The 71232-nt window shown below is 52.0% G+C and overlaps 1 protein-coding gene and 2 long non-coding RNA genes across 5 annotated transcripts in view; 2 read left to right on the forward strand and 1 right to left on the reverse strand.

The window, feature by feature from the left end:
- Positions 1 to 5518: 5518 nt before the first annotated feature.
- LOC121133289 lies at positions 5519 to 12569 on the reverse strand. Of its 2 annotated transcripts, XR_005870110.1 has the most exons (4): positions 12249 to 12569; positions 11206 to 11277; positions 8222 to 8415; positions 5519 to 5722 (listed from the first exon to the last, which is right to left on the reverse strand). It is a non-coding gene; the product is annotated as an uncharacterized LOC121133289 (long non-coding RNA). The 2 variants fall into 2 exon arrangements; XR_005870109.1 differs by lacking the exon at positions 5519 to 5722 and having other exon boundaries at positions 8063 to 8415.
- Positions 12570 to 32502: 19933 nt separating this feature from the next.
- LOC110341281 lies at positions 32503 to 34783 on the forward strand. Of its 2 annotated transcripts, XR_002383161.2 has the most exons (3): positions 32503 to 32708; positions 33007 to 33181; positions 34630 to 34783. It is a non-coding gene; the product is annotated as an uncharacterized LOC110341281 (long non-coding RNA). The 2 variants fall into 2 exon arrangements; XR_005870179.1 differs by lacking the exon at positions 32503 to 32708 and having other exon boundaries at positions 32933 to 33181.
- A 28712-nt stretch (positions 34784 to 63495) lies between these two features.
- Foxp4 (forkhead box P4) overlaps positions 63496 to 71232 on the forward strand; it is a 54358-nt gene continuing 46621 nt past the window's right edge. Inside the window, 1 exon segment of the mRNA XM_005072395.4 lies at positions 63496 to 63613. The gene's annotated coding sequence lies outside the window, so the exon portion shown is untranslated.

Genomic DNA, 71232 nt, shown 5'->3' on the forward strand with positions numbered 1-71232 from the left:
AAAGGTTGTCATTTGTCCTAAGAGTCTAAATGTCAAAGCGGAGCAAAAATTTGAATGGGGTTGGTGGCTCCCAGTCCTTGTGATAACCACCCCAAATCCTGCCTTCCTATGACCCATGGGACCCCACTTCCTGAGAGGGCGTACAGAGTGGCTTCGAAGTCAGCAACTCCAGCTGCTCAGAGTCTCCGGGTGCAAGGTGACTTAGCGGTGTCGGCAGCACCTCTGAAGGCAGAGGTGGCAGGAAGGGCCAAGGACCGTGTGAGCACAGACGTGTGTAAGCTCTGTCCGTGCTCACACTAGTGTGCAAGGAGGAGGTTGGGGTGCGGGGCCGGGGCTGGGGGGACAGTCTGCCTATTAGCAGAGAATAATCAATCTGAAGGCTCCTCACACGCTCCGCACACAGCAAATATTTGTCGAATTAAATTGGAATTCCAAAGACAGCGCTCTATGAATGCAAGGTATTGCTATTACTGTCACCTCCGAGTCACAGGCCCTAGGAAAAAAGACTCAGGGACAGTGTTGTGGGGCAGCACTCAGCAGCTTCCTCTCACCTCCAGGTCAACTCTGGGTGGCACCGACTCCTTTGGGTGGCTGCCGTCTGGGAGACAGTCCTCTTGAGCTGGCTGAAGCCAGGCCTTGTAGCCCATAAGGATGATGGTAGCTGAGAGGCAAGGAGCCCTCCATACTGCAGCTATGTGCTAAGAGCTTTAGAGTGACTGTCCCCACTCCCACCCCAGCTGTTTCCACACAGTCCAGAGAAGGATGGGACCCAGAGGGACTGACCGTAAGAACATGGACTTCTTGCTAGGAATAGCCAGGAAAGCAGCTCTCTGTCTGTTTCTCTCTGTATGTATGTAAAGAGGGATGCGTACACATATGTGAACATATGCACAGTGTATGCATCCGGGGCCAGGAGTTGATGCTGGGTAATCCCTCTGCCTCTCTCCACCTTTGCTTTTGAAACAGGGTCCCTCACTGAAGCTGGGGCTCAGCGATTTGTCCAGACTGGATGAAGAGCAAACGGCACGGATCCTCTGCTCTCCACCTCCCCAGTGCTGGGATCATAGGGAAATACCACCAAGTCTTTTTAGAAAAGGAAAGAGGGAGAGGAGGAGCTAGAGAGATGGCTCAGTGGTTAAAAGCACTGGCTGCTCTTTCAGAGGACCTGGGTTCGATTCCCAGCACCCACATGGCAGCTCACAGCTGTCCACTCCAATTCTAGGGAATCTGAACCCCTCACACAGACTTACGTGCAGGCAAAACACCAATGAGCTAAAGTAGGCCGGGCAGTGGTGGCTCACTTTAATCCCAGCACTCGGGAGGCAGAGGCAGACGGATCTCTGTGAGTTCGAGACCAGCCTGGTCTACAGAGTGAGTTCCAGGACAACCTCCAAAGCCACAGAGAAATCCTGTCTCAAAACAAAGAAACAAACAAACCACCAAAGTGAATGGCACCTGAGAAGAAACTCCTGGCTTGACCTTGCCTCCCTACCCCGGCTACACACATTCATACACAAAGCCCAGAGGCCGAGAGAGCCCCGCACCTCTATGCTTCTCGGGAGCAGCCCCTTCCTGCCCTGTGATGGAATTGTAATGTTTGAGGGGCCCCGACCCTAAAGCTGGTCCCCACCCTCCCCACTGCCCCGTGGCCTGTGCAGTCCTCCTCAGGCCCTGTCAGTCAGTCCCCTCTGACAGCCACACCTATGACATGGTGCCTCCTCCCCGGAGGTCCAAAGCCTTAAAACTTAATAGTCTCCCAAACGCTGTAACACTAGAGGGGGCTTTTATGAACTCAACAGGGCTAATATTATGAGGGGGCAGCCACCGCTAAAGTGGGCTGCTCACAGTCAGGGGCCCTCAAACACACTCCAGAGGCCTCCGATGCATCTTCACTCCAGTTCCTCCGTGTCTGATGAGGTTATGACAGAGCAGTTTGTTGCAGACAAGGGCCTGGTGGGAGGCTGAGACCCTGGTGCCCTGGCTCGGGGGAAGCAGAGGAGCAGGGGGAGGGGCTCCAAAGGAGAAATCGTGGTGACTAATGAGCAGGCAATTGAGAGTTCTGCCGTGTCAATGGGGAGCAGATGGGGGAGGAGGGGATTCCTGCTGCCCGCTCCTGAGGTGTGGCTCTGAGGGAGGCTGAAGAGGCAGGGGACGGGCACCAGGTGGTGGCTGAAGGCAAGGCTACTGAAGCTTCGGGACACACAAGTGTTTCTGTTTTGAAGTCCAGATTTTTCCATTTGCCTTTTTCTCTCTCCCCACCCCCACCCCATACACTATTTTATTTCATTTGAGACAGGGTTTCACTACTTAGAACTGGCTGGCCTGGAACTCACTATTGTAGGCAAGGCTGGCCTCAGACTCAGAGATCTGTCTGCCTCTGCCTCCAGATACCGGGACAAAAGGTGTGTGCACCAAGTCTAGTGTCTGCCTGTACTTCAGGCAGCATAGGCAGAACCCCCAAATAAAATACAAGCCATGGTTGATTTGCCCACACACACACATACACACACACACTTATCCCAGACACATCCACACACTTACTGAATACACACACGCACACACTTATCCCAGACACATCCACACACTTACTGAATACACACACACACATCCCAGACACAAATATACACTTACTGAACACACACACACATCCCAGACACAAACATACACTTACTGCACACACACACACATCCCAGACACATACACTTACTGCACACACACACTTATCCCAGACACATACATACACTTACTGCACACACACACACACACTTATCCCAGACACATACATACACTTACTGAATACACACACGCACACACTTATCCCAGACACATACATACACTTACTGCACACACACACACACTTATCCCAGACACATACATACACTTACTGAATACACACACACTTATCCCAGACACATACATACACTTACTGAATACACACACACACATCCCAGACACATACATACACTTACTGAACACACATACACACATCCCAGACACAAACATACACTTACTGCACACACACACAAATACACAGGTGCTCATGCTCGTAAGTACCCCACAGACACATAAACAAATCTACTTGCATTCGTACTTTTTCAGACACATTGATCTGCAAACATGACACACACTCACACCTTCCCCAGACACATATGCACATGTACACCGGGTGCAGCATGAGCACACACATATTTTCCTCATTACCTCCTCAAACACTGTCTTTTCTTTCGGTCTTGAGTTCAATGTTGTTTTTTGTCTCTTTTCTACCCTCCCCCTCTACTTCCCCTCAATTTATTCCAGCTGTGAAAACCTTTTCCCCATCTCCTCTGTCACCCCAGCAGATAGGTGAGTGGCAGGCAGAGGACTCCGCTCGGCAGCCACCGTTGGTAATGGATGCCAGATGTGCGATGTGCTGCTGGCCCCCAGCCCAGCTCTACTCCGAGCTGGGGCTCCCGCGCCTGGCTCCTGCAACTGGGCAAGAGAAGCTCTGGCCCAGGCCAGGATCAGCAGCCCAGACTCAGGGGACACGGGCAGGGAGGACCAGGACCAGAGTCTTCACCAGAGGGGAGCCGAGTGCAAAGGACACGGTGGGAGCCCTGTGGAGGGGCCGAGCCAGTACACTGGGAGTGGGGCCTCCTCTAGCTTCCTGTCGGCCATTTTATTTCCTGGGGGAAAAGGGTTTGCCACTGGTATTATTCATAAATACACGAAACTGGTAAAATGCAAACTGCCAACTATAGCATTCTAGAATTCTCTGTTCTGCCACGGGTGGTCATGAGCCAGCTAACACGGAACGTTCCAGGTACTTTCTAAGCCACTTGCACAGGACAAATTCCTTCTCTCAGGTAACCATCCTGGCAACCTTGTGAGGTAGAGAAAATAACTGTTCCCATTTCACCGCCGGGGCAAGAGAGACCAAGATCATCTGTCTGTCCATCTGGAGAGCGATGGTCCCGGGAGCTGAGCCCAGGCAGTGAATCCACAGACCACACTAAGCTGTCAGAGCACTAAATTCTTGTGTGTGTGTGTGCGTGTGTGTGGAGGGGCTCGTATGCCAGCCGGAGGTCAGCCTCAGGCTCTCTTCCACCTGCTCGGTTTATTTCTTAGATGTTCACTGTGTCTGTGTGGACGTGGTGGGGGCGCAGGGAGGTCAGAGAACATCTTTGTGGCGTCAGCTCTCCCTTCCATCTTTACTTGAGTTCACAGTCACCAGGCTTGTGCAGCCAGCCCCTTTACCCCCGAGCCTTTTCCCTGGCCCGCTCAACCTTGCTGTTTGTCTGTTTCTACACAGGGTCTCTCCCTGGGCTGCACCGGTTTAGTTTATATAGACTGTCTGGCCAGTGGGGCCCAGGAATCCCACCGTGCCTCCCTAGTCCTGGGGTTACAATTTATGCGGTACTGTACATCAGACTCTAGGCCTGGTTTTTATGTGGCAAGAATCTCACAGACTGAGCCATCTCCCAGTCACAAAGACACTAAATTGTTAGAAGGAGGCAGACTTCACACCATGCACCGGTAACACCAGCACCGGGGAGCTGAGACAGGAGGCCTGGGAGCTTAAAGCTACCCTTGGCTACATGTCAAGCCCAAGGCCAGCTTGGGCTACACACGACACTGGTGAGTCTTCGAAGGCCCCTGACCTGACTCCTGCTTTTCTTTCTCTCTTAGTCAGGTAAACTGACTGCTGCATAAGCATGAGAAGCAGAGTTTGGATGCCCAGGACAAAAGCTGGGCTCTTTGGATGACAAAAATCCCAGCACTGAGGAAGTGGAGACAGGTGGATCCTGGGGGATGGCTGGCTGCCCAGTCGAGCCTAACTGAAGCTCCAGGTTCAGTGAAAGATCCTGCCTCACAAAGTAAGCTGAAAATTCACTGAGGCAGACACCTGACAGGGACCTCCGGCCTTGGGCACTAGAATGCATATGGGCATGCGCACCACACACACACACACACACACACACACACACACACACACACACACGCACGCACGCACGCACGCACGCACGCACGCGGGAGACATGGAGGACACCAGTTGGAGGGTAGACCTGTTTTGTGTCCTCGTTCCTCTTCAGCTCACACACACACACACACACACACGCACGCACGCACGCACGCACGCACGCACGTGGGAGATGTGGAGGATGGCAGTTGGAGGGTAGACCTGTGTTGTGTCCTCGTTCCTCTTCAGCTCAGAACCCCAGATAACAGGGACAGTCTCTTGTCACCCACTCTCCTGCAGCCTAACTGTGTGCCCAGCAGTGACCAGGACATTCCCTGGTATGTGACCAGAGGTGCCAGAGAGGGCTTGCAGCAAATGTCCTCGTCTCTGGGCCATAAGCGCCTCTGGGAAACCAAACCCTCCCTCCCCCACCGCTCAACCATCGGGGCACCTGACTCCCTTCTGGAGCTCATTCAGGGCAAAAGCTACTTCCTGTCTGGGTCTTGGTAACCCCCTTGAAATCCAGGCTTCTGCCTCCCCATCCCTTCCAAATGCTTATTAAGCTGTTTGCAAATCCAGGGCTGAACCTTGGCGTGAGTTTAATAAAGCAGCAGACAGACGCCATCCATCATGGGCAGGTGGGCTGGGGCTGGTGGGGGTGCACTCTCCTGGTACTTCTGGTCAACCAGCGGCGTGCCAACATAGGCACTTCTGCTTCCCACGTTTTCTTCTGGGGGGCTCCCACTGAGTGGTCTCTCCTCAGCTCCTGTCTCTGTTAGCTCAAGTCTGCACAGAGAGAACAGCTGAGAGCCATGGGCATCAGGAACAGGCAGGGCCCTGACCCCAACAAGATACTTAACGGGAGTGGAGAACCATAACCTTAGTCAACAAGATAAATCACATTTAAAGAGATGGTTTGTGGTGACGGTATTTTCTTGGGGGTGGAGGGTGGGGGACATAAGATCTCCTGGATCCTGGGCTAGCCTCAAACTTACCATGTAGCTGAGGATGGTCTTTGCATCCTCCTGCCTCCACTTAAAGTGCTGAGAGTATAGCTGTGCTCTGTCATGCCTGGTTTATATTATGCAGGGAATCCAATCCAGGCGTTTGTGCACAGAAGGTGAGCATTGTACACACTGAACCACTTCTCTGGTCTTTATAGTCATAATCACAATCGGTGCCAACTCCCACGGCTCACCATTCGAGACACACACAGGCTCAACCTCATGATGGCCCTGGTGGCCATAGTCCCTAGTGCTCACTGGACCTGGTAACCAACCACTTCCTGCTTCTATTCTGACCTGTTCCTTCTACAGTTTTCTTACTTCACTCTGGAAGGAAGTGCAGTCTTTGAGTTACTCAGGCTAACATGCCAGAACCAAGTGTGACCTCTCTCCTCCCACAACCACACCCAGCCCTCAGGAAACCAGAGCAATGCTTCTTTTAAAGAACAGTCAGTTCCCCTCCACCAGCATCCCTGACCCCCGTCCTGTCCTCTGGAGCAAGAATCTCCCTGCACACCTTTCATCCCAGCAGTCAGGAAGCAGAGGCAGGAGGGTATCTGTAAGTTCCAGGCGAGCCTAGTCTATGTAGTGACTTCTAAACCAGTCAGAATTACATAGTGACACCCTGTCTCAAAAAAATATTTATGCCAGGTGATGGTGGCCCAGGCCTTGAATACTAGCACTCGGAAGGCAGAGGCAGAAGGATCTCTGCCTGCCTGGTCTGCAGAGCCAGTTCCAGGACTGGCTCCATAGCTACTGAGAAACCCTGCCTCGAAAAACCAAAAAGAAAATGCTATTATTGCTAGGAAGAGGGGGGCATTCATGCTGGGGTGCACATGTGGACAGCAGAGGACAACTTTGTGGAATCAGTTCTGTAGGCTTACGTGGGTTCCGAGGATGGAACTCAGGTCAGCAGACTTGTGCCACAAGCACCTTTTCCCAGAGAGCCTCCTCTCTGTCATCTTCCCACCTTTAGGATAACCTCGTGTTGTTCCTGGCGGCCTGGAACTCCCTATATAGCCCAGGCTGGCCTCAAACTTGTGGGGTTCCCTGCCTCTGCGTCCCAGGAGCTCTTCTTCCCTACTTTTTTAAAGCTTCTTATTGTTGTTGCTTGAGTTTCTTGGTTTGAGGTTTTGAGATTAGGGTCTCAAGTGGTCCAGGCTGGCCTTAAACTCCCGGCCCTCCTAGCTGAATTGCAAGACGTGAGCCGCCACGCTTGCTTCCTAGCTTGCACGGGTGCCTATCCAGCACCAGCCTTGGCACCGAGATGCCCTCATTTCTCCTGGACGAGGCTGGAAGCTCCAAGGTAAAAAAGGAAGTTTAGAGACAGACCTCACCAAATGAGCCCATTTGTGTGACGTAGGCACCATTTTCCAACCCCAAGACTAGCAAACGCCACATTGGTAGCTTGAAATCCCCAGTGGAGAGAATACGGACAGCATGGAGATTGACAAATGACGACTTCCTCCTAGGAGCCAGCTTCTGGTCACGTTCCAACCCACCACTGCCTCATCTGCTCTCCGCCAGCAACACACACAGCCCCTGAAGAGGCCTAGAAATGAGCTCTCCCCGCAAAGGCTGGGCATGCCTTCTGAACTGTGGAGCTGGGACCGTATGGCTTACAGACAGGGAGAGCCCCAGCTACCGGCTCCAACCATAGCTCCAGTGTGCACTGAATAGTCTATGAATGCACGGGCGCGCTGAGATAAAATTATACGTGGAGACACTTTGGACAGGGCCTCAGAATTATAAAAAGGCCTCCAGTTCTTGATGGTACCAAGCTCAGTTTTGAAATTATCCTCAAGGGAGATGCTGTGGCTAGTCCCACTCTACAGATGGGAGACCACAAGGAGATGTAATAGGTCCCCCATCTGATGACAACTGGTAGTGAAGTTGGGATTTGCACCAGGCAGCCCAGCTCTCTCATTATGTGGCATCACTGAAGTATTTGGGCACAGGGACAAGGGTGGGGACCTTACTTGTGGAAATGGGTGTTGTCTCTTCTCCACACCCAGCCACAAACAGCAAGGAGTCTTTTGCTACTGTTACTTGTTTCCTTTTTTATTATTTACTTTTATTTTATGTGCATGGGTGTTTTGCCTGCATGTGTGTCTGTGTGAGGGTGTTGGGCCCCCTAGAACTGGAGTTACAGACAGTTGTGAGCCTCCATGTGGTTACTGGGAATTGAAGCCTGGTCCTCTGAAAGAGCAGCCAGTGCTCTTAACCACTGAGGCATCTTTTCGGCCCCGTTGCTTGTTGCATTTTGAGACAAGTCTCATACCTTAATCTGTCCTCAAATGCTGTATGTGGCAAAGGATGACCTCGAACTTATGAACCTTTTCTGTTGCAGTGACTACCATAATGTAAAGGACGAAGTTTGCTTGGCTGATGGCTCCAGGGGTAAGAGTCCAGCATGGCGAGGAAGCTGGGCAGCAAGCAGCAGGCATGGTGGTTGGGGAAGGACGCTGCGAGCTCCTGTTTTGGACGGCAAACACAAAGCAGAGAGAACTATAAAAACTGCACAGGCTTCTGACTCCCAAAGCCCACTCAGGGATACACTTCCTCCAGGAAGGCCACAGTTGGGAACTAAGTGTTCAAATGCATGAGCCTGTGGGGACTTTCTCACTCAAACCCCCTGACTTCACGTCACACGGGCTGGCCTTATAAACCACGCCCAGTTTTAGGCAGTGCTGGGAACTGAGCCCAAGGCAATCATTCTATCAGCTGAGCTGCTGCCTCCTTTACATGTATCTCCAAAGGGGATCCCTAGGGTCCAGGCCCCTGCATGTCACAACCGCCTGCGTATGCCCATTGGACAGCCTCCCCAGAGGGGGCCACTTCGCCAAGTAACACACAATTGGCCAAGGTATTTTCTCTTCTGACTTACTCTAGGACAGTTTCCCAATCTGGCCTTGGCTCCCCATGGCCTTTTACACCTCAGTCCTCAAAGCCACGCTGTCTGTGAGGACCAAGGCCAGAGTCAACAGAGGCAGACCCTGGCGGGTCAAGGGCAGGCCGAGGAGCCGTCCTGCAATATTCCCTCAGTCTGTCTCCTCGGTTGCCTCTGCTCCCTGGGGTTCCTTTTCTCTTATCTGTGTGTGGATCTATTGGGCATCTGGTTCTTAAATCATCTGCCCTCCTCATTTCTGATGATGTCTGCTTCTGTTTCTCCTTGGGTCCGTCTGTTTAGTGGCAGCGGTGTATATGAGTCTTCTCTCTCTCTCTCTCTCTCTCTCTCTCTCTCTGTCTCTCTGTCTCTCTGTCTCTCTGTCTCTCTGTCTCTCTGTCTCTGTCTCTGTCTCTCTCTCTCTCCCTGCTTTGTGGTTTGTCTGTGTCTCCCTGTGAGTGAGCCCCAGCTACCGCTTCTCTCACTGCCCAACATTCTGATGTATGCATGTAGGTGTGTGTGTGCATACCTGTGCGTGTTTATGTGTGTTTGTGTAAGTGTGGTGTGTGTGTATGCATGCACATGTGTGTGCATGTGGTGTGTGTATGCATAGTGTATGTGAATGTGTGTGTATGCATAGTGTGAGTGTGTGTGTATGCATAGTGTGAGTGTGTGTATGTGACTGTGTGTGTGTGGTGTGTATGTGAGTGTGTGTGTGTGTGTGTGTGTGTGTGTTTCAGTCTCAGGGTCTACCTTGAAGCTCCTTCTGCCTCTGTCTGTCTGTCTGTCTGTCTGTCTGTCTGTCATGGCTCCCTGTATCTGTCTTTAGGGTTCTCTCGGGGTCTCTTCCTGGCAGTATTCACTCAGTTCATCATGGCTGCTCTCTGGAGACCCCCACTTACCCCTCCCAAAGTTCACTGCCTTGTCAAACTGAGCTAATCTCCTGCGGGAGGAAAAAGCTTCATTCACACTAAGGGGGGGTAGGGCGGAGGAGGAGGGGGAGGGCTCAGGGGCTGCAGCCTGAAAACACCCTGGCCTATAATACAGCTTTTGTTCTGGGCTGGTGGGAGGGGGCGGGTGGGGGAATGAAAGAGGGGTATTAAAGGAGCAGGTGAAGGACTTGTCTCGGCAGCCACGATAAGCGCTTACCCTTCTAATCTGACTAAGGCCTATTATCTTCCCGCCACAGTCATTACTATTAATATTAAACACCCCCAGCCCAGCTCAAAAACAACTCGAAAGCTCTGACTCCCGCCCCTTCCCGACACCTCCCTCAGTGCTTGACACCAGACCAGGCTCGCAGATCCCGTGGCCCTTGACCTTCCCCATGACCTTCAGGCCCCGAGTCTCCCTCTCCAACAGCCACACTCTTTTGCTTTGATGACCTACTAAGTGGAAGAGGAAAACTGACCCCCATGACTTGTCTTCTGATAGCCATATTCGTGTATGTGTGTGTGCACACGCGCACACACACATACATACACACACACACCTATCCTTTCTGATTATTGGATGTTCTGGTACCATTACTACTCATGTTCACCTTCCTTCTCCTTTGATGTGGGTCACCATGATTGCTCCATGAACATGTACCCCAGCATGATCATTCCTACTTTGTATCACTTGTCTCCTGGTACACGGGAGACCCACAGGCTTTGGGGTTCGGGAGATGGAAGTTACCTTGGGGCAGATGTCAGCTGCTGTGACTCCTTGATGATCTCTATGACAAGCTTCGGGCTGGAAAGAACCTCAGGCAGATAGGCAGACTGAAGCCCTGTCCTAAGTGGCCCTCCACCATCCGTAAGGAAAGACGACTCAGCAGAGAGAGGGGAGGGTTGTTTTGAAGGGAATCTTACACTGTCCTTCAGGCTAGCCTGCAATCTACTACATAGCCCAAGATGGCCTCCAAGCTTCAGCAACCTTCCTGTCACAGCCTCCCAAGTAGTAGGACAGAAATTAGGGCTCACACATGCGTAGGCTATATTCCCAACCCTCTTTTTACCCTGTGCTTTGAGACAGGGTCTCCCTAAATTGGAAAGGCAGGCCTTGAACTCTGGTTCTTCCGGCCAGAAGAATAATCGTGGTTGCAGGCTCCTACGACCGGGTGTGGCCCCCAGCGCCTACCCCCACTCCTAAGAGACTGCAGAACCGGCCAGCTGTGAGCCAGTGTCACCGTGTCCTGTACGGGAAGCCGGGCAGCAGCGCATCCTGTACCTCTCTGCTTGCTCAGAGCGCCACTGGCCTTCTCTTCCCTGGCTTCTGCCTACTTAGCACAGGCTCATGCAAGCTGTACACGGTGCCCCGAGAGCCCAGGCCGCAGCAGGCAGAGCCAATTCCGGCACTGTCACTAGCTGTGTGACTTCAGGCAATGTACTTACCTTCTCTGGACTTCCATTTCTTCCTCTAATGGAAAAGGGTTACCAGAGTGAACGAACATGAAGTACGTGAACCTGGAGTTAGCGAGATGGTGTACTGGTTAAGAGCACACACTTCTCTTGGAGAAGATCAGGCAGCTCACAACTGCCTGTAGCTCAATCTCTGGGATCCCACACATCTGACCTCTGCATGCCTGCACACACACACACACACACACACACACACACACACACACGCATGCACGCACGCACACACACACATAAATAATAATAAAAATGTTAAAAAATAAAGTGCTTGAAATCATTCCCAACTCATAGTAAGTACCGAATAAAAGATTAACTTTTATGGTATACTAATGCTGTGTGTGTGTGTGTGTGTGTGTGTGTGTGTGTGTGTGTGTGTGTGTGTGGTCAGGACCTCCTCCACACTGGGAGGCACCCACAGGCAGAAACACAGCCCACAACCTTACTCATTTAAAAAAAAATGTGTATGTGTGAGTGCCTGCATGTGTGTATGTGCACTGTGTACAAGCACCCTCCACAGTGGCCAGAAGAGGGCATCAGAGTCCCTGGCGTTGGCGCAACTCGTGGCTGTAAGCTACCATCCAGATACCCAGAAGTGAGCTCACTACAAGAGCAGCCAGTGCTCTTAGCTGCAGAGACATCTCTCCAGTCCTCACATATTGCTCATTTTTCAAGGCTAGAGTCTCAAAGTCCTAAGAGACAAAAATATACTAGGCAGTGGTGGCACATGCCTTTAATCCCAGCGCTCAGGAGGCAAAGGCAGGAGGATCTCTGTAAGTTCAAAGTCAGCCTAGTCTACAAAATGAGTTCCAAGACAGTTAAGACTGTTACACAGAGAAACCCTGTCTCGAAAAATCAAAAGTAAATAAGTAAAAAAAATAAATAAAATAAAGTAAGAAAGATGGAAATAAAGAAAGATCAAACAAACAAAGGAATGAAAGGTGTCCTGTCCTGGGGTCTCCTTCATCCCTCACGTAGAGTAGCTTTGTTCACCTCTGACCTGTCCGGCAAAGAGGACTCACAGCTAAACACGCCCAAGCGAGGTCATCTGGCTCTGCTCTGTTCCTGTACTTCACACACCGAGGGCTGGAAAGGGGAGGGTCCCTCTTTCCTCTCATTCCACTGTGCAGAGGTGTACCCTGAGGGGTAGGGCAGACACCGCTGGCTGGTGGCCCGAGTGAGGCCAGGACTTTGTCACCTGCTCAGTAGGAGCCTTGTCAAACACAGAAGCCAAAGGCACCCTCGTTTGTCCCCTCCTGGCTGAACCATTTAGCACCCAGCACAGCCTTCAGTCGGCTGTGTCTGTTTCAGGGCAGAAGGGTCCAAGTCCAGGTGACTGTCACCTTCCCCACAGCCTCCGCCTATGACCACACCTTCCATATGTCTTAATATTTGCACAGCCCAGCTGGAGGTGCTGAGCATAGAGGAAACCCAGCATCCAGGACTGAAGGTGACTCCTAAGTACAATGGCCTATTGTGGCCTCGCGCCCCCTCCCCCGCCACCACGCCCAGCACACAGCATCCTGTTTACCTGCCCCGGGAGCTGGCCTCTTCTCAGGTGCCACTCCAAGCAGGCCCATGCATGCATGCTCGGGCGTTGCCAAACTCCGCCAGGAGCCCCGGGCTTGCTATCCGCATGCCCTTGAGGACACCCTCGGTCTTTGTTTTTGCCCAGACTCTCCTCCAGCAAGCTGCCCAATAGATCTCCAGACATGGCTGTCAGGAATAAGGGACACACTGGTCACAGTAACAACCTCCAGGCATCTGGGCCTTTAAGAAGAGGCTCTGGAAGGTTCTGGAGTGCAGGTGGCATTGCCAGGGAGGTGGTGGCCGAGCTCAGCGGGCTCAGAGAGAGGGTTTCCTTTCTTGTCCCCTTGCCTGAGCCTGGGATGGGGAGCGTGAGAAGGCAGAGTCCACTGCTCTCTCGGGACAGAAAACCCATATAAGGCACTCTCGTGGTCCAGCTGGGATGCCATTCTCACACTGTGCCAGAGGTCAAAGGTCAAAGGTCGGGGCACCAGGAAGGCCTTTGGAGGCAGACCCTCCCCTAAGCAGGCAGATGGAGAGGGCCAGCTCCTCAAGCCAGGCCGTGTTTCTGGGTGCACTGCAGTGTGGAAGTTCAGGATGCCGTCTGTCCACACACCGTCCATCCCTCACAAAGAACTGTGGCATAAGAGAGAAAGGGCCCCCTCTCAGAGAAAAGCCAGAGGCAGAGGAATTAGAGAGGAACCCAAGGAGAGACGAGACGAGGGGTCCCGTGGGGGAGGGCATGGGGACAGATGCACAGCCATTGCACAGACGCAGAGGTGTGTCCGCCCAGCTCCTTTTGCCTACCAGCAGTTCCAGGCCCAGAGGGGAGCACATCGTGCCCAAAGACACACGGGGGTTTAAGGTCACGGAATGGGGGGCTTGGGCCAGAAGACGTTCCCTAGCTTTTTGCTGAGCTGTAAAAAGGGGCCTTGTCTGTCTCCCAGAGACGCAGGAGTTAGTAAGGCCTACATCAGGCCTGCCGACAGGCCTATGGTCACATTCACAGTGGTGTCACTGCAAGGCAGGCTCGACTGGCTTTCTCTTTTGCCTAGTCCCCATCTCTGTCTCTCTTTCAAAGATTCATTTTTAATTCTGTGAATATACACATGGATGTGTGCACATGAGTGCAGGAGCCCCCAGATGCCAGAAGAGGGCGTCAGATCCCTTGGAGTTACAGGTGATCAGGAGCTGTGTGCTGGGAACTGAACCGGGGTCCTCTGGACAGCAAGAGCCCGCTCACATGCACAATGTGCAGTGCACACACCCCCTCCTCCCCTTCCCCACACACCACCTAATTAAAAATAAGAATAAATCTTAAAGGCTCGGGCCACAGTGCCTTGAGGGGCTGGAGTTCCGGGGTGTATGGAAGAGTCCATTCAGGAGTGCAGGTTATGCGTCGGAGCTCTGCCGGGACCGGAGAGGCTGGGGCGGGCAGCGGGAGTTGGCAGGCATCCTTTGACGACTCTCAGCAGGTGCCAGCCACTGTCACTGCTCCACACTTCCAGCCCCGGGGAAGGGCACACCAGAAGGCTCCGTCTTGAGCTCCAAAATTGAGTCTGTGTACAGTTGGGAAGTAGGGCTGGGAGAGTGGGAACGACCCAGGAGGCCTTAGGGGAGAGAGGCTCCCGGGGCAGGAAAGAGGTCTGCGCTGAGGCCAGCCCTACCTCTGGCTCCAGCCCCACTGGGCCAGGGTTCCAGCGAGTCATTGACTAATCCCCAAATGATACACTCGCACTGATTTAGTCTCTCTGGCTGGCACTCTCACAAGTTCCCATTGTCTCTACACCCAGCTGCGGGCCCGGGGCAGCCACCTCAAGACCTCTCGTTCACTTCCAGGAACAGAGGCTCCCACCTCCAAGCACACGACCCTCCCCTGCCCTCTCCCAGCTGGCCCAAGGGCCCAGCTGCCAGGCCAGCAGGCTCTGCCAGACAGGTAGCTGGCAACGCTCGGATGGATGGGTGACGAGCTGACCGGGCTGGCTTTTAGACAGGCGGCCTGGCCATTGCTCCAGCGAGCCTGCGCAGGAGAGGAAGGGGTGTGGTCCGCGAGGAAGTGGGTGTCCGGGTGCTGAGGGATAGGACAGAACACGGGCAGAGGCGAGGATTTATTTCACTGACCTGAGTGGGCGGGAGACAAGAGAATTTATAAAACGTCGTTCTTCGTTAACGGCCTCTTCCCCTCCCCTCGGCGGAGGCCCCGCTGCGGGAGGGAGCTGACGCGGTCGGGGGCAGGGCAGGGCTGGGCGCTCCACAAGTGACACCGAGTTCCCAGTCTGGACTGGGCGGGCGCTTGAAAGCAGCTAAATTAGCAAAACAGAAGTCAGCCGTGGATTGCTTCTATGGAGGATTAAGTGTGATAAATGGAGGGTTTGTTCGCTCTCCGGTCCAGATGTTGTGTCTAAGTGAAGGGTTTTTATGTTTTTTTTTTTCATTCTTGGCCCATATCCCATATATATTTTGGATACTGCTGGGAGTATATAATATCACTGGAAAATGATGTGGTCTGGTAACCTTTTAAATAACATTTCCGCCCTCCTCTGTTTTCTAATAGTTTGTTTTTCTTTCCATGTTTGCCTTTTATTGGGGGAAATTTTTTTTGGAAATTAATGAGGCTCTAGTTTGGAGACCAAAATGAGAGAGGGGGCAGGGAAGGGAGGAGGGAGGGAGGGACAGAAGGTGGACGGCTGTGGGATGAGTCTGGGAAGGAGTAACGTGTGTGTGTGTGTGTGTGTGTGTGTTTAAGCGATCTTGCTCCCCACCCCTTAAATGTCCCCTGACCTCGGTTGGGGCTGCGTGGTGGCACGCGCGGGCAGAGCGCCCGGGATTCGTGCTGCCCGGGCCGCAGGGCTGCCTGCCTCCTTCCTCCGGGAAGAACCTGCCATTCCCCGGGCTCAGCCCCGGCCCAGAGTGAGGGGGATGGGGGCGCCTCCTTCCTGAGTGAAACCTACGGAATCCGGCAGGAATTTGGGCCTCCCAGATTTAAGAAAACAAACAAAGGAAAGATTGTCAGAGAGGGGCCTCCAAGAGCCGCCCCGGCCGCCGCACTGCCCTCGGCGCTCGCCCCTGGGCTGCCAGGGCCTTCAGCGGGGGCGGAACGCCTGGCTCCCGCTCCCATGGGTGGTCCCCACTGGGCTTCCCTGCCCTGGGCCTCCACTAGCAGGTCATCTCCCGGAACCGGTGGGACACCACCCTCCCCAGCACAGGGGAAAGGGGCTGCCAGTGCGGCTGCCTAGGGGGTGGTGAGCAGGAGTCATTTGGGACATCCCTCTGCCTCAGAGGAGAGTCTCACCAGCACAATGTCCAAGGTGAATTTGTGTCTCAAGCTCGTGTTTGGGTGTGAAATATCCACATTTCAGGTTCGTGTGGGGACAAGGGTCTTCCACCAGCCAGAGAGGCCTAGGTCACTGCCTTGGTGGACAGACTCAGTCCCGGGCTTTGCCAGACCCTGAAAATTCTAGAAAGGTGAGAAGTGGGAAGAGGACACCTATCAAGGTCGCCGCGCTGGCCGCCACGGTGCTGCCCATCTGTGGTCTTGGTGTCATTCTGCCGGCCTCGCTGTCTCCCCAGCTCTGGGTCTCCCCGCCCTGCCTCCACCTAGGTTTCTGCTCCTCCCTGGCTCTGTAGCTACATCTGTTTTAGGACTTCTCTGATCCTTCCTGTGTTTGTCCGTGTGCCTCCGAGCAGAGTGAGTGTGTGTGTGTGTGTGTGTGTCTGTCTGTCTGTCTGTCTGTGTCTGCTTGCCCCAGTCTTTCTACCTCTATTACTTCCCCCCCTCATTTTATTCAGTCTCCCCACCCCGCCTAGGTAGCCCAGCGGGCCGGCGTCGTGCCAAGGCCGCCCGGGGCAGGGCCTTGCTGGCGCTGACAGAGCCTCGCGCCCGCGGCCCAATTAGCGCGCGGCGCGGGCGACGCGGCATCTGGAATTGCGCTGCGCTCACGGCCAAGGCCGATTGTTTAGTCTGCGCGGCGGGGCGGGCGGCCCGCGCGGTGGCCCCACATCTGGAGCCGCGGCCAGACGGGCCTGCTGGCGGCTGGCCGGGGTGCGTGTGCATTTTTAACTCTGGGATTTGCTGACAAGTTAAGAAGTCAGAAAGTCAGTGGCGGCCGGCGGGAACTAGCGGGGCGTGCAGGGAATGGAGCGGCTGGAGCAGCTGCCCAGCCGGTGTGACTTTTCCAGGATTGAGTCCCTCCCTGCCTTTATCTTCTCCTTCCTCTTCATTAATTAAGTGCCTGAATTATCCCCAAATCCCCACACTCCCCATCTGGCAGGAGTTCCCTGAAGGTCAGCATCTACTGGGGAAAGCCCTGTGCGCTCTGGTCTCCCACGCTCTGGGGAAACACTCTGGAAGACAGAGAGTGACTCTCCAGTTGGGCGGCAAGGAGGACCAGAGGCCAATTCTCTTAACTCCCTAACGGAGCTCTTGGCACAGCTCCGTGTCCCCCTTGGGGATGGTCCAAACTGGGGAGTCTTTCTCTCGTTGTCAGTGAGCCTTCCAATCCTTGAAGACATGCTTTTGAGTTTCCATTCATTCGCCGAGTAAATACCGGTTACACATTGTGTGGGGCCCGGGGGTACAACTGTAAGCAAGCGTGATGGGCGTATGCTTGTCCGTACAGCACAGTTGACCTTATGGTAAAGCTAAAAGATGCGCAGAGACGGACCGGAAGTCAATAAACCAAAGTTTACAAACTGTTGGAGCTGGGAGTGTAGTGCAGTTGGCTGAGTGCTTGGTCAGCCTGTTGGGAGGCAGAGGCAAGAGGGACCAGGAGATCAAGGTCACCGTTCTTCATCAAGTTCCAAACCAATCTGAAACACCAAGACCCCGTCTCAAAAACAACACAAAAAAGAAGCATTGAAAACCAAGGTAGCTGATTTCTTATTGGGTTAAGTGTGGTCTGTAACCAGCATAGCAGATCCCTCTGTTTGCATCCACAGGCCAGGCGAGGCATTCCCTCGTGCACTGACTGAATTTAAACCCGGGATCTTTTTTTTTAATGAGTGTCTGCAATGCGAGCATGTGTATGTGGAGGCCAGAGAGCAAAGCCAGGGTTTTCCTCCGCTGCTCTCCACCTTTGTAAAGACTTGTTCATTTATTTTATGTACTGGGTGTTTTGCCTGCACCGGTGTCTGTGCACCATGTTCATTTCATTCCCGGTGCCAATGGAGGTCAAAAGAGGGTGTGGGATCTCCGGTACTGGAGTTAGAGGTGGTTGTTAGCTACCGCATGGATGCTGGAGGCTGAGCCTGAATCCTCTGCAAAAGCAACCAGCACTCTTCACCGGGGACTGAGACTTCTCCAGCTCCCACCAAATGGTTTGGGGTTTTTGTTTGTTTTGTTTTTGTTTTGTTTATTTTTTTCTTTTGGTTTTTCGAGACAAGGTTCCTCTGTATTGTTTTTGGAGCCTGTCCTGGAACTCACTTGGTAGACCAGGCTGGCCTCGAACACAGAGATCCGCCTGCCTCTGCCTCCCAAGTACCACCAACACCCATTGGTTTTTTTTTTTTAAGATTTATTTATTGATAATGTACACAGTGTTCTGCCTGCATGTATCCCTGCAGGCCAGAAGAGGACACCAGATCTCATTACAGATGGTTGTGAGCTACCATACGGCTGCTGGGAATTGAACTCAAGATCTCTGGAAGAGCAGCCAGTGCTCTTAACCTCTGGGTCATCTCTCCAGCCCCATGTTTCTTATAGTGAACCTGCCACCACTGTTTTGGCAACACTGGCTGACCCGTAAGTCTCCAGGATCTGCCTGTCTCCCCCTCCCCTGAAGTCCAGTTCTGGGGCTCCAGGGGTGTGCATGTGTCATGCCAGCTGATGTGTAGGGATCTAAACTCTATACTTGTGCAGCAAGGTCACCCACTGAGCACTCGCTCTAGTTCACAACCCCAATATCAGCTGCAAGGGCTCGAAGAATGTCACAGTTGTCTAAAATTGGGTAATTGGCATCCAGTGAGTACGCAATTTCCTCCCAGCAGCAAGACAGTTTTCACCAGGCCCCAGCTGCAGAGACTGCTACCAGCATTTCTGTAGGGCTTTTTAAAAAACTTTTATTTATTACTATCATTATTGGTGTGTGTGTGTGTGTGTGTGTGTGTGTGTGTGTGTGTGTGTGTGTACTGAGGTTCCTGCCTTCTTCCTCGTCAGGCCTGACCTTCTTGTCTGTTGGCTCCTTTCTTCCTTTTTGTCTGTGTGTGTACTCCATGGAGACAGACTTCAGGTCCACTCCTCCAAGGAAACAGTGCCTTGCGTTTAGGACCAGGAAGACTCTATTGCATTCTGTAGGTGAGTCTCCTGGTGAGAGCCAGGCTGATCTTCTGATTGTATAGTCACCAGACAGACACTTGGGGCTGGGGCCTGACTTGTGACCAGCCACTCACCTCCCTTGTGGACTTCAAATTCTCCCCTGCCTGCTTGGAGACAGGGTCTCACTATGTAGCCCTGGATGGTCTCAAACTCACAGAGACCTGCCCACATCTGCCTCTGGAATGTTGGGATTTAAGGCGTGGATCTCATTTTAAATGGGAGATTTGATGCTTGGAAGATCTGCATACAATCCTTAAGCTAGTTTTGCCAGAAGCTCTGGGAATAGCGTGTGTGCCTGCATACGTATCTATTCCATTCCTTTTAGTATGTGTGGGTGTATGCATGTGTGTGTGCTTGTAGTATGTGTGGGGTGTATGCGTGTGTGTATTGTAGTATGTGTGGGGTGTATGCATGTGTGTGCTTGTAGTATGTGTGAGGTGTATGCATGTGTGTGCTTGTAGTATGTGTGGGTGTATGCATGTGTGTGTGCTTGTAGTATGTGTGGGGTGTATGCGTGTGTGTGTGCTTGTAGTATGTGTGGGGTGTATGCATGTGTGTGTATTGTAGTATGTGTGGGTGTATGCATGTGTGTATTGTAGTATGTGTGGGGTGTATGCATGTGTGTGCTTGTAGTATGTGTGGGTGTATGCATGTGTGTGTGCTTGTAGTATGTGTGGGGTGTATGCGTGTGTGTATTGTAGTATGTGTGGGGTATATGCATGTGTGTGCTTGTAGTATGTGTGGGTGTATGCATGTGTGTGTATTGTAGTATGTGTGGGGTGTATGCGTGTGTGTATTGTAGTATATGTGCGTGTGCGCGCGCGCGCGCGCGTGTGTGTGTGTGTGTGTGTGTGTGTGTGTGTGTGTGTGTGTGTGTGTACTTGATGCCTGAGAAGGAAGCCCTGTGTCCTGCTCCATCACTCTTGGCTCTATTCTTTCACTAAACCTTGAGCTAGACTGACAAGCAACAAGCCCCAGTGACCCACCTGCCCCCACCACACACACACACACTCACAACACTCTCACACACACACTCACATACACACTCACACACACTAACACACACACACCATCTGGGGTTACAGGAACATACAACTACTCCCAGCTTTTTGTACGTGTGCTAAGGATTTGAACTCAGGTCTTCATGCTTACAAGCAAATATGCTTACCCAGTTAATCATGTCCTTAAGCCCCTTGGACTCTAAGAACTCTTCTGTACCAGGCTGAGAGATGGCTCAGAGGTTAAGAGCACTGGCTATGCTCTTCTGAAGGACCTGAGTTCAATTCCCAGCACCCACATGGTGGAGTATAACCATCTATGATCTGGTGCCCTCAATCTGGCCTGCAGGCATACATGCAGGCAGAACACTGTATACACAATACATGGGTTTTGTCTTCTTTCTTTTTGTTTTTGTTTTGTTTTGTTTTTTGAGAGAGTCTCACCACGTAGCCTAGGCTGGCCTGGAACTTGCTATGAAGCCCAAGTTAGCCTTAACCTCATAGTCCTGTCTTGGCCACCTGTGTACTAGGATTACAAGAAGGGGTTACCATTTCCAGATCCTAGTGGCTGAGCTTTATTAAAATTTGCTGTGTGATTCCAGGCAACACACATGGCCACTCTGGGCTTTATCCGTTAAGTCAGGATTTTCCATCATCTCTGCTTAGGTCATAGTCTTACTATGAGGGTCACTCCCCATGGGTGGCTGTGGCAGGAAGCTGGTCCTCCTGGTGTCTTAGGGTTTCTAAGGCAAGACTCCAACTCCACAAAGCAAGGGTTTATTTATCTTACATTTCCACATCACAGTGTGTCACTGAAGGAAATTGGAGCAGGTCTCTAGGCCACTGGAGGCAGGAGCTGATGCAGAGGTCGTGAAGGAACGCCGCCCACTGGTTGCTCGCCCTATTTTTTTAATACAACCCAGGGCCACCTGCCTAGGAGTGGCACCGCCCATGGTAGGCTGGTCCCCACATTAATCAAGGCAGTGCCCCACCGGCTTGACAACAGGAACTTTCTCAGTTGAGAATCCCTCTTTCCAAATGACTCTAGCTGTGTCAAACTGACAAGCCCAGCTAGCACAGACCTGGGCAGACTGATCAGGGTAAGAAAAGCCAGTGTCATGTGTGTGCCATGGTGACCGGCCTATAATCCGGCACTCAGGAGGCTGAATCAGGACATTGCCATAAACTCCCGGCTACCCAGACTACAGTATAAGGTTCTATTTTAAAAAAATAAATAAGCCCGGTTATCTTGTCCAGCCTTGACATGAGGGTTTGTGCCTGGTCTTATTGTAACTTGTTATGCCATGTTTGGTTGATCTCCCCGGGAAGCCTGCTCTTTTCTGAGGGGATCAGAGGAAGAGTGGATGTCGGTTTGGGAGGGGGAACCAGGAGGAGGGAAGGGAGGGAAACTTCAGTTGGGATGTAATATATGCGGGAAGAAGAAATAAATAAATTCGGGCGTGGTGACACATACAAACACAGTACTTGGAAGGCTGAGGCAGGAGGATCTCTGTGAGTTTGAGAGCATCCTGGTCTACAGAGTGAGTTCCAAGCCAGCCAGGTCTACAGAGTGAGACCCTGCCAAAAACAAAACAAAACAAACTCCCCTCCAAACAAACAAAACACCTGCAGGAAAGTGGGCCAGCTGGTGAAGCTGGGAGGCAGGAGAAGCAACATGAATGTCCCCTGATCCTGTTGGGATGCCTTGTCCCTTCGTATCTCATAGCAACCTCATTTGAAGGGCAGAGACTAGGCATGGTGGCACACACCTTTAATCTCAGCACTTGGAACGGCGAGTCAGAAGGACCTCTGTGAGTTCAAGGCCAGCTCGGACCTCAATAAAACTAAACAATAAATAGATTTTATTTCTTTCCAGTATCCTTCCCTCCCCCTCCTTTCTTACCTTTCATTTCTTCTTCTTTTTGTTTAATTTTTAATGTATATGTGTGTGCACACCCCCTCATCTCAGAGCAGAGGGGGATTCACAGGCTGGCACCCAGAGGCAGAGCTGATGAACGGGAGCTTGTGGGCTGTGCTCCTTTGCTGGGCCAGAGGTGGCAGCTTTCTCTTTGTAAAAAATTATGTGGCCGGGTGGTGGTGGTGGCGCACGCCTTTAATCCCAGCACTTGGGAGGCAGAGGCAGGTGGATCTCTGTGAGTTTGAGGCCAGCCTGGTCTACAGAGTGGGTTCCAGGCCAGCCTCCAAAGCTACAGAGAAACCCTGTCTTGGAAAACCAATAAATAAATAAATAAATATATGGAGCTGAGGAGATGGCTCAGGGGTTAAGAGCACTCGCTGCTCTTCCAGAGAACCCGAGTTCAGTTCCCAGCACTCACTTTAGGCTGTTTACAACTATAACTCTAGCTGCAGGGGATCCAAAGCCCTGTTCTGGACTCCCGGGGCACGTGCACACATAAATAATATATAAATACATATTTGTTTTCTATGATGTGTGCAGCCTCACATGCATGTGCTCACACACACACACACACACACAAACACACATGATAGCTGGGGCACACATGTGAAGGCCAGAGGAAGCCTGAATTTATGTGGTAGAAGTCAGTTTTCTCCTACCATATAAGTCCTGGGACTCAAACTCCATGAGTCAGCCTTGGCAACAAAGTCTTAAGCCCCGAGCCATTCACCTGGCCTGCTTGCCCCCCCCCACTTTTTTTTTAAACAGAGTAAGAATTTGACATAGACTCACCTGGGTAGTGAGGCCTGGCCGAGCTGTCTGAGGCCCAGTACTTGTTTCCCAGTGCCTGAGTGGGCTTGAGGGGCTGGTGTTATTGGAATGTCACCAGGGAGGCTCATAATGACCATGTGGGGACTTCCTGGGGCAGCTGGGTTTTAGGGTACTTCTGAGGGATGAGTGGAAAGAATTAAAAGTTCTAGAAGGGCAGAGAACTTAGAAAAGTTGAAGAAACGGTTCTACTGGCCAGGAGTGCATATTTCGGGGCAAGCTGAGACTCCACTGTGGAAGCTTGAATAACAGTTGCCTGGGGCAGGGCTAACATCTTGTCCCCTGTATCTGCACCCAGTGGACAGTTTCAGAGAGAACTGGCCAGGACAGGGGCAGAGGAGGCTGGGGACTGGCCAGGCAGGCTGTGCTCAGATCTAGGGGATGGAGGACTCTCACCTGGCGTGCTTCCCGTTTCCTAGCTAAGACCCCGGGCTCTGTCCTTCCTTCTGCATCCCAGCAGTAAACAGATGTATAAAGCAACCATTCCCATTTAAAGTTCTGCACACGGAAGGGAGGAGAGCCTGCAGGCCAGCTGCACCCTTGTTTGGCAATGTTTGTGCTTACAACAAACCTGATAGACAGAGATTTATCACCGTTTTCATTAGCTGAGGTTGGTTTGCTTTGCTGCAGGTTTCTACCAGGCTCCCCCCAAGCCCCTCCCCATACACACACAGACGCCCTGGAGTTACAGATTTATCGTAGGCAGGAGGTGGGGGCTTCAGGGAGGGAGGGGGCAGAGCAAGGTGTGGGTTTGGAGCAGGGTGGAGAGGAAAGTAGGCATCGGAAGAGGGTGTGGTTAGGAGTGCACCCCAAGAAAGACTGCAGAGAAGGAAGCTATTTAGACTAAGTGTGTGGACATGGGTCTTGCGAAGCAGTTGATGGGTACTTGAAACACCCCTCCCCCCACACACACCTCAGCATCACCCTTAGGAGCATACATATTGGTGAGCTACTGATTTTTTAAAAGATTTATTTGAGTTTTAATTATGTTGGGCTGGGGAGGAAATTTTCTTTATGTGAGTTCAGATGCCTGGAGAGGCCAGACAATGCCAGACCCCTAGTGCTGGAGTTACAGCTTATGAACACACTTACCACCAGTCCCACCCCCGATGGTACTGGGAATAGAACTCATGCGTCTGCACGTACAGTTTGAGCTCTTAACTACTGAACCACCCCTCTAAGTCCCCCTATTTAACGCTTTGACACAGGGTCTCCCTATGTAGCCCAGGCTGTCCTGGAACTTGCAATGTAGACCGGGCTAGCCTTGAATTCGGAGATCTGCCTGCCTCTGTCTCCAGAGTGCTGGCATTAAAGATGTGCACCATGACTCTTGGTTACTTACTATTTTTTGTGGTGCTAAGGACCCAGTGTAGAGTCTGAGGCATCCTCAGCTACATCCCCTCTTAGTTTTTTGTTTTGTTTTTGGTTGTTTGAAAGAAGGTCTTATGTAATGAAGGTATGTTAGTAGCTGGTCTATTGATGTGAAGAAATGCCATGACCAAGACCACTCTGATAAAGAAAGCATTTACAGTCAGGTGGTGGTGGCGCAGGCAGGCAGATCTCTGAATTCGAGGCCAGCCGGGTCTACAGAACAAGTGCCTGTCTCAAAAAAAAAAAAAAAGAAGAAGAAGAAAGCATTTACTTGGGAGCCCACTTATGGTTTCGGATAGTTGGTCCATTATCATGGCGGGAAGCAGACAGGCATAGCACTGGAGCAGAAGCCGAGAGCTCTACAGCCTGATCCAAAGGCTGAGTCACTGGACCAGGTGTGGGCTTTTGAAACCTCAAAGCCAACTCCCAGAGACACTGCTCCTCCAATAAGGCCACACCTACTCCAACAAGGCCACACCTCCTGATCCTTCCAGACAGTCCACCAAATGATGACTAAGATTCAAATATGAACCTAGGGGCCACTCTCATTCAAACCACCACCTCACCTGCTATGTGGCCAAGGCTGGTCTTGAACTTCTGATTCTCTTGACTTCACCCTCCAAGTGTTAAGACATAGGTATGCATTGCTACATCCAGCCACACTCCTTATGCTTTGGATATGGTTCCATGATGTTGCTTGGGCTGGTCTAGAACTCAGACTCTTCCTGCCACAGCCTCTAAAGTCCTGTGGTTGGCAGGGTTGTCAGTTAGTGGACATCATCTGTAATCACAGTATGCAGGAGTCTGAAGCAGGTTTACTAGCCCTGCCCAGTGTTTAGGCCCAGCCTGTCCCAAAAGAACAAACAGGGCCATCAGATGACACCACAGGGAAAAGCTCTTCCCCCTAAGACTGGCAACCTGAGTTTGATCCCCTAAACCCACACTGCAGAAGCAGAGAACTAACTCCTTTAAGTTGTCCTCTGATTTCCACATGTGCACTCATGGCATGTGCAAATGCACACACGACACATACACACAAACACACATACAAACACACACATACACACAAATACAAATATAGATACACAAACATACACACACATACACATATACACACACAAACATACACATACATATACATATACATATACACACACATACACACACAAACACATATACACACATATACAAACACACAAACACACATAGATACACAAATACACACATATACACACACATACACACACAAACACACATAGATACACAAATACACACAAAAACACACACATAACACACAAACACACACATACATACACAAATACACACACACTCTCTCAAATAAATAAATAGGGCTGGTGTAGTGGTTAGGTTTTGTCAACTTGGCAAAGACTGGGGTCATTTGAGAAAAAGGAACCTCAACCGAGAAAATGCCCCAGCAGATTAGCTCGTAGGCAAGTCTGTAGGACATTTTCTTGATTGATTGTTGATGTGGGAGGGTCCAGACCACTGTGGGTGGTGCCACCCCTGGGCAGGTGGTCTTGGGTTCTATAAGAAATGAGTTGAGGACCTAGGTCAGATGTCTACAGACTGACCTAGGTCCTCTGCATATACATTATGGCTGAGTAGCCTGGTGTTCTTTCTTTCTTTCTTTCTTTCTTTTCTTTCTCTCTTTTTTTTTTTTTTTTTTTTTTTTTTTTTGGCTTTTCAAGGCAGGGTTTCTCTGTATTGTTTTGGAGGCTGTCCTGGAACTCACTCTGTAGACCAGGCTGGCCTCAAACTCACAGAGATCCGCCTGCCTCTGCCTCCCGAGTGCTGGGATTAAAGGCGTGTGCACCACCGCCTGGCCCTAGCCTGGTGTTCTTATGGGATTCCTAACAGTGGGAGCAGGGGGTATCACTCACTCTTTTGCCTACTTATGGGGACCCTTTTCCTCCTCCTGGGTCCCCTATCCAGTCTTGATGTGATGGTGTGTGTCTGGTCTTACAGCAGTGTATCATGTGGTGTTCGGCTGATGTCCCTGTGAGGCCTTCTTTTTTCTGAGTAGAGACAGAGGGGGGGCGGATCTGGGGGAGGAGGGAAGTGGGGAGTAGAGACTGGGGGGAGGGGAGGAGGAGCTGGGATGTGATATGTGAGAGATGAATAAAAAACAAGAAAATAAGTAAGCACATCAAAAGAAAAGAGTTGAGTAGGGCACACACAGGCCAGGGGGCAGCGTCCTCCAAGGCCTCTGCTTCAGTCCCTGTCTCTGGGTTCCTGCCCTGACTCCCCTTCATAACGGACTGCAAACCGTAGCTGAAACAAATCATTGCCTCACCATGTTACCTTTGCTTATGGGGTTTATCATAGCATTATAAGTAAAACTAAGACCACTGGCAAGATGGCTCAGCCAATAAAAGTACTAGCTACACAAGCCTAATGACAGGACTTCAATTCCTGGGGCCCATGTACAGGTGGAAAGAGTGAACTGATGCCACAAATTTGTCCTCTGATCTCCAAGCACACACAAATAATAAATACTTTAAAACTCTAAGATAACCCAACCCCAAGCACTGAGATTACAGGTGTGTGCTGAATTGTCACGGCATGGCCATAATCTAGGCCAAAGGCCAAGAAGGATGACAGCGGATCTTGGGCAACCTCCAGGGCTACTATGGTCCAGCAGCGTTTAACATCAATCTTGTAGCTTCCCTTGTATGCCAGGCTTTGCTATGGGTCTTTGAATGACTCTTATTTCCACCCTCAAACTACTCTCTGGTGTGGTGGCTCACACACATTACCCCTTAAGTCTGAGGCGGGGAACCTCGAGTTTGAGGCCTGCCCAGGCTGCTCATGGAAATCCTATTTTCAAGGTGCTGCTGAGGAAGGCTGCTTAGCATGCGTGAAAGCCCCGGGTCTCATTGCATCATCAAATGAGCAGGGTATGGTGGTCCAGGCCCATAGCCTCAGCACTCAGGAGGCAGAGGCAGGAGGATGCCCACGAATTCAAGGCTGTGTGGTTTGTCTGAGGCCAGCCCCAGCTGCAGATCTTGTTTCACAAGTACCAAAGGGTCAGCAAGAGGTCGGTTGGAGAGGTAATGCAGAGGTCAAAAGCAGCGGTTGATCCTCAGGAGGACCTGGATTGGGTTCCCAGCAGCCACATTGGCTTACAGCCTCCTGTAACTCCAGCTGCAGGGAGTGGTCACTTCTGGCCTTGGCACTGTACACACACACACACACACACACACACACACACACACACACACGCTCGCGCGCACGCACGCGCACACACACGAGAAAGAAAAAGAAATTTTAAAAAAGAAAGGAAGCGAAGAATGAATCATCAGGAGAGAGTTGGGCCATGGTGCCTGGAGATGACGGATGGAACATGAAGAAACAGATCAGGGTGAGTTAGTTACCCAAGGCCACACACAGCCCTGAGACAATACGGTGCCACAGCCAACTCCTGCCACACCCATGGAGTGCTAGGAACCCCTTAGCTGGACTTACTTTGTCGTTTGATTTTGATCTTTATTTACTTATTTATCTATTGCTTTTCAAGACAGGGTTTCCATGTGTGGCCCTGGCTGTCCTGGAACTTGCTCTGCAGACCAGGCTGGCATGGAACTCAGAGACCTTCCTGCCTCTGCCTGCAGAGAGCTGAGATTAAAGGCATGCGCCACCATGTTCACTCTTGTGGTTAAATTTTGTTTTAATTATTATGTGCAGGGTGCACATGGCGGTCAGAGGACTAACGTGCGACATTTCCTCCTTCCGCCTCTACGTGGAACCAAACGCGTCAGGCTTGTGCAGCAAGCGCCCTCCTTCGGCCACCTCACTGGCCCAGGAACTTTCGGTTCTGACACAGGGTCTCCGGTAGCCCACCCTAAGCTTTAACTTCTGGCCCTTCTCCTAAGCCAGGTGTCCTGCAGGCTCCCGCATTGTCCCCCTGGCTGCGCTGTCCCTTAACCTGACTTACATGTTCCTCCCAGGGGCCTTCAAGATGATTCAACTAATAAAGGCATCTGCAGCCAAACTCCACAGCCTGCGTTCAATCCCACAGACCCATATAAGGAAGGAGAAAACCACATAAATAAACGAAATGTAATTTTCCAATGGGCCATTTTATGAGTTAGCAATAATCAATGCTTTCTAGAAGTCCTTGAATGCAGACTCTGAGTCCCCCAGCTGCCTGAGAGGGAGGGCATGCAGACCCTGTGTTCCCCAGCCGACTGAGTGGGAGGACAATGGGTTATACACATCATCTTGATTGACAGGACACACCAGTAGCTGAACAACAGCAAATCCCCCAGAGCTAAGCGGGGCTCCCAACCATGATATCTTCAAGCCCCTGCTTTTTGGGATTAGGGTCAGTTGCCACCCTGTCTTGGGCCAGGCCACACCTATCAAAGACCTGTGACAGTCCAGCCTTTCCTGCGGCATACAGAGCGAACATCTGTTACTGCCAGGCTGGGATCTGATTCTCCTTCCAGACTGAGGGGAATCACCCAGACCCAGGGGCCCAGAGTGGGGTGAACAAGGCAGAGAAGGAATGATCGCAGCCTTCAGATGTTTTCCACTCATCCCTGGATGGGGCAAAAGTACAAGTGGGGGTTCACGTTCCGTATGTCTAAATATTTAACAGTGATAAATCAAGTTAACAAACTTAAATAAAACGGGTCCTATCCTGGTAGACCGGCGGGAATCCCTCCTAAGGCTGAGAGTTCTACCCAGGTCCAGACAGGGAGACACAGCCCCTGAGCCTCGAGCCTCTTCCTTCCTTCTCGCCTGCAGCTTTTGCACTGTTTTGTGACAAGGTCTTGTTTAGCCCAGGCTAGCCTCCAGCTCAGTATAGTCCAGGATGACCCTGGTTTCTTGATTCTCCTACCCCTACCTCCTGAGTTCTGGGATGACAAGCATTTGTCACCTTTGCCTGCTTTCTGCAGTGCTGTGGATAGGGACACTCTAGGCAGAGGGACATTACCAATGCACAAGTCCTCCTATGACAAGCGCTGAGGCATCAAACCCCCTGCAGTCGTCCCTGGACAACAGCCCGCCCACTGACGGGTGAGCTGGGCCACGCTAGCTGGGTGAGCTGGGCCACGCTAGCTGGAACCCGGCTGGCTCTCAGGACTCTAGACACTATGCCTCTTACCTGGCCGTCACAACAGCTCCCAGCTGTTCTCTTTGCTTCCACTCCTGTCCCTGCCTCCAGGCTGGTCTATACCAGCATCGAAGCCCTTTAAAAAAATGTGTTTGCAGGCTGGCGAGATGGCTCAGTGGGTAAAGGCATTCGCTGCCAAGGCTGAAGGCTTGAGTTGGATCCTGGGGACCTACATGGTGGAAGGAGAGAACTTGCTCCCAAAAGTTGTCCTCTGACCGCCACACACGGCACATTCACCCCATGGGTACTGCCCACACTAACAAAAACACGTAATATCAACGTCTTTTTAAAGTGTCCTTCAGAGCACTGGCTGTTACTGTCGAGAGGCTCACAACTGCCAGTGTCCCCAGCCCCAGGGGACCTGATGCCTTCTTGTAGCCTCTGAGAAGCCTTGTGCTCTCATGCACATACCCTACACAGACAGAAACATGCACATAATTAAAGTTAGAATTAAAAAGTTTAAATTAACATGTGTTTCCTGCTGGGCACGGGAGCACACACCTGTAGCCAAAGCACTTGGAAGGCAGAGGTAGACGGATCCCAAGTTCAAGGTCAGTCAGCCCAGGCTACAGAGAGACCTTGTATGCTCTCAGAACATCAAAGGCTGGGCATATAACCCAGTGGTAGAGCTCTTACCCAGCATGCGTGGACACATCCTGAATTCAGCCTCGCACACCACAGAACCCATATATAATATATATGAGTGCGTGCGTGCGTGCGTGCGTGAGTGCTGGCTGACGAGCTTCACTCTGGCTTGGCTACTCTCCAGCTCTGAACCTTGGCAGTTGGAGACACATCTGGTCTACCACCTGAAGGATGCTGGGTTTGCATGAGAAGGGGTCTAAAGTTAGGGGGTGGGTTTCCTGATGGGAGGACTGGGGACAGACATAGGTTATAGTGACTCTGTCCACCTGAGGGCCATCCAGCCCTCTTCTTGACATTCCCCCAAAGTCACCCCAGTGCTGGTCACTGAGGAAGGTCCTAGGTGTGCAGCAATGTGTCCAGGGCCACCCCCCTTTTCCTACCCACACCGGGCTCGACTAGGTCAGCTAGATCCTCAAGTGGCTTTTAAGCAATTAGGCTGAGCGCTAAGCACTTGCAGATCTAATTGTGTCAACAACCCTCAAAGTGTTGGAGGCTGTGGAAAGCCAAGGCTGAGCTCACCCAAGGCTCAGGAGTCAAGTCCTTGACGGGTCCAGGGCCCAGGCTTCTTGTCCTCTGGTCCCTTTCTGCTGTCCATCTTCTTGGTGCTGACGTGGAGGCCTGCTAGGGACTGAGGTGACCCTCATCTCTAGACTCTGAGGGCCCTGTGGCCCTCCCCTGTCTTAAGTAACTGCTCTACTGAAGTCAGTACCCTATCTATTCACACCCCAGCAGGCCCTCCACCTGTGTGGCCAGAGAGGCCTCGGGAGTAACCCGGTGTTGAGGGCGAGGTGCTTGGGAGTTAGGCCGGCCTCAGCCTCCGTGAGGAGGAAGGGCTGCACCAGCTGAGCCGAAGAAATGAAGAGAGTGGGGTTGTGAGCAGACAGAGGAAGGACAATGGCCTGAGGGGGATCTGAGGAATGGCTCCATGGAGGAGTGACCTAGAACTGAGCTTGAAAACAATGGTGCATCCTATAGGCCAAGCCAAAAGCCAAAAGTAGGATATATTCTTCTGAGTTATGTGGGGATACTTGGGGTGTATGGGTGGTGTTGAAACCGGGTGCCACATAGTCCAGGCTGACCTTGAACTCACCATGACACTGAACTTCTGATCCTCTTGTCTCTACCGCCCACTTGAAGGATTAAAGCAGTGTACCACCATGCCCCCTTCATAGGGTTGTGTCAGTCAAACCCAGGGCCTCTTGTATGCTAGACAAGAACTCTGTCAACTGAGTCACATCCCCAATCCACTGTTTCATTGCTGATTTTTCTTTATGTGGGTGTGGTGTGCATATGTGCACACGAATCCATGCATTATTTTGCATGTATGTGCACATGTATGGAGGCTCAATGTGAGGAGTCATGCCCTCATCATTCTTCCACCGTATTCGTTGAGACAGGGCCTCTCAATCAAACCCAGAGCTCACCAATAAGGATAGTCTTCCTATAGCCACTGAGCTATCTCCAGCCCTCTGTGTTATTTTTCGAGACAGGGTCTCTCATGGCTGAGGCTGACCTGGAACTCCCTAGGCAGCTGGATCTGGCCTTGAACTCCTGATCCTCCCGTCTCTACCTCCTAAGTACTAGGTTTGTACTTAGAGAGATGGGGAAGATCTCTCGCTGAACCAGGAGCTTACATATTGTTCTAGACTGACTGGCCATGAGCTCCAGGATCCACCCGTCTGTAACTCTGCCTCCCCGGCTCTGGGACTGTAGTCATGTGCTGTAGTGCCAGGCTTTTAATACGAGTGCTGGGTATCCACACTCAGGTCCTCGTGCTTGCTGACCCTTCCAAGGGACATCTTGAGTGCTCCACCCTCCCACCTGCCCACCCCACCCCCGCCTCCAACTTCTTGTACAGTCCCTGCTGAGACACCTTCAGACTGTTTGGCTAGCCACTGTCCAAGCTCTGAGCTCTGTGGGTATCCATACCTGAGATACATGAATCTAGCCCCTGGTTTGGTTTTTAAAGGGAGCAGTCCAGGCTCACTAAACCACCCAGGCTAGACTTGAACTCATTAGGTAGCCCTGACTAACCTTGAACCCATGATCCTCCTGCTCCAGCCTCTGGAGTGCTGGGATGACAAGTGTGCCCCCCACTAAACCTGGTTAATACAGTGTCAAGAACTGGACCTGAGCTATATCCCCAGGGCTGTACTAAGACACTCACCTAGACAATTGCTGGGTCCCTGGCATCCTTGAGCCCCTCTGTCTTCTAATAACTCAAGCCTATGTAGAGACCCTGGAGAACATTCCGCCCCAAGGTCTGGTGTCCTGAGTGAGCACCTGGCCAGCTTCCTAGGGTCCTCAGCTCCATCACCAAACTGAACAGACTGACAGCACCTGCCTGAAGGTCTGCCCCCCATTATCAACCTAGGCAAGGTCCCCCAACTTTTTCCTGTGGATGGGGACAAAATAGAGCTAGCAGCATAATTAAATGCCAGTCCAACAGTCAGGGTAGGTATCGCTACCCACAGAGCCCAACGCTCGGCCAGTGGCTAGCCAAACAGTGAGCTATCCCAGCAGGAGGGGCAGGGATAGTCTCCTAGGAACACCCAGGGAATTATTGAACGAATCAAAGAGCACACAAAGGGGCCAGCTGCCAAGACTTTTCCCTGGAAAGGGTCGCTTTGGAGGCCGTGGCCAGGCGTGTTTACCTTGATGTGGGTCATGAATCTTACAGCAAGAGTCGCTAGCAGGAAGGGAAAGTTTTGGAAACCGGATGTTTCTCTGTAAAGGAGCCAGGTGGGCAACAGCTACTCGCACAGCCCTCCCCTAACCTGGACTGCCCCCCTCCCCACCTCACCTCTTTCTGCCCTCAACCTACCCTCGCTATTCCTTCCGGGGGTAGCTCAGGTGGTGAAAGGTGCTTTCTGGAGGGGAAAGGTATTTGGCAGGAGCGGGAGGGTGGGGGAGGGGAATGTCAGCTTGTGCTAACTTGAGGGGTGTGGCCCCAGGCGTGTCAACATGAGGAAGGAGTGGCCTCCTGCTTGAGCTCCGGCTGGTGGGAGCAGTGGAAATTCCTACTGGCCCTCTCTTCCAGCCCTACCTGCCACGGCAGCAACTTCACAAACAAACAAGGCATAGGCGGAAGTCAGCGAGACACCTGGCCTGAGCCTCTGTCCTTGAGAGTTCCAGACAAACTCGGCACCTAGGAGCCCAGGAGCCCACACCACCTGAAGTCCCGCCCACTTCCCGGGCCATCGTGAAGCAGCCAAGTAAGTCACTTGGCCTTTCTGAATCCCAGAGTCTTCTTCAACCGACAAAGGCAAAAAGGACAGGTGTCAGAAGTACACTTAGTTGTTCAAACGCTGCCTCTGCATCTAAGTGGATCCTGGAGACGGCATGGGTCCAGAGGTTCCGGCTTGTCTCAGCACTCCCCCCTCCCTCCCCCACATCTCTGGCGGCTATGGGTGACCTTGAACTTGTGATCCGTTTCCCAACTGTTGGGATTATAGGCCTGCACCACCAAACCCAGTTTTATGCATTGCTGGGGCTCGGCCTGAGACTTTGCATTTGCCAGGCAAGTAAGCTCCTCTTTTCTCACCTCAGGTGCTCACGTGACTGACTGCCTTGAGGCTTTGGAGGTGGGTTATGAGAGAAAGAGTGAAGATCACCAGTTAGGCTCCAGCCATAGGAGTCCATTACGAGTTCTTCTTTTTATTTAGTTATTTCTATTGTATCCGTATGTGTATGTGTGCCCCTGCGTGTGCCCATGTGCACCACCTGATCCTGGAGTTACAGACAGTCGTGAGCCACTGTGCGGGTCCTCCAGAGGAGCAGTCAGTGCTCCCAGAGGCCGAGGCAGCTTTCCAAACCCTCTGTTGCTTCCTTCACCACCCTTAGATTGAAGCCAGCCACGGCGCACACAGCTTCAATCCCAGCACAAAGGCCGAAGTCCAGTGGGAGCTCTGTGAGTTGGAGGCCAACCTGGTCTATGTAGCTAGCTGCAGGATAGCCAGGGCTATATAGACGGATGCTGTCTCCAAAAAAAAGCAAAAACAAAAAGCATAAACCTCAGATTCTAAGAGGCCCCACTATTTTATCTTCCATGCTTTTAGTAATGCATGGTGATACAAGCCTATAGTCCTGGCATTTAGTAACGCATGGTGGTACAAGCCTAAAGTCCTGGCATTTAGTAATGCATAGTGGTACAAGCCTAAAGTCCTGGCATTTAGTAACGCATGGTGGTACAAGCCTATAGTCCTGGCATTTAGTAATGCATGGTGGTATAAGCCTATGTCCTGGCATTTAGTAATGCATGGTGGTACAAGCCTATAGTCCTGGCATTTAGGATCTGATGCCTCTGGTCTCCTCCTGCACGTATACTCACATGCACAGAATCATACACACATAACATAATAGAAAAACCAAATCTTTAAAACAAAAAAGTCCTCCCATCTACATATAGAGACTGGGGACAGCCTTGTGTACATGAGGCCCAAAAGAAGTAAAACAAAAGCAACCACCCTGGTGTGCTCAGTGAACGGGGGACACTATGGAACTGACACTGGATCTCTGGGCGAGCTAGGGAGACAGGCCCCTTCCCACACAGCTCCCGACCAGGGAAGAGTCACTTTGGAATTTTACACCCACGCTTCATCCCAAGTGAGCCCAAACCTCAGGGGTGTGGCCCAGTGATTTTTCTGTGCCTTTGTTTCCCCAGGTGTGACGTGAAGCTCATTCCCAGTGTGCCCCCCCCCCGCATCTGCCGCATTATAGGAATCGCGTCGATGGCTCTCAACCTTCCTAACGCTTCCAGCCTTTAACACAGCTCCTTGTGTTGTGGTGACCCCAACCATAAAATCATTTTCATTCTTCTTCATGACTGTAATTTTGCTGCTGTTATGAATCGCAATGTAAATATCTGTATTTCCCGATGCTCTCAGTCACCCCTGAGAAAGGGCCGTTCAATCCCAAGGGGCCGTGACCCACAAGTTGAGAACCACTGAATTAAGTGAATGACTTTGAACAAGATCGGCAAGAGCGCTAAGGACTCCTTAAAAGCCTCACCATGGTGCTTCCAGAATTCAGACTGAAGGCAGAGGACAAACAGCTAGGAACATGTGACTGCTGTCAGGCCCCACCCCTTCCCCCACCCCCACCCCTACCCCTGCCCAATGCACCTGGGAGAGGCCCGCTCTGCTCTGGCCTCTGTAGGGGATGGGAGGCCAGGAGGAGGCTCACCTGCCTTCGGGTCCGAAGTCCAGGGGGCCCCACCCACCCTGGCACTGTGCCCCACCCCCACAGCAGAGCGGTGGGCACTGCCACGCCCCAACCTGCCACAGCCTCTGGGAGTCTGTGACAAGAACCAAACCTTCCCCGGTCTCCCCCCTCCCCTTTCCTGCTTTTATTATTTTCTTTTCCATAAAGATTAGTCTCTGCTGCTCCTCTATCAAGGCCCAGAGGATAAACATGTGGTCCCGAGGCTGAGAAACGCCAGGCCTGAAGGCCCACAACCCCCACCCGGCAGCGTAAACCCAGGGCTTTTAAGCAAGGAATGGTTTTCAGCAAATCTCCCCCTATCAGCAGAAACCTTTGAAAGAGTTTGTTTAAAGGCCAGGGAGATAAACAGCAAGGAGAAGTGTTTGTTTAAGAGGCATGCTCTGTGTGGCCACTCTGGGGAGGGGAGCCACTTGGAGGCCAGGGCGGGGGCCTCCCAAGGGCACCCTCGGACTCCTGGGTGTGAACTCCTGCCCAGGTAAACCGCCTGAATCCTGGGGGAGGGAAATGAGCCAGGCTGTATCCGTGGGCCCTCCTGGGCTAACGGTAGTAGGAGTCTAAAAGAGGCTCTTAGTCAGCTGCAGCCTTTGGAAGGGAAGGGTCCCGGAAGGACCTGATGGTGGCATGGGGGCGGAAATCCCACACGAAGGAGCTAAGACCCGGCTCAGTCAGTAGCGTGTCTGGCACACAAGCTGGAGGACCAGAGTTAAGATGCCTAGAGCCGGTGTGAAAGCCTGACCTGGGGGGGGGAGGCGGGGAGGGTGGGGGGGCAGGTGGAGACAGGAAGATCACTGAGGTTTACTGACCAGCCCACCTTGCCCAACCAACAGGTTCATCGACAGACCCTGTCTCAAAAAAGTAAAGGTGGGAAGGCCACAAGGTGGCTCAGGGGGAAAAGACACTTGTCACCCACTACCTGAGTTCAATCACCAGGACCTACATGGTGGAAGAAAAAAAAAAACTCTGGCAAAATGTCCTCTGACATATGTGTGCAAGCTGTACACACATGCACACACACAATAGTATGATTAATGTAATAAGGGTGATCAGTAACTGACAAAACATACCTGTTGTTGACCTTGGGCTACCACATCTACACTAGTATGTATGCATACCACACACATGCAACACTACATGCATGATGGTGAGTTTGGTCGATGTATCTTTAAAGTCTGATGCTGGGATGGATGACGAGTGCCCCACAGAGCCCTGGAACAGGTCTCATGGGCAGGAAGAGCCACGGCACTGTCCACATCCTTGCTGAGGTGGACACGGGTTGGTGAACCTTCAGGGGTTGGTGAACCTTCAGGCAGTGGGGGGGGGGGGGGGGTTGAGACTCAGACCAGCTTTTCCCCAGAATCCTTTGTCCCTTCCAGGCAGCAAGGACGTAAGCTCTGAAGACAGGGAGACAGGGAACTCCTGACACAGTTCCAACATGACGGCACCCACGAGTCTAGACCAGAAGCACCACAGCCCTGCCTTCGCTAACCACGTGACCTGGACCAGCGATTCGAAGCTCCCTGGTCTAGTGAGTGGGAGCAGTGTACCATCTCCTCCCTGGGTGGGAAGATGGAAGGAAGGAACATGGGAGGCGGGGTCTGTGAGCGAGACATGGCAGGTGCTTACTAAACACGGGGTTTCCCAGCTGGGCCCCTTGTACTCGAAGCTCCTCTCAGAAGGATGGAAGATGAGGAGTTTGTCCGCCACGTTCCAAAACTGGAGGAGGTGGGGAACAGCTAAGTTGTCTGCAGGCCCTGGAAGGACCCTCTCATTGGAAAAAGTCCAGACTGGCTTTGTGGGATTCACAAGGAGGGTTGGGGATTCCAGAACAATGGGCCTTCTGTCACACTCAGGAGGAAATCCAAGAAGTCAATGCTATCAACCAGTGGAACAGACTTCAAGGCACAGAGCTCCTGTGTTGGGCGGAGGTAGGGCAGAGGCAGAGAGGGCTGCCATTTGAGGAGTTTAGACCCATCAGCTTTCTGAAGCTGCAGCTACATTAAGATTTGGGGACTTTCCGCCACTCCTTATGGGGTTCCAAAGTCCATCAAGATTTTTCTGCAGTCCTTGGGAAAAGTTGTCTGCTGTTTGTCCTTAGTGTCCTGCTGTGTGAGAGACCAGCATGAATCTTAGAGATAAGTGCATGCTAAATTTGGAACTGCAGCACAATAACCTATGAGCACTAACCAGGCCACACAGGTGATGTTTACAGGCCTCGAATGTGTTCTCACTGAGGTACAAGAACATTCCAGCCCCACGGGAAGGACCGAGGGGCACATGTGTTTGGGAGACAAGTATTTTATCAAGTAATTCCTAGTGCTCTAAAACTTGGCCTGGAATAAGATGAACTGAAGCTGGGATCACAGAATTGCAGACCTCAGCGAAGGCTTTTGTAGGGCTGGACTGCGGCCCCAACCCCTCCTCTCCAGCAATGGAGTGCCTGGGACCTCAGGGCTCCTTCTCTCTGCCCTGCCGATGCAATGCCAGGGAGAACCCTCGTGCCTGGCAGCTGGAAGCCAGCACTTTTCTTTTCAAAGCATCCGTGTCTCCTGTGCCTCCTCCTCCTTCCTCCCCCCACCCCCCAAAAAGGGAGGATGCCCCTGTGTTGAGTACACAGCCTGTAATTTTGCTGTCAAACCTCAGCTAGGAGGTCAGTGTTGTGACTGGCTGTGTAAGGATCTCTCCCTTAAGGGTAATTACACTAAATTCCCCTCTGAAGGACAGCTCTCTCTGGATAGAATACAAGAAAACCCCCACATCACATCTCTGTTCACGGAAATGCTTGGGTCCCTGTGGCTGTCACTGGCACTCTGGAGATACTTCAAGGCACTTTGACTCCTCTGAGGCCAGGCTACAGGGTGACAAGACCCAAGGCCACAGGGAAGTATGACCAAAGCAGGGGGGGGGCTCCAGAGAGCTCTGTATGGGGAACTGGGGCTCTGGGTGGCCCCAAAGGAGCTTGGGGTATCTCTACTTTAGCTGAAAAATCCCCTGGACCAGGAAATGAAGAAGGTCCCATCCTCTGGCGTCCAGAAAGGGAGAGACCCATCCCTTTACCAGCTTGACCTTGAGGGCGAATTACGTGTTCTGATTGTGCCCCCTACCCCCACCCCCACGAAGGGCTGGCGGAACTGGAGACAGAGCTGAGATGGGGCCGTGGCGCCCTTGAGAAAGAACCAAGATAACAAAGCCCCGGTAGTTGAAGATGAAGTGGAAACCAGCACACCTGTCCATCACTCACAGCACTCCTCGGGGACGCTATCTCCCCACTGGTCTCCCACCCAGGGGACCCAACGACGGCAGGAAAGAAAAGCGGTTATGACCTCCCAGGTCCAGCCCTGGAGCTTCCCCTTCCTCTCCCAGGGAGACCCCAGCGAGAACTAGAGAGTCCCTTCAACCACAACAAACAGTTAAAAGGAAGAAAGCGGGTCTGGCTATATCAATGCACTTTGATAACAATAAACCCCGCTTTTAATTTATGCTAATGTGTAGGGCTGTGGTGACAGTAAGAACTAAATTACAGAGTGGCTTTCGAGCCGGTAATTATCCCTCCATTTTTCGCCGCTCTGGAAGATGGACACACAATTATACTCTCTTGCTGTATATTAATACAGATTCTTGACATCTTCAGCAGACCCGGAGCTGTCATCCAGCTTTTTGTCTCCTTTAATTGAAAATTAATGGTTACTGGGTTGCCAAGGAAACAGAGGCCACGGACGCCAATGGCGCTTGTGTCTCACTAAGGGACTGGCGGCATCAGGAGTCCGGAATGACCTTGAAAGTTAAAAGAAAAAAAACTTAAAAAAAGAAAGGGGAGAGGAGGACCAGAGGGTGGGAGACTGTGGGTCAGAGCTGAGAGAGATAGACAGAGAGAGAGAGAGAGAGAATCGGTGAGACAGACAGAGAGAGAGAGAGAGAGAGAGAGAGAGAGAGAGAGAGAGAGAGAGAGAGAGAGAGAGAGAGAATGAATTGGTGAGACAGACAGAGAGAGATAGAGAGAGAGAGAATCGGTGAGCCAGGGAGAGAGAGATAGAGAGAGAATCGGTGAGACAGGGAGAGAGGGGAATGAAAAAACATTTAAAGAGAAAATTTCTCAGGACAGAAAGAAATTAAATCAGTAGATTTCACCTCCCAAGTTTTGTTTTTTGCTGTTTGTGTTTTTGATTCTGGGTCTCCTATACTGCAGGCTGGAGGAGGAATGTGAACTTCCGATCCTCCTGCCTCCACCCTTCCAGTGAGTACTGCTGTGGCTGGGGCTTGAACTCAGGGCTTTGTGCTCTGTCAACCCAGATACCCTTCTTCCAGTCCAGACATCTCCCCCCAAGGCCACTGGAAACCTGGGAGATGGATCTTAGCTTCCAAACCTGTGGTCAAATCTTAAGAACATCAGCCTCTGCCTAGCTCCAGGGGAAGTCGGTTTCTTAGGTGTGGTGGAAGGCAGGGGGTGAACAGGGGAGAGATGCCGGGGACACTGCAGGAGCCATGGGGACACTGCAGGAGCCATGGGGACACTGCAGGAGCCATGGGGACACTGCAGGAGCCATGGGGACATTGCAGGAGCCATGGGGACACTGCAGGAGCCATGGGGACATTGCAGGGTAGCACTGTTTTCAGAGTGAGAACTGCTGCTCGGGGAGCTGGAGCCCACAGCCGGTGGACAGCGCAGGGTGGGGCAAAGGGTTCCTTCTGCCGGCCCTGACAAGGTGTGCGGCTTAGAGCCCAGGGGCGCTGTGGGCTGCCTTCAGCCTAAGACACAAAAGAACCAGAGAGAGCTAGGGATGGGGATCTGAGCCAGAGAGCCGGCCTGGGAGGCAGGGTTTGGTTTACATGAGAAGACTAGAGCAGGGGGTGGACTGCTCAGGGAGTCTGCATCTCCATAGTCGGAAGGAGGTTAGGAATTTTTTTTTCCCTAGGAGAGGCTGTGGGCTCTGCACAGGGCAGGAAGCCCGGACTGCTGATGGGAAAGCTGGGCTCTGTCCCCATCAGTCAGGATATCTGCTCCAGGATACTAGCTCCTCAATGCCAATGGAGAACCAGGGCCAAGCTAGGAGTCCTGAGGACAAATCAATGCTGACCCTTTCCAAGAAAGGGCAGAAATGGAAAGTGGGGGTAGATGGACACGTAAACAAACTATTACTGAATAAATTGCCCCTTCTAACATTCTCTCTAAAGAAATCCATAGTAGTGTTATGTCTCTCTAACCAACCACTGGACAAATGAGACGAAATGCTTCCTTTCCTCCCTCCCTCCCTTCTTCTTTTTGAGTCAGGGTTTCTCTGTGTAGCCTTGGCTGTTCTGGAACTTGCTCAGTAGACCAGGCTGGCCTTGAACTCACAGAGATCTGCTTGCCTCTGCCTCCCAAGTGCTGCCAGCAGCACCAGCAGCAGCTGAAATGCTTTCTAGTAAACCAAAAGACAGCACATTCCTCTTTTCAAGCCTTTTAAATGTGTATTTGTGTCTGTATGCATAAGTGTAGTGTGGGAAGGACAGAGAGGGTGCTGGATCTCCTGGAACTAGAGTTACAAGCAGTTGCAAACCACCGCATACATGGGGAACCCAGCTCCCCGTGAGCCCAGAATGGCATAGAAAGGGCTATACAGAAAACGATGACCTTGAATTTTTTTACATTATTATTTTATATGTATGAGTGTTTTGTCTGCAGTATGGTGGTTCCTGCAGAGGTCCAAAGAGTCAGATTCTCTGGAACTGGAGTTACGAATGGTTTGGAGCCACCATGTGGGTGCTAGAAACTGAACCCAGGCTCTCTGCAAGAGCAACAAGAACACTCCTGACCACGGGGCCATCTCCCACCCCCAACCTTGAACTTTTGACTCACTCTCGCCTCCTGGGATGACAGGTGTGTGCCACCACACCCAGTGTGTTGGGTGCTGGGAATTGAACCCATGCTAGAGAAAGGCTACCAAATTGAACTGTATGAGACTCTGTCTCAGAGAAATTATATGTGTGTATTAAAAGTGAGCATCCTTGACAGGCATGGTGAGGCACACCTTTAATCCCAGCACTCTAGGCAGAGGCAGGCTGATCTCTGAGTTTGAGGTCAGCCTGATCTACACAGCAAGCTCCAGGACAGCCAGGGCTGTTACACAGACAAACCCTGTCCCAAACAAACAAACAAACAAAAACAAAGAGCATCCTGAAGTCTGTAAATGCGCACATATGTCAAAAGATGTGGGCTGGTGTATGTAGGAAGCATTACCATGGTTATCTCTGGGCTTTTAGATTGTAGATGATCTTTATCTCCGTGTGTGTGTGTGTGTGTGTGTGTGTGTGTGTGTGTGTGTGTGTGTGCTTTTCTGCATTTCTAGGTTTTCTTCTGTATGTGTAGCTATGTGCTGGGGTTTTTGTTTGTTTGTTTGTTTGAGACGGGGTCTCCTGTAGCCAAGGCTGGCCTTGAACTTGCTCTATGGATGAGAGTGACTTTGAACTCTGATCCTCCAGCCTCCATGCTCTCTCTCCTAGTAATGAGATTACAGCTGTTCATCACCATGCCCAGTCATGTTTTCTGAAGTTCTGTAATATAACTTTGATTATCATAAAATGGTAGAGATTAGCTGCTCTAGGAACCATTACCCTTGAGATTACATTCCCAGCAAGGGAGGGGTTCCCCACATACTTATGGTGAGATTTGGCAACTGGTCCCAGGTTTTACCCTAAAAACCAGACCCCTTCCCAATTCACCAGCCCCCTACCTCATTCTGAGCCTTCATCTTATTCAAACCCTGTCCTCGCCTCAGCCTGATGTCCAGAGTGGGGGAGGGGCTGAAGACCCCAAAAGGGCTGCCCAATGGCCCCAGACCAGCAGACAGACATGTGTCCTAGCAGACATAGCCACCGTCTGGTTCCTGGGTGAGCCCTGAAAGTAGCAAGGCTAGTTTAAGCCACATGTGGACCATCAACTCAGGACCAGGGGAGGGGCTCATTCATGAAGATCCAGCACCTGGTTGGAAATCAATGGTTGCCAAGCTGATGATCAACGTTGAGCAGTTATTAACTATGCATCATTATAACTCTAAGGCGAACATCATTATTTATGTGTGTTCATGCATGTGCAAGTTTATATGTATGTGCATGTTTGTATGTGTTTGTTTGTATGTATGAGAGAGAGAGAGAGAGAGAGAGAGAGAGAGAGAGAGAGAGAGAGAGAGAGAGAGAGAGAGGGGCCGGCTTTAGATATTCCTCAAGGATCATCCACCTTTTTAATTTAACTTTATTTAATTTAATTGTTTTTTTTTTTTTTTTTGAGACCGGGTCTCACTGTGCACCTGTCCATACCCTAGAACTGGCTGTGTAGACTATGCTGGCCTTGAACTCTAAGAAATCCTCCTACCTCTGCATTCCATGTGCTGGTATTTAAGGTGTTCACCACTATACTGGGACCTCTTTTTTAAAGTTTTTTATTTTGGTCCAGGAGGCAGAGGCAGGCAGATCTCTATGAGTTTGGAGCCATCCTGGTCAACAGAGTGAATTCCAGGACAGCCAAGGCAAAAAATAAAAAGCCCTTTATTTTATTTGTTGTGTGTATAAGTAGGAGAGCATACACGTAGAGACCAGAGAACAGCTTTCAGGAGTTGGTTTCCTCACACAGTGGGCTCCGTAGATTGAGTTTAGCGCACCAGGATTGCATAGCCAGAGCTCTAACCCACGCAGCCACCCTTCCCATACACACTTGTTTGAGACAAGGTCTCCTGTAGCCCAGCTGGTCCTGAATTAGCTATGTAGCTGAGGATGGCCTTTGGCTCCTGATCCTACCAAGTCTACCTTCCCGGGGCTGGCATCAGCTGGCACCAGGACAGGCTAGGCTGTTCCTCTTTCCCAAGGTGGCTTTTGCTTCATCCGGTGGAGCGCCTCACAAGTGCCCCGCTCTGTTTTCCCGTCTGCTGCAACCCATACCAACCACATGGGAGCAAGTGACCAGGAAGAAGGCTTGTGCCTCACTGTCTACCAGCCTGACATTAAACTGGCTGGTCCCTGAGGTCCTCTCAGCCCTGTCTGTCCTTCTGTTCTCGTCTGCTGTCCTTGCCCCCGCTACTCCAGGCGTCCCTGCCCGCTTCCCACCCTACCCACTTTCCCAGAGCAAGAACCGGAGAACAAACAAGACAAACCCAGAGGCGGCTGTGGTGGCGGCAACGGGGGGAGACAGGGAAAGGGCCTTCATTCCCCGGCTTCCCTGATCCCGACCTTAATCCCTGCTCAGCCTCCTGTCAGCCGGCTGTTCTGAGCTGACATTGCTGCAGGCACCTTCTCGGCAGCCCTTCCTCAGATCTGCCTCCTCTGGGGACTTTTAAAGAGGAGCCTGAGGTTTCTCTGTTACAGCCTGCTTCACTCGCTGCCCTCGAGCAAAACCTGGACTCCCGCGGGGCGCCGGGGAGGAGGGCTGCGGGGGGGGGGGGGGGGCGGTGCCAGGTCTGATGTTTTTGAGGAGGAGTCAGGATAGAGGTGGCAGGCAGGACCGCAGGGATTCAGGGAGTGAGGGCTGGGGCTGGGGCCTAGCCGGTACTTCCTGTCTACCAAGGCAGAGGGATCAAGTGCTTAGGTCTGTGGGCCTGAGAGAGGGAGGAGAAACCGAGGCTAGCGCTCAAGAATTTAGAGGGGTGGGTGGGTGGGGGAAGGAGCTGGGGTTACATATAGTTCTGACCCAGTAAAAAACCAAAACAGGATGGCTCAGTGGGTAAAGATGATGGCGGCCAAGCCTGACAACCAGAGTTTGATCCCTGGAACCCACAGGGCGGGGAGAGAAGAGACTCCCGAAAGGAGTCCTCTGCGGTGGGTTCACGGGCTGATCACTTGAATACATGTAAAATGAAAGTGTTCTTTTGTCTTTAATGAACTTGGAGATAGCGGGGTGTGGCGGTTCACACCTTTCATCCCAACAGAGGCAGGCAGATCTATGAGTTCAAGGCCACCCAGGTTTGCAGAGTGATTTCCAGACAGCCAGGGCTACATAGTGAGACTCTGATTAAAGAAAGGAAAAAACAAAACAAAACCCCAAACCCAAACCAAACCAACCAACCAACCAACAAACAAAAAAACCCAAGAACTTGGCGGTGTGGTTTGGAGAAGGCATCACCCAGTGCCTGTATGGACTCAGGGAAACATTTGCACCTGCCAGGTGCCCCAAGCCATCTGGGAAAGGGGAGGAGGCTAACTCCACACTCACCTGTCAGACCGCAGCTGTAGGCTCTGTTGCTTGGCTTTCTGGGCCTCTTTCCTCTCCTGTCTAAGGTTTGGAAAGATTATAGTAATGGCTTACAGGATCATTGTGACAATAGAGTCCTCATGGGCAGGGCAGTTGTGACTGTCACCAGTCCAGTCACTGTCCCCAGGGTCATGAGAATCTTCAGCTTTGCTAGAGTCTTCAAGAATGGTACTGGACAGGGCATGAGAATGCAAGCCTTAAATCCCAGCACTCGGGAGGCAGAGGCAGAGGCTGAGTACCTCTGTGAGTTTGAGGCCAGCCTGGTCCACATATAGAGCTCCTGAAGGGCCAAGACTACAGGCAGAGAGACCCCGTGTAAAAATAAATAAATAAAAACAAAACAAAAATGGAGCCTGGTGTTGGTGACGCATGCCTTTAATCCCAGCACTAGGGAGGCAGAGGCAGGCGGATCTCTGTGAGTTCGAGGCCAGTCTGGTCTACAGAGTGAGTGCCAGGACAGCCTCCAAAGCTACACAGAGAAACCCTGTCTCAAAAAAAAAAAACCAAATAAGTAAATAAACAAATAAATAAATGAAATGAAATAAAAGAATGCTGTGTATCCAAGATCACTGCATGAGAGCAAGTGTCATACAGGAAAGTCTGGATAGAGCCTAAGAAGCTATTGAGTCTCCATACCAGAACCAACTCAGTCTGCAGCCTCAACTGCCCAAGCAACCAGGTCAAAATGTCCTGTCTTCTCTCCGTCCCTAATAGCTGTTGATAAAATCCCCTCCTTTTTTGTCTTCCTTCAAACCAATTTTCTCCCCCCTGATTTCCACTTGGGTTCCACCCTGGGAAAATTCCTTTCTCACTTGACCAGGTACTCCAGTCTCTGTCTTTTGGGCAAGGTGAAGCGGAATGCTGTCAGGGACCCCTCAGGGCCTGTCACTGTAAGCGTTTGGAAAACCACCAACTGCTAGTCTCAGTATTCACAGGGACTAGTGCCTGTGGGTGGATCCCTGGACTCCCTGCACCCAAGCCACTGAATTCTTGCCCTGCAGAGGGATCCAGGAAAGCACCCTGGAGGCAGCCCTACTGATTCTGACCCCCATTCCTGCTGAAGACTGCCTCCTTGTTAGATGTCCTGGCAAATACCTGCAACCCCAACCCTTGGGAGGCTGAGGCAGAAGGATCACACATTTTCAAGGTTAGTCTGGGATACATGAGCCCCTGTCTCAAAAATCAAAGTAGGCTGAGTAAGATGGTTTGGTGGGTCAAAGTGTAAGGCTGTCGACCTGAGTTCAGTCCCCGGGACCCATATGATGGAAGGTGAGAACCAACTCCTGACATGCATACATGTATGTGCATGCATGCAACACACACACACACACACACACACACACAAATGAAATAAAAGGAAACAAACAAAAATAAAGAAAAGCCAAGCCTGGCATAATGGCACACGCCTTTAGTCCCAGCACTTTAGAGGAGAAGCAGATGGACCTCTGTGAGTTGGGGCCGGCTCATTCTGCTTTTCTCTCTCTCTCTCTCTCTCTCTCTCTTTTTTTTTTTTTTTTTTTTTGTTTTTGTTTTTGGTTTTTGGTTTTTTTTTTTTCCGAGACAGGGTTTCTCTGTGGCTTTGGAGGCTGTCCTGGAACTCACTTTGTAGACCAGGCTGGCCTCGAACTCACAGAGATCCGCCTGCCTCTGCCTCCCGAGTGCTGGGATTAAAGGCGTGCACATCTTTTTTTGGTTTTTTCGAGACAGGGTTTCTCTGTGGCTTTGGAGGCTGTCCTGGAACTCCCTTGGTAGTCCAGGCTGGTCTCGAACTTACAGAGATCCCCCTGCCTCTGCCTCCCGAGTGCTGGGATTAAAGGTGTGTGCCACCAACGCCCGGCTTCTGCTTTTCTCTCTTGCACTAGGTCTATACCATCTGTCCTTACGTTGTCAAGGTGTAAGGTCTTTCTTAGCTGGGGTGGAAGCCTCTTCCCCTAGCCAGGGGAGGACTACTGCAAATAACTCTGAGACCTTGGACTAGAATCCTAAACTCTCCCCCTACAACTAGTAAAAGGTGACAGCTCCCAGTTCTAGCGTCCACAGTGAACCATTGGTTCCTCTGGGTTTCTGAGCAGTGGCCTGAGATACCCCTGGGGCTCCATGCACCCCGCCCTGGATGGGAAGCCAGGCTCACTCGGGTCGTGACCTGTGCTCGGGAGACTGGTTTGCAGGCAGCTTTCTCCTGCTTCAGTGAGCGTGCCCATCTTTGGAAGGACTGAAGAGAGTGCCTCAGATTCCCACAGTTCACATTTCCAGACATTACAACCTGTAATACCCAAATAGAGATTCCCACCAGCTAGCAAAAGTGAGGTGGGCCAGCCTTGACAGGGAGGTGGTGTTGCTGGGAGAAGGAAACAGTGGGGGAAGGGGAGCCCCTTTCAGGAGCCTTGGGCCTGAGTCTGAAGTCCTGGCTACCATGGCTACTTGGGCAGGCAAAGCAAGTCCTTCCCCAGTGTCATGTCTGGGAAACCTCTGAGGTTCACAACACTGGACATGAACCAGGATAGGCATCTTTCCTTCTTACTTTCTTTAAATATTTATTTAAAAATTTTTTTCAAAACAGGGCTTCTCTCTGTAACAGCTCTGGTTGTCCTGGAACTCACTTTGTAGACCAGGCTAGCCTCTAACTCACAGAGATCCATCTGCGCCAGCATCCAGAGTGCTGGGACTAAAGGTGTGCACCACCATCACCCGGCTTATTTTTAATTTTCAATCACAGTGTGTGTGCATCTGTATATGGGCATGTGCTCATGAGTGCGGGTGGCAGCCCTCGGTGTTGGATTCCCCTGGAGCTGGCTGTGGGCAGACGTGAACCACCCTATGTGGGTGCTGGGAACCAAACTCTTCCCCTGGAAGCACAGCAAGTGTTCTTAACCACTGAGACATTTCTCTGGCCATTCATTCATTCATTCATTCGTTATTTTTTGTTTTTTGTTCTTGTGTATGTCAAACAGGGTTTCTCAGTGCAGCCCTGGCTGTCCTGGAACTCACTATGTTGACCAGGCTGGCCTGGAACTCAGGTATCTGCCTGCCTCTGTGCTGGGATTAAAAGTGTGCATCACCACTGGCCAGCTGGCCCCTCATTCTTTAGAGTTTGGATTATTCTGCATCCCCACCCCACCCCCGTGACAGGTGAAGGCTACCTAAAAAACGCTCCCTTTCCAACTGGCTCTTTTCACAGAGCCCCAGCTTCTAGCTGCTGGGCTCTTAAAACAAACCCATCTGCGTGAGGGTTTCAGAGGTGGTGGGGGGCCCAACCAAGCAGGTTCCTTTCATATCATTGCAACAGGAGAACCCCTGCTATCAGACAGTCCCAAGCCACCCTGTGATTCCAGGGTGGAAGGCAGTGCAGTGGGGAATTGTCAAGGAACAAGGCACCTTAAGAAGATTCTGGAAGCCAGATCCTGAAACTCCCATGGGTGGGTGTGAGACCAGAAACCCAAACCCTGGCCCTCTACCCCACCCCTCAAGCCACTGTCCGGAAAAAATAAACTATTTCCTGCGAGCAACTCCGAACCAGCCTGTGAGTCTGCTGTGACACATGTTACATAAATAGAAGCCACAGAGGGGAAAAGCCTGTTTTCTCTTTCATTATTTATCACTCTCTAACCATCTCCAGCTGGGTGAGTAAACAGGCGCATTGGCCCATAATGAAGACCAGACTGCTGCTGTGGGGCTGCTGGAGGTGTGTGTGTGTGTGTGTGTGTGTGTGTGTGTGTGTGTGTGTGTGTGTGTGTGTGTGCGTGCGAGCGCGTGCTGGAGGGGCTAGATCTCCTGTGTGTTTGTGTGTGTGTATGTATGTATGTTCCTGCATGTGTTGGAGGGGCTAGACCTCTGTGTGCGACAGAGAGAGAGAGAGAGTGAGAGAGAGAGAGAGTCTGCTACTCTTGATGCCAGAAGGGCAGAGGGGCGAGGAAGGGTCTATGAGGGAGAAAGGCTAGTGTGTAAGGGGGTACCTGACTCTAGAAGGCAAGGGGACATCATCCTCTGGTGTCTGTCTAGGATAGAGCTGCCAGGTGGAGGTCTGGGGGAGGGGGGAATGCTGGAGCAGGAGGGAGGAGTCAAGAGAAGGCAGCGTCGGGGGGAGGGGTTGTGAGACCAGGGGGCTAGTCTAAGTCTACAAATGCCTGGGGCTCTAAGCTTGACTTCCCACAGGGTGGCTTCTGAGTGTGGCCATCCCTGAGTGTGTGACAGTGGAGCATGGAGCCAGAGGACCTGTGCTGAGCTGCATGAGACCATGGAGGTGTGCAGTCCTGGTAGCATGTTCCAGTACGCGGGTGTGTGTAGACAGACATGTGCCACTGTGGGTGAATATCGCATGCATGTAGAGTTTATGACCATGGGTGGTGTCAGAAACTGAACTGTACTCCCCCATCCCACCATACACACATATGTATGTATACATATGTACATATACATACACATATACACACATATATATATGTGACATCCTAACATATCCAGCACCTTAGAATATGATCTAACTTGGAGACCAGATGTTTGTAAATGTAAACAGTAAAGAGGAATTGGATCTGGAGTTGGGTAGCCCTAAGGTGTTATGACTGGGTGTTCAAAATGGTTCATATGAAGGCACCAACATAGGGAGACAATGTCCTGGAAAACCACAGGGGAGACTGGAGTGATGTGTCTGCTAGCCAAGGAGCACCGGGGCCCCCAGAAGCTGGGAGAGAAGACCGTCTCCTAGCAGCCTTAGGAGGGGCCTTTGCTTGTCTTTTGAGGACAGGGTCTACAGCGGAGGCTAGCTTCAAGCTCAAGCCACCGGTACTGACTGCAAGAGCCTTAACCCGCCGAGACGTTGGCCCAAAGATTTCTCAGCATTTGTGTGGTCTAACACAGGGACCAGCAGCTGGAGCCCTAGGCCACCTCAGTCACCCACTCGGGACATCAGAGTAGTCCCATCACAGAGCCTGCATCTTCAAATTCTCAGTCGTATCCCAGACTGGGCACCCTTTCCCTCTGAAAAGGACTCAGCCACCTCACCAGCATCATAGTGGTGTGTCACCACGAAGGGACCCAATATCCACGAACTTACTTTTCTTAAAAAGAAATGCCTTGGGCTGTCGAGACAGTAAAGGTGCTTCTTGCCTTAAGCCTAACAACTTGAGTGCGGTGCCCAGGGTGGACATGGTGAAAGGAAAGTTCCAGAAATGAAACAACAGATTCTGATTGCCACACTCACACCATGGCACCCCTCACATACAAGCTTACACAAAATAAATATCTTAGAGACTTCCTGGCTTACAGACCGGGATACTAACACCTCACCAAGATGGCCCCATGCACTAAGACCCAGTGTCCACACCGCCAGAGTGATTCTCCTCACCCTCTCCCGGCTTCCACTGTGGCTTGCCTTATTCTGCAGACCCACAAGCTTTTGTATTGGATAGTTTGCAAGCTAACTATACACATATTTAAGATTTATTTAGTCTTATGTATGTGAGTGTTTTGCCTGCATGCATATATGTGCACCGTGTGTGTGTGCCTGGTATCTTCAGAGGAAGGTGTTAGGCCCCCTGAAACTGGAGTTACAGACAGTTGTGAGCCACCATGTGGGTGCTGGGAACCAAACCTGAGTTTGGCTTGCAAAAGCAGCAAGTCCTTTCAACTTGTTTTGTTTGCTTGTTTTTGTTTTTTGTTTTTCAAGACGGGATTTCTTTGTATTGTTTTGGAGGCTGTCCTGGAACTAGCTCTACAGACCAGGCTGGTCTCAAACTCACAGAGATCCACCTGTCTCTGACTCCCTAGTGTACCACCAACGCCCAGCCACCAGGCTGGCCTTGAAGTCACAAATATCCATCAACAGGGGATAAACTGCCTCCCGTGTACTGGGATTAAAGGTGTGTGTTACTGTGTCTAGCTATGTTTGTTACTTTTGCAGTTCCCAGGCCACAGTTCTGGACAGGCACAACAGGCAAGGGTGGAGTTAAAGTGGGAGAGGCAGGGGTGGCTCAGTTTCAGAGAGCCCATCAGAGAAGAGCAGACACGGGGGAGCAGCTTAGGCGATGGCGTCAAGAGCACGTGACAAACAGTCTTCATATCACGGCCAACTAGGGGAAAGAGAACAAGGCACGAGTCAGGGGCAGGAACAACCCTCAAAGACCCATCTGCCCCTAGTGACCAACTTCCTCAAGCCAGGCCCCCACATCCTCAAGGTTTCCAGAACCTTCCAAAATAGTGATACCAGCTAGGGACCAAGCGTACCATATTATCAATGCAGGGAAATGTTGGGACTGGTAAGATGACAGAGCGAATAAAGGTGCTTGCCACCAAGCCTGGTGAACTTAGAAACCTAAGGCTCACATGGTAGAAAGGGAGAACAAAGGCTTGGTGGTGGTGCTGCGTATCTTCCACCCAGCACTCAGGAAGCAAAGGCAAGTGGATCTCTGTGAGTTCAAGGCCAGCCTGGTTTTTTGCGTCAGCAAAGACTGCATGTTAAGGTCTCATTTCAAAGAGAGAGAAAGCCTTCCCTTCAATTCTACTTTTCTTATTAATAGACAAGCACAACAGAAGACAGGGCTAATTATTATTGTAATTTTATAAATCCCTACATAACATCCTTAGTTTGACCTCTTGGGCAGCAAATCCTAAAATATTTACTCTCTATCACTGTGCAAAGAAAGGTTCTGGTCTATCCCCCCACTTCTTACCAGCCACTGTAGCACACAACAGATGTGTGTGGCCATGTCTCTACACAATTTTACTTACAGAGACCATGGTTGTGTGTTACATTTGTTTATGCTGCAGAATATCACTTTAATTGTGTAAAGGTGTGTTACTTTTGTTTCTGCTGTATTTCTTTAACTATTTAAGATGTGTTACATTTGTTTATGCTGCAGAACATTACTTTAATTGTGTAAAGGTGTGTTACTTTTGTTTCTGCTGTATTTGTTTAACTATGTAAAGATGTGTTGCATTTGTTTCACCTTGCCTGCCTAAAGTACCTGATTGGTCTAATAAAGAGCTGAATGGTCAAATGGCTAGGCAGGAAAAGGACAGGCAGGGCTGATGGGGAGAAAGGATAAATAGGCGAAATCTTGGCCCAAGAGAAGAGAGGATAGAAGGAGAAAGAGAGAATGAGGAAGATGCCCTGGGGGCCACAAGCCAGGCAGCAGCCAACCAGCAAACAAGAGAAGCAGTGAGAGTAAGATACACAGAAACAAAGTAAAAAGCCCTGAGGTAAAAGGTAGATAAACAGAAACAGGTTGATTTAAGTTAAAAGAGCTAGCCAGAAACAAGCCTAAGCTAGGCCAAGCAGTCATAATTAGTAAGAAGTTTCCATTCATGATTTGGGAACTGGTTGATAGCCCAAAAGAAAAAAGCCTGGTACAGATAGTCGGCAGAATTCAGCCATGACAGCAAAACTCTGGGAGCAGTTAGACATCCGGATAGTGTGGCAGGCCAAGGAAAGCCTCCATGGGGGACGAGATGAGCCCGTTTTTCCTGAACAATTGACTGGACCAAACCAGGCTGGGTGAGATCCTGACATCTCCTGCACTTCAGGACCTCTGAGAACAAAGCCTGCTCAGAAAGGCTGACGTAAGCAATAGGAGGGCCTAGGGGCATTGTTTTAAGCCCCAGAACACACAGCAACAGCAGCAAACCTGACACTGGGTCCTGCAGTTCCGGAGGGCATCTGATCTGGTTCCATTGTTACTGAAGCCCCTTTGAAGTGGCTTTTCTGATGCTCACACTGATACAAAAGAAGATCACAAAAGAAGAATGTAATGGGGGGGCACTCAGGGAAGACTTCCAAGAGGAGGTGCCATCCTGATGGGTCTTAGAGTCAGCAGTGAAAGCAAATGGGAGAAAGGACACTCAGGATGGAGGGCAGCACCAAGCTGGGGGTGGACAGGATAAAGGGGGGGGTTGAGAAAGCACACCCTGCACCCTGTGTGCCTGGCCAGATGCTGCATTTAGAAAAAAAAATCTCAGTGTATGTATATGAAATGAATACATGATGTGTGTGGCTGGGACTACAGGTGCTCACGGAGTGTGTGTGGAAGGTGTGGAGGTCAGAGGACAGCTTTCAGGCGTCATTTTTCTTTTTGCTGTGGGTTCCAGGGACCCAACCCAGATGGACAGGGTTCCGTGGCAAGGTCTTTTCATCTCACGAACCCTGGTATGGGTCTTGGGTGGGGGCCTTCTGGGAACTGAACCCATGGCTCACGAATGCAGGATAGTTAAAAGTGAACATACTTTTGAAGTGCCCCCCACTAGACTGCACATTTCTTGAACATAGAACTCTTTTTTTTCTTTTTTGTACAGGGTTGCATATGTAGCCCCGGTTGGTCTCAGACTCATCAAAGATAACCCTGAACTTCTGATCTCCCAGCCTCCACTTGAGTACTAGGACTATAGGTGTGAGTCACAATGCCTTGTTTATGTGATGCTTCACACGTCGTCGGGCAAGCATTCTACCAACTGGGCTGTGTCCCCACCTGCTCAGTCCTTGCTGCCCTTCAAGACAGTCTTGCTGTGTGGCCCAGAATGACCTGCCACATGTGGCTCATCTGTCTCAGCCTCCAGTTTGCCAGGGTTGCAGGTGTGAACCACCAGGTCGAGCCTACAGCTTTTTGACCACTACAGATGATGGATGCACTGAGGGGAAGCTCTTGGAGAGAACCAGACTGAAAGCAAGAGTCCAGTTCAGAGACCAGAATGCCCCAAGCCATCAGGACAAAGGGTCCTAGTGGCAAGCAGAGTCTGGGTGGCAAAGAGGGAACCAACGGCTCTGGGAAATGCTTTGGAAGCCACCTGGCAGGACAAGACGACTGACTGGATGTGCAGAGGAAGGGATAGGAGAAGCCAGGGGTTCCCGTGGATCAATGAAAGAAGCATGTTTAGATGAAGGCAGCCACCCCAGGGCTCACGATGGGCCTCACGTGGTAACATGGCCACCTAGCATGCACAAAATCCAGGGTTTGGTCCCCAGCACCACGTAAACCAGGCTTGACGTACACACCTGTAATCAAGGCAGGCAGTAGGTGGGGGGGGGGGACGGACACGACGACACCAGAAGTTCAGGGATGACGACTTGGGCTGGAGACATCTTGAGTGTGACAACCCTTGAGGCCCACAGTAATGGGTAGGGGATAAAAATCTAAGGCAGGATGGTACGGCACCACCCAGGTGGAAGCTAAGTCAAGAGGGTGAGAGGCTGAAGGGTGGTTAAGAGCACTGGCTGCTCTTCCAGAGGACCTGAGTTCAATTCCCAGTACCTACATGGTAGCTCACAACCATCTGTAGTGCAGCTCTAGGAGATCAGGTGCCCTCTTCTGACCTCTGCAGGCACCAGATAAGCATGTGACATACATACATACATACATACAAACATACATACATACATACATACAGAACAACACACACACAAAATAAAAATCACCAAGAGAGTAGAACTGGCTAGATGGCGCAGTGGTTAGGGGCCATCTACTCATCGTTACCCAATGACGAAAACTTGACTAGCTGACTCCAGTGCCCAGAACTCACACAGAGGCAAGAGGAGAGAACCAACTCCAGAAAGTTCTCTTCTGACCCCCATATGTTCTGTAGCATGTATGACCACATATACACACACAATATCGATGCAATATAAAGTCATTAAACCAAGCCAAACCATGAGGGTAGATGGGATTGTCCAAATGTGAGCACAGCTTTGGGTCCAGCTGGGAAGCATGAAAACCCCACTGTCTTAGGGCTTCTGTGGCTGTGAAGAGACAGCATGACCATGGCAACCCATAAGAGAAGCATCTGATCGGGGTTGACTCACAGTTTCAGAGGATTCATCCATTATAATCATGGTGGGGAGCATGGTGGCCTGCAGACAGACATGGTGCTGGAGGAGTAGCAAGAGTCCTATATCTTGCCGGGCATTAGTGGCACATGTCTTTAATCTCAGTACTCGGGAGGCAGAAGCAGGCGGCTCTGTGAGTTTAAAGCCAGCCTGGTCTACAGAGCAAGTTCCAGGACAGGCTCCAAAGCAATACAGAGAAACCCTGTCTCAAAACAAACAAACAAACAAAAAACAAGGAAACAAAATAAAAGGAAGTTGACTGAGACATAAATGGTATGCTGAGCATAGGAAACCTCAAAGCCCGCCCCCACAGTGACACCCTTCCTCCTAGGCCACACCCACTCCAGTATTAGCCTTACCTCCTTATAGTGCCACTCCCATGAGACTATGGGTGTCAGTTACATTCAGACCACCACAGCCCAGGTACACAGGAGAAGACAGTGGGATAGGGATGAAGCCACCAGAGCAGACACAAAGGGAAAGCTCAGAAGGACATAGTGTGGCAGGCACTGGCACCCTTCCCCGTCTCTAACATTTTGACTGGGAACTTAGAAGGTGGTTGTCTGCCCATGCCTGCTCTTTGCTCGGAGGGTTCATTACATTTGTTTTTCTAGTCAAGGAAGTACCCATGGCTCCAGCCCAGGCTAACATGGGCTTGTGGGAGAGATAAGACATCTGCAAGCTGGCCTGGAGTGGGGTCTGAGGGGCTGGAGGGGAGGCCGCAGGCCCCATCTCCCTGGCTGTCTGCACAGTGACTCAGTGCATCCCACAGGACTCCCTGGCTGTACACTCTTCCTTCACGGCTGCCCTCTCTCCTTCCTCACCACCCCACTTCCCATGAATAGGTCCTGAAACTACCTCCTAAACAAACATTGGGTTTTTGTTTTTGTTTTTGTTTTTTTTTGGTTTTTCGAGACAGGGTTTCTCTGTGGCTTTGGAGGCTGTCCTGGAACTCACTCTGTAGACCAGGCTGGCCTCGAACTCACAGAGATCTGCCTGCCTCTGCCTCCCGAGTGCTGGGATTAAAGGCGTGCGCCACCAATGCCCGGCAACATTGGGGTTCTTATGGCTGCTCTGCCTCGGGGAGGATGCAAGACAAAAGAGATTCTACCGTGTTCTCTCCAGGTGTAACTTAGAGAGCATCAGGTCATCCTGCCTGCTGTGCCCACCTCCGCAACCACATTAATGAAAGAGGCAGACTGAGGGGCGGGAGGGATGGCTCAGTGGTTAGGAGCACTTGTTACTCTCGCAGAGGACCTGGAGTACTGGATTTGGTTCCCCAGTATGCACATGGCACCTCACAACTCTCTCTAACTCCAGTTCTGGGCGTCCCATATGTTCTTCTGACCTCCATGGGGTCTTGTATGTGGTGTGCGTACACATATGCACATGCGTGCACATGCATGTACAATAGGTGTTTTTAAAAGAAGCAGACTTTGATGATCCCCCATGGGAGGCCTCACCCTCTCTGAGGAGTGATGGGGGGGTGGGAGAGGGAACTGGGATTGGTATGTAAAATAAGATGGTTTTTAATTTAAATAAAAATTTATTTTTTTAAAAAGAGAAGCAGACTAATGTCTCCTCTGGTCCTTAGGCTCTCAGTAGCAGACACCCCGTATGTAGGATAACACATTTCAGCAGTGAGGAATTCTTTCCTGGGTGGGCATGTAGCTCAGTGGCACTACATTTGCCTAGCATGTAAAAGGTCCTTGGTTTGTTTCCTAGCTCCACAAACAAGCCACTTTTGGTCACCTCATTGGCCTTTTGTAGGGAGAGCTGTCTAAACAAAAGCTGGGAAACATTCTCTGCTCGTGTCCTTCTGTCCCAGGCACGGTCACATTCTGCCCCCCGCCCCACGGCCTTCTTCTCTCCATTTGCCATGTATCCAGCCCCCAAATAAAACCTAATGAAACAGGGAAATGGCCTTGAACCATCGAGGAAAACCCAGGAGAGGGATGAGGAGACTGCCCACTGCTGAGTTAGAAGCCAGGGTTTGAACCTGGGCCCTGCTCTTTGTAATCATGAGACTGAGTTCCAGCCCCACCGACCTTGTCCTGTAACAATGTCCACAGACACAGTCCATTGTAAATATGTGGCTTGAAGGAACCCAGAGAGGGGTGGGGAAATAAGAAATGGAGGGGAGGAAGGGAATGAATGAATTATATTATCAAGTCAGCTGCCAGTGTGGTGCCCACTCCATCAGCACACCCTGGGTACGCATAGTGTGGCTGCCTGAGAGCTATCTTTGTGGTGTGTGTTTCACTGAGATGGGTCTCACTTTGATATTCACTCTGTAGCCCAGGCTAGCCTCAGATCCATGGCAGTTCTCCTACATTAGCGTCCCTAGTGCTTGGATTACAGGTGTGATCCACCACACCCACACTTCTATCCTCTCTCCCCCTCCCTTCTTTCCTTGTTCTCTTTCGGAGTGCTGGGAATCCAACTCAAGGCTGTGTACACGCCAAGCAAGCATTTTATCACTCGAGTGGGATACTCAGTCATCAGCTCCCATCTGTCATGGCAGAGGGCTCTCCTAGGAGGGCTTAGCTCCCCACACTCATGCAGAGTGGGCTCCAGTGCTTGGAGGGAACCCCCAGGAAGGAAAAGCAGGCTCTGGTGACGGGGAGGTGAAGGGTGTAAGGGGTCAGGGTGAGGGCATAACAGGACCTCAGCTGCATCATGCCCATGAGCAGGGGAGGAAGTGGGAATTCACGCACAATTCACTGAGCCTAGGGGCCGCCTGCCCCACTCACATCCAGCCTTCAGCTCAACCCTAGGAATCTCCAGCTACCTGACAACTGAGAGAAGCTTGGTGTTAGGAGGGCAGAGGCCAAATACAGACGAGACTGGAGTGTAGACAAGAATAAGGGAGTCCGCGAGAGCCTGGATAAAAGGATATCGGGTATTTATTTGGGGAACACTCACACAGAGAGCCGCCAAGGTCTCCTGTCCTAGGGGAGCAGGAAGCCATCAGCTCTCCAACATCACCCAAAAGGGAGAACCTTAGTTCACACTTAGTATCCAAGACCACGCCTTAACGGGCCAGTACCCCAAAGGCTATTGGCTGAATGAGTTCCCACAATACTGGAGGAAGGTGGATTCTGAGTGATGAGCGAACCAACAGAAAGAAGAGGGAACCAAGGGAATCAGGAAGGGAGCCTGGGGCTGAGCCCCGCAATAGAATACGGCTGGGGGCAGTGTAAGGAAACTTAGGAAACAGGTCAGCTCACATACCATATCCAATAGGGGCATACACAGGCTCCTTTATCTTTTCTTTTGTTCACGATGCACCCATTGTCTATTTGGGATACAGCCTTGATTTCCATCTCCAGCAGTACAAGGATAGGGTGTGAGGTAATGTCATAGGGGTAGACGGTACGGTGGCACTCACCCACAGCCCTAGTACCAGGGAGGCTGAGGAAGGAGGACTGCATAGTCCTGGCCTTGACCAGGAAGGCTGAGGAAAGAGGACTGCCATAGTCCTGGCCTTGAGACCAGCCTGGGCAGAGGCAATGCTGTGAGATTCATTCTCCATCCCCATCTCTTCCCCCTCTCTCCATGGGATCTCACTGTGTAGCTCTGGCTGTACTGGAATTCACTATGTAGACCAGACTGGCCTCAAACTAACTGCCCCTGCTATCAGAATTCTGGGATCAAAGGTGTGCACAATGACTCAATCTCACTTCCGGCAAGACTGATTGATAGAGGGGAGGCTACCATGCCAGGGCCTCCTGTTAAGTTCATGCTATGTCTGTCTCACCTCTCCCACACAGAAGCGTCTCCATGCCAGAGATCTCATTCTCTAATTAATGGAAGACTGCTCATGGCCTGTCATGATATTGTTCGTTTCTTGATCTACAATGAGAAATTTCCAACCAATCAGCCCAAATATGTCCACCACCACAGACAAAATCCAAGCATCTGTATTCCCTAATTTCAAGACTTCTGCAAGCATCTCTCAGGGCGCTGGCACGATCAATGCCGCCTCACCCAGTCCCAGGGGCCTCAACTCCACAGCACCAGGGACGTAGCCTCACAGCATGGTCTTCTATTCTGGCCAATATGGTAAACCGATAAGCCTCCTGCAGGGGCTGGAGCCCCCTCTTAGAGTAAGGAGGAGCCTACAGAGTGTCTGGAAGGATCCTGGCACAGCTCATTAAGATATCAGCCCTTAATGAAATATTCCTTTGTTTAGATTGTCATTTATCTTGGGGCAACAGAGGCCTTGGTGGAAAGACTGCCCTTGCAGCCCACCCCAACCTCCACTCAGCACGGGCTCTGCTAGGGATAGATGGGGAGGGGAGCAAATTCCAGAGAGGGACAACTCAGCAGAAGGGAAACGGGGGTCACAGAGGGAAGGGAACTGCGGTGACACCATGGTGGGCAAGCATCCAAAGAGTCTAACTGTCCGCTCGTGACAGGAGGCGGTAGAGAACGTGACACGTGTGCGGTAGAATATTATCTGGAGACTCTGATGTGGCCTACAGACACAAGCGTAGAGCAGGCCAGCCTTGAACTTGTTCCGCGGACTCTGGCAGTTGTGGGCACACAATGTGCTTGTTCCGAGCAACCAGACCAGGTGGCTCCAACCACTGTAACTCCAGTTTCTGGGACCTCACTCTCCCTTCAGGCTTCCTCGGGTACCCAACACATGTGTGTATGCACATACACATTTAAAAATCTTTCAGAAAAAGATGGTGGGGGCTTGAGAATCGGCTCAGCCATTAGGACCACCTGTTGCTCTTGCAGAGGACCTGGATTCAGTCCCCAGCAGCAACACAGAGGCTCACAACCACCTATAACTCCAGTGCCAGGGGATCTGACACCCTCTTCTGGCCTCCTTGGGCACTGACTCATGTGATACACAAATAGATTCAGGCAAAGCACTCCTACACACAAACACACACCCCACACTAAATCTATAAAGATAAAATGATTGAAAACTCTTGAGGAGTAAAAGATAAGTTCCCTAGCAGTGAGATGAACTGAAACAAAATATCTAGGTCTAGGTGTGTTCAGAGTATGGGATTGAATACACTGTTTCTAACCACAAATCCACCATCATGCCCTTGAGGGTGATCCAGGCCCCCTACAGCAAACAGGCTCTTCTATTAGCTAGCCCATGCCCTTTCCGAAAGCCGACCTGCTTCCCAGTCCAAAGAAGACTTGAGAACAGGCTCTTGCTGGCCTCCAAAGAAAACTTGAGAGCAGGCTCTTGCTGGCCTCCAAAGAAAACTTGAGAGCAGGCTCTTGCTGGCCTATCTCCTAGCTTTGATCTGAAACAAATTATCCGGCCTCTCCTCACGCAGCCATCTTTGCATGTGGAGTTGAAGAGGCGCTGCCGGTGGCCTAGGATTTCCTAACCGGCAGCTCTTAGGATTTGGCTACCCTTGCCTTTGGAGGTCACCATTCCTCATTTTTCATGTGTGTTTGTTTTTACACCCTACCCAAAGCTTCCCCTATCTCCCCTCTTTCCAGTCCCCCACCCTGCCCCATCCATTCTTGCGCCACAGTTTCTCTTCAGATATAGGCAGGCCTCCCATGGATATCATGGTATGTCAAGCTGCAGGGAGACCAGGCACTCCATCCTCCACCAAGGCTGGATGAGGCAATCTGGCAAGAAGAATAGGTACCAAAAACAGGCAACACAGTCAGAGACACCCACAGCTTTCAGTGTTAGGAGTCCCACACAAAGATCCAGTTACACTATTATAACACATATGCAGAGCCTAGGTCAGTCCCATGCAGGCTTCCTGGTTGTTGGTTCTGTCTTGTGAACCCCTATAAGCCCAGGTTTTCTTGCGGTGCCCTTAATTTCACCAGGACCTACAATCCTTCCTCCCCCTCTTCCTCAGGATTCCCTAGTGTTTGGGTGTGGGACTCTGCATCTGTCTCCATCAGTTGCTAACTGAAGCCCCTCTGATAACAGTTGGACTAGGTACCAATCTATGAGTATAGCAGAGCATCATTAGGAAGCATTTCATTGCCCTTTTTTTTTTTGCCATTAGTGTTTGGATCTATCCTAGGTCTCTGGGGGGACCGCTCATTTTTACCACGGGAAAGTGGTGCTCACAAAGGAAAAGCGGGGTGCTTAGAGAAACCCCTACCCTGAGGCGAAGGTCACCAGGCTTTGTTCATGCTGTCTTCACGCTCAACTCCCAATGCCCTTAAAAAGGCATCCTCCCGCCAAGCAGTGGGAGCCCTTGCCTTTAATCCCAGAACTTGGAGGCAGGTGATCTCCAGGTTCGAGGCCAGCCTGGTCTACAAAGCGAGTTCCTGAACAGCCTGGGCTACACAGAGAAAACCTGTCTTGAACTCCACCCCTACCCAACAAATGGTACCCTTTCAATTTTGTGACTTAGGTAAGGGAGGCTGGGACCTACAATCTGTCCAGGCCATCCATCTGTAAGTGCCTGACTCTAGCCTTCCAGGTCCTAACCTTGGCCTCTGTCAGGCCTGGAGCCAACTCCTGAAGCTTCTACACCTGCCTTGCATACCAGGCTGGGACAAGGCACAGTGACTCCCCCTAGGGAACTTACAGCTCCTGTGGGGAACCCCTCCAAACTCTCACACTGCAGGGAAGGACTTGGCTGGCTACCATGACTAAGGCAAAGTTTGTTCTATAACCTTCTTTCAAGAGGTCTGTTCTCCCCCCTGAGTTGCCTCAATTAGGACAAGATGGGGTCTTCTGACTCCCTCGGGCTTTCCACCGTGACTCACAAGTCCCACAGTCCCACGGGGGACTGAGTGGGCCCACGTAGAGGGGCCAACTGAAATGAAAGAAAAACAGAAGTCATTTTCCCAGCGTGCCCTGTGGGAGGTGGGGGAGGTGCTGCTGGAGCCAGGCTAGGGGGCAGAGTTCTGTGACCCGACAAAGGCACAACTCCCTGACACTCCACTCTCAACCTCTGTAGACAGGATGGGAAGGCGGCTGTGGAGCAGGGTCACCAGTCAGCAGCTCCCTCGTTATCAGGACACCATGATGTCCACCAGGCTGCCTGCCTCTCCAAAGAACTAATACAAAGACCCTCAGGTTAAGGTGCTCCAGAGCGACACCTTGTCCAAGACAAATTGCCCTGGTTGGAACTGCTCCATTTTCTAGCTATGTAAATTCACATGGGGTGCCTTTTGTGTCTCAGTTTCCTCATCTGTAAAATGGAGCTGACAGAACTATCTAACTCATACTCTAATTATGAAGATTAAAGGAGATCCGGCATACCTGAAATGAGCCAATATTCACACATTAGCTGTCATCTAACCCTTGCTTTTTATTTGTTTTAGATTAAAAATGTTTTAAGAATAAAATTTTATTTGTGTGTGTGCATGTATGGGACCAACTTAGGTCTACTGGCAGGTGATAGGCGTCTCTACCCACTGAACCATCTGGCCAGCCCAATCTGGTCTGCAACCCCATCTGTAGCTGAAGATGATCTTGAACACCTGAACCTTCTGCCTTCACTGTCATCATTTGAATCCCATTTCTACTGGAAAGGTCACCATGATGTCCAAATAAGTGGGGGAACTGTGTGTTTAGCATTTATGAGGCCTGATTTGCTCTCCAGCCACACAAATAACTAACTAACAAGTGGTATAACAGTCTTCCCCAACTTAACAATTACCTGTCAGCAAGACTTCGGCAGGGTCTATGTCTGCCTGTCGCCTGTCCACTTAGGCAAACAGATGCTGTAGACCTGCACAGTTTTCATAACCTTTCAGCTCCTGGCCGCAACTCCCCCAGAAGAGGGGCAGAATCAGTGAGCAAAAGGGGCGTAAGTTGAGCATCGTCTCTGAGAACCATCTTTATAGTTCTTTTTTTTCTCCAAAATATGTGTCCCTAGGAAAGGAGGCCCAGTTCTTAGCCAGCTCATCCTCCACTGAGGCATGGGTCTGCCTGTCCTTGGTCACCTGCCTCAAGGTAACCTGAAGCCAACAGGGCCTTCCAGGGCCACTGCCATCCCACAGCGTCTCTGGGCAGGGTGGGGCAACCCGGAGAGACCCTGAGGCACCCATCACCACTTTGCAAACCCAGACAGGGAAGATGTTTGGGAGTAGAGTGTGAGGACTTTTTTTTCAGGTCTCCACCAGTCTGAGCCTGGCGCCTGCTACCCAACTAAGAACGTGGGCCTTTCCGTGCCCGGACTTCCCCCTCCCAACCCAAACACGCCACTGTCCCTACCCCCATCCTCCCTGTCCCCCAGGCACAAGCGGGATTCGGGGACGCCGAGTTTTGTTTACAATCTAATTTGTTCAGATAATTGCCTCGACTTTGCTCTGCGCTTGGCCCGCGTGGATCCAGCCTGAAGCCCCTTCTTCACTGGTTCTCACAGCACTTTATAGGAAATTCCCCTCTGCAGACCAAGGCAGCGCGTGCGCGGGGTTGGGAGAAGGACTGTTCACAAAGCCCAGAAAGAGCCTCTGCGGCCCCAGCCCCCACACAGTGGGGAGTCGGAAGGAGGCAAGGCAGGGCCCGCGCCGGACGCCGGCTCGGGACTGGGGGGGGGCTGACCACTCCCCGCGCCAGGCGCAGCCCGCCCGAAACCAGTGAACCGTGTGCCAGCGGGACTTGGCCGTACCTCCAGGCTCCTGGAAAAGGCCAGAGTTTATAAAGCGTCCCATAGGACGGGTCCCTAGCCCGCTGTGAACCTCTGCGGCCTATCTACTTTAGCAGATCTGTAGCCCCACGTCCCCATTTTTCCTTCCCCGAAGTTTGGTCCACGTGGTCTTCGGCTCGCCGCTGGCCGCCTCGCGGGGGGGAAAAGCGGCTGCACCTGCTTTAGGCGAATTATGGTAGCACTAGAAGTTAGTCTCCCCTCCCTCCGCCGCTCTCTCGTTCGCTCTCTCCTCCCCGTCGCTCGGCGCGCTCTCTCCTTCCCTCCACCCCTCCGGTCCCCCGCCCGGGGTGCCCCGCCCGCCCGCGCACCGCCCGCTCGCAGCCACTCGCAGCCGGGGCTCAGTCGCAGCCCCTCGGAGTCCGGAGCCGGCCGCCCCTGCGGGCCGGACAGTGCCACCGGCGGCCGGGACGGAGCCCCCCAGCACGCGATCAGGGCGCGGCGCAGGCGGCCGCGGCGCGGCGGGGAGGAGCCCGGGCCGGAACCAGGGCTGGGCCGGGGGCGGGGACGCCGGGGTCCCGGAGCCCCGGAGCCGGAGCGAGCTCAGGAGCGTCGCGGGTGCCCGGGGAAAGACGATCGGAAGCCGGAGAGGGCCGAGCCACCCTACAAAGTACGATGCCCCCCAGGGGCTGAGGCGCGCGGCGATCGGCACTGGAAAGATCGCCTCGGAGCGGCGCGGCGCGCAGGGGCAGTCCCGGCGGGTGGCGGCGGGCCCGGGCTGCGACCCGAGCGAGCCCCATGCCCCGTGCGGGCTGACGGGCCGGAGCCCGCACTGAGCGGCCGGGCCGGACAGGTAGGTGGCCGATCTAGGGACCCCGGGGACCTGGGTGGGGGCTGGGCTGACGACTCGTCGAACTCTCCGGCTCGCTCACTCTCTCGCCTGCTCCCTGGCTCACTTTGTGTTTGCAAACTGCCGGCCCGAGGCGCGCCGGGCGCCGGGAGGAGCCCGGCCCGGGGCCGGAGCACTTTGTTCCAGCCGGGGCCAGCCGTGGCTCCCTGACCCGGGTGAGCTAGGAAACCCTGTCCCCGGCCCGGGCCCCCAGCGGACTGGAGCTGTCCGGGGAACAGGTGGGGGCTGCGGCGCGGGGCTGGGGGGCAGCGGGAAGCCGGCCACGGGGGCGGTTTGGAGAGGCCACTGAGGCCCGCCCTGCCCCAAGAATCTGGGCTCCGCCCCCTCCTGGCTCCGCGGCTGGGAATGGGGTGTTAGGGGGCGCGACCCCCCCCCTCCCGGAGTGAGACAAAGAATACTCCCGGCCCGGACTTTCCTGAGCCGGGAAGGGAAGTGCTGAAGTGGGATGCCCCCAAGTCCAGCGTGCACGGGACTCCCCAGGACTAGCCGGAGGCAGAGGGACTGGAGGGGGGGAGGGCAGGAGCGGGGGGGGGAGACGACCAACAATCTCCAGCACCTCGTCGCCTTGGTCGCATCTCGGAAGTGCTGAGAGTAGTCACCCTTCTTTCCCCGCATCCCCTAATCAGATCTGTGATAGAGCGGAAAACTTCTTGGGGACTTGAGGGAGACTAGAAATGGCCCCTGTGATTTTTGTGTGCTGGAGCTGGTCGGTGGGGACTGACCTGGTGGCTGTCTCCCCCGTTGGGACAGAGCTCCTGGGGTAGTGACTGGAGGGAGGGCCCAGTGCCCTCAGAGGTGAGGCTGTCGGAGTGACCGAGCTGGACCCTCTTCCTCCAGTCCGAGGATCTGGTGACTCACAGCCCTGTCGTCTCCCCGACACCTCTCTGACCCGCGGCCACCCTCAGCGGTGCTCAAACCTTGCAATCCGCTTCTGCGTAAAACTTCTGCTTCTTGGGCTGCGCCGGAGCAGAACCCGGTGGCGCCCGAAGGTTGAATGCCCTTAGAGACCCGGGGCCGCGGCCACCTGTGTGAAGGAACGTGTGATTTCGTGGGACGCGGATTCAGAGGCAGAGGCCCTGACGGTCACAGATCGACCGCGTGAACGCCCGCATGTAGCACCCGCCGACTCCTTAGGTTGGGAGGACAAGGGTATGGGGAGTGTCCCTGCTCTCAGACAGTGTCCCGCTCCTTGGCACCCTGGGCCTCTTATGCCAACACCGCCGGGCGTGTTTCCACGTTCCCTTGCTTGGCACCTGGGGTTTCAGCTATGTGGAGACAAGCGCGTGCGGTGCGCCCTTGCACGGCTCTGCCCACCCGGTAGACCGTGCCGCTCCGAGCTGGGTGGGTTTGGGAACCAGAAGGAACAAACCCGAGTCCAAAGCCACCGTTTGGCGGTTCCAGAGCAGTTCGAAAAGAGTTTTGGCTAATGCGGGATTTTTACCTTGAACTTAAAGCGTCTTTTGCCTGGATTGGCAGTCGACGGCTTGGGTCTGGAATTCAGGGTCGGAAGAGCGCTGCGTCCGTCCGCGACAGTCGCTGTGGTTTGCCCGAGCGAGCGTCCCATCTCCCACGAAGAAAGGAGCAGCGGGTGGTCCACGCTGTTCCACCGCTTCCTGGCTTCGCCCCCGCCCCCGCGAACCTCAGTGGGTCGACGCCTCGGCCTAGGTACCCTGCGGCACCGGCATTTTAAGCCCCTGGTTGAGATCAGCCGAGGAGCCAGGGGGAGGCTCCTCAAGGGGAACGGTCGGCCTCAGACGACCTCTGCCCGCCCCCGCGGAAAACCGCTGTGGGGAAGTCTGCAGACTTTTCTTCTTTTTCTTAAACTTGAGAAACTTTTACCTTGCCAGGGTGATTCAGGGACTGTCCTCCGGAGGTTGGAGGGGCACTTGGATGGCTTGCTGGCTCTGAGGTACCCTTAGAACAGCGAGTGTGAAAAACGGAGTGGGCCGCCACTCTGGTCGGTTGGGCAAGGTAGCCTGGCTTGCCTGGGACCCCTTCTCCCCACTTGCTTCAGACCCGGTGATGCCTGAACCTCAGCTTGCAGGGACCCTTTAAGTGTCCAGTTGTGTTTTGTTGTTTTTCTTTTGTTTTCTGGGAGGGCTGGGGAGACTTTATATTACTCTTTATATTACTCATACTATACCCAAATGCCGCAGCCTCTGGGATGCCAGGATTACAGGTGTGTGTGTGTGTGTGTGTGTGTGTGTGTGTGTGTGTGTCTCTGTGTGTGAGTGTGAGTGTGTGTGCACGCGCCTCATACTAAGTCCTTCTCCAGCAGCCTCTGGGATGCTGGGATTACAGGTGTGTGTGTGTGTGTGTGTGTGTGTGTGTGTGTGTTCCACACACACCTCGCCAAGCTCCTGCTACATTGGAGGAGACCCTGGTTACAGACTGATTTGAGGCTAAGGCTGGGTTGAAACTGAGGAAACTCTGAGCACTGGGGAGCACTCGCTGGGGGACCCGCCTCTGTTCCTTCCTAGATATCCCCTCCCCTTTCCTCTATCTTAGGCCAAAAACTTCCTTTCTGACTGTCGGGTAGGTTGGTCCTTTCTTGCTAGGAATGTACATATCCTGCCGGGCCCTGACTCCAAACACACCTTTTCCTAGCAGGGGAGGGCCCCGGGAGGATTGGAAGAGGGTGGCTTTCTTTGATCTGGTAATTTCCTCAGCTTTTGCTGAGCCCCTGCCTTGCCTGGGCAGATCCCAGGCTGGGTACTAGGGTACCCTTGTGCTTCTTCTGGAACCTGCTCTGGAACCTGTGGTGGGGAGGTGGGGTGGCATGGGAGGGGTTTGGTTTCAGAGGACTGCGTGAGGGAGGGAAGGGTCATCTCCCCATGAAGCCTTCTTTCCTTACCTGCATTTTAACCCTTCGATGCCTGTGGTACTTTCAGAAGGTTTCCCCTCTAGATGCAATGTGCTGAAACCCAAGCCTTTATTCCTAACTTCCTTCCATCCTAGGGGCTTTTTTCTGCCCCCATCCCCTTTCCCATCCTCTCCCAGTTTCCCCAGGCCCAAGGCAGCCATGGCCTATTTTTGCCAGGGTTCTGTGACTCCACTGGCTGATAATAGCTTCCTCTGAGGTGGTTCTGGAGCCCTAGAACCCAAGGCACCTCCCCTAGGGTATACGTGTGTCAGAGTGAAAAGGGCTTTGGAGCTTGGTACTTGAGAGAGGACTCTAGGGAACTTAATTAAGCTGCTGGAACCCCAATTTTCTTAGTTGTAAAGTAGGTCAACATGCCCAGAGTAAAACAGCAGCTTGGGAGTTGAATCCAAGGTAAAGTTTCACACCCCAGCAAGTGTCTGACCATCAGAGTGCCATCCAATGATGGCACTCTCCGTTTTCTCTTCTTTAACTAGTTTACCAGCGCTGCCAGGATGGTTATTGGGCCAAATACTGGAAATATTGGAGTATAAACCTTCATTTTTATAGGTTGGAAAATGAAGCCAGGGAGAAGTGGCAACTTATGAGATTTTTGCGGCTGCCCAGGTGCAGAGCTGAGACTAAATTGCTGGGCTCCAGAATAACGAGGGGCTAGAGCCTCTGCTTTGGGCAAGGGAGAAGAGCAGGAATAGAGGGCTGACCCCTTCGCCAGCCTCCTCTCTCCCTAGCTTGTCCGAGTGCTTGTCCTGCTTGTCTTTCGTAGGGGTCTGCATGCCTGCCTGCACCTACCCTGGCTTGTCCCCTGGACCTTCTTAGGGTGTTATAGAGACAAATACAAATGCAATAGAATTCTCCAGAAGACTGTGGAGGAAAATATGACTGGAAAGCTAGCATCTCCTCTCTTCAAAGGGGAAGATTCCTAGTACTTGGGAATGGAGCCTCCTGTCCATATAGGAACAGGCAGAGAGCCTCAGATTTGAGACCTACCACTGAACGGTCATCTCAAAGAGGCAAGAACCAGACCTACACTGGATGATCCTCTCGAGGCAAGAGCAGGGAGGCTGAAGTTGTTGTCCATTCTTCCCATCACCATCTGGAATTCTGTATGGAAATGGACACTCTTCCTTACTATTGGTTGCACCAAGCCACCGGTCTCGTTGGGAACCCTGCTGCCTTTTACCTCTGACTTTGTACATGTTCTGGGCTCTCAGAGGGCCTGGAACACACTGATGGGATAGCAAACAGAGCACCCCACAGAAAGGGTACCTTCTGCATAGAATCAGTCACAGGGTGACATAGAACCACAGGGTGACATGGGATCACAGGGTGACATAGAACCACAGGGTGACATGGAATCACAGGGTGACATGGAATCACAGGGTGACATAGAACCACAGGGTGACATGGAATCACAGGGTGACATAGAACCACAGGGTGACATGGGATCACAGGGTGACATGGAATCACAGGGTGACATAGAACCACAGGGTGACATGGGATCACAGGGTGACATAGAATCACAGGGTGACATAGAACCACAGGGTGACATGGGATCACAGGGTGACATAGAATCACAGGGTGACATGGGATCACAGGGTGACATGGAATCACAGGGTGACATAGAACCACAGGGTGACATGGGATCACAGGGTGACATGGAATCACAGGGTGACATAGAACCACAGGGTGACATGGGATCACAGGGTGACATAGAATCACAGGGTGACATAGAATCACAGAGTGACATAGAATCACAGAGTGACATGGGATCACAGGGTGACATAGAACCACAGGGTGACATGGGATCACAGGGTGACATAGAACCACAGGGTGACATGGAATCACAGGGTGACATGGAATCACAGGGAGACATAGAACCACAGAGTGACATAGAACCACAGGGTGACATGGAATCACAGGGTGACATAGAATCACAGGGTGACATGGAATCACAGGGTGACATGGGATCACAGGGTGACATAGAATCACAGGGTGACATGGGATCACAGGGTGACATAGAACCACAGGGTGACATAGGATCACAGGGTGACATGGGATCACAGGGTGACATAGAATCACAGGGTGACATAGAATCACAGAGTGACATGGGATCACAGGGTGACATGGAATCACAGGGTGACATAGAACCACAGGGTGACATGGGATCACAGGGTGACATAGAATCACAGGGTGACATAGAATCACAGAGTGACATGGAATCACAGGGTGACATGGAATCACAGAGTGACATGGAATCACAGGGTGACATGGAATCACAGGATGACATAGAACCACAGGGTGACATGGGATCACAGGGTGACATAGAATCACAGGGTGACATAGAATCACAGAGTGACATGGGATCACAGGGTGACATGGGATCACAGGGTGACATAGAACCACAGGGTGACATGGGATCACAGGGTGACATGGAATCACAGGGTGACATAGAACCACAGAGTGACATGGAATCACAGGGTGACATAGAATCACAGAGTGACATGGAACCACAGGGTGACATAGAATCACAGGGTGACATGGAATCACAGGGTGACATAGAATCACAGGGTGACATGGGATCACAGGGTGACATGGAATCACAGGGTGACATGGAATCACAGAGTGACATGGAATCACAGGGTGACATGGAATCACAGGGTGACATAGAACCACAGGGTGACATGGGATCACAGGGTGACATAGAATCACAGGGTGACATGGAATCACAGGGTGACATGGGATCACAGGGTGACATGGAATAACAGGGTGACATGGGATCACAGGGTGACATAGAATCACAGGGTGACATGGGATCACAGGGTGACGGGCCATACACTCTTCCTTGTTGGGTCACCCTCCTTGGTTCCAGGACACATGGCTGAACTAACGTGCACGCACGTGCACACACACACACACACACACACACACACACACACACACACACACACACCTCCTTACCTAGAATAAAGCCAAGCATCATCTCCCCAGCCCTATCAAAAGCCTGTGCCTCCAGCCCCAGGTGTCTCCTCATCCCTTGGGGCCCTTCCTCTACACCGCTGCCTCAGGATGGCTGGGCTGCAGGATGGCTGGGCTGCGTGGTGGTGTGAGGCAGAGGTAAAGGGTATTTGCTTTCCCACCAGAGCTGATTCTGATGGCATCCGACTCTAGCCACTACCTTGTAAATGGGCAGGGGGAGCAAATGGCACATTTCCTCATAGTAGGACAGTATGCAGATCTGAGCGTGTCGTTTGTTTGAAGTAGGGAGGGGGCAGAAGCGACTCAAATTTGTCTGTCTTGTCTGTCTGTGTGTCTATCCTGTCTTTCTGGCTGACAGGAAGAGAGGGAAAAGTGATTGCTGCCAGGATTGAGGACAGGGTTTGGGAATAGAGATGGGCGTTGCCGTGTGTCCATTCTGACACTCCTGTGCCTACGACTGTGTGCATGCAGTAGACACATTGGTAGGACCCCAAGAAGAGAGGAAGTAAAAGAGGGGCTCTCTTGCAACTCAGAAAACCCCAAATGGAGTAAGCAGGGGAGCGCTGATCTTTGAGATGGGAGCTGGGGACAGACAGGCTGACTGGGGTTCTGACCGGGGCTGGGGACAGGCAGGCTGACTGGGGTTCTCACAGGGGCTGGGGACAGGCAGGCTGACTGGGGTTCTCACGGGGGCTGGGGACAGGCAGGCTGACTGGGGTTCTGGAGACAGACAAGCTGACTGACGGGCTGGGGCAGAGTTCTTGCCTTACCCATATGCCCCCCCCCCCCAGTGTGAGGGGAAAGTGGAGGGATGGGCAGGTAAGAAGGGTTGAGCTCTGGTTTCCTCAATCCTGCCAAACCAGAGCTGGCTCCTGGTCTGTGCACAGTTCTGGCTGGGCCTGCATTTCTAGGAGTCCACGTTTCTGGTGGACCCGGGTCTAAAGAGTCACTCCCAAAGAGCGACTCCCTCCTTTTCTGCAGGAATTCCCTGTGTGGGGGAGGGAAAATGCCCTGCAGAGAGAATTTGAGGGGAGTAATAAAACACCAATGCCCACGGTCCAGTGAGGGGCAGCTGCTGGAAGTGCTGGGCAGTAAAGGCAGGCCCTGGGGGCACTCAGAAGTAGGCTGTGTGGGGGAGCTTCTCTGTGGTCCCTTGGGAGAATCTCCCTCAGGTGTCCCACAGAGACCACAAGCTGCTTGCCCTTCTTCCCGATTGGAGTGGCTCCCCATCGTCTTCCCTGAGTCCCAAGAGCATCAGACATCCTTGCCCCTTGATGGAAGGTCTCAAACGTCTGAGACCTGAGCCTAGGAATGCAGTCGTGGGCTGTGAGACCCAACCCACCAGAACACAGACTTCTGCCCACCTCCACCTGGGCTTGAGCAGCTGAGCAGGCTCAGACTTCATGATCTGTGTTTTGCCAAGAGTGTCTCTCAGTGCTGTGTTCCCTGTGTACAGGGGTCCTCCGTGTACACTGTGGGGTCCCTGTAAGGCACTGCCATCAACATCCCAAACTCACTGCCTGGCATTGGGCATGCTGTTCACTGCGGGTATCTGATTTCCTGCTTTGCAGTCAATAAATGACAGCCTCCGTTGAGGATGGCCACAGTCTTTGTCTCAACAGCACGTTCCTGGCCTGCTGCCCCTGAAGGGGTTCCCTGAAGGGGGCACTGTGGAACACAGGGCAAGGGACCCTGTGACCCATGC

The sequence above is a fragment of the Mesocricetus auratus genome, unplaced genomic scaffold, assembly GCF_017639785.1.
Source record: "Mesocricetus auratus isolate SY011 unplaced genomic scaffold, BCM_Maur_2.0 Super-Scaffold_100021, whole genome shotgun sequence".
NCBI classification, from domain to species: domain Eukaryota; kingdom Metazoa; phylum Chordata; class Mammalia; order Rodentia; family Cricetidae; genus Mesocricetus; species Mesocricetus auratus.